General features: G+C 38.8%; 1 protein-coding gene across 1 annotated transcript; it reads right to left on the reverse strand.

Moving 5' to 3' along the window:
* Window positions 1-6,143: 6,143 nt before the first annotated feature.
* On the reverse strand, window positions 6,144-56,221 carry LOC141589764 (uncharacterized). Its single transcript, XM_074410389.1, has 8 exons — window positions 55,892-56,221; window positions 53,252-53,438; window positions 53,018-53,151; window positions 25,152-25,348; window positions 24,974-25,004; window positions 24,836-24,889; window positions 6,292-6,371; window positions 6,144-6,198 (listed from the first exon to the last, which is right to left on the reverse strand). The coding sequence occupies exons 1-8, from the start codon at window positions 56,219-56,221 to the stop codon at window positions 6,144-6,146; spliced, it is 1,068 nt and encodes a 355-aa protein (XP_074266490.1).
* Between the last annotated feature and the right edge of the window lie 15,868 nt (window positions 56,222-72,089).

The following is a 72,089-nucleotide window of genomic DNA, read 5'->3' on the forward strand; positions in this document are numbered from 1 at the left end:
TGATTTTCGTGATGATATTGCACTGTAACTTGTCATTTTTACTTGAGCCTTGCATTTTTATTGACGGTTATTAGCTTAGTTTTGTGCATATCTACGATTTTTTGTTCAAAATTTAGCTGATCGTGTAGACTTGACCTGATAAATTGGCAACCTACTTTACAATTTCTGAGTTTTAGAGCCATATAACTGGTGACAGTCATGACCAGTTTACATAGGAATTGAGAGTAGTACTCCTTGCATAGCATGTTTATCACTTTAGCCAAATATAGCCTGTTTGACCCATTAGCTACACCCAAAATTTAGCTTGCCCAGTCAAGCTAGTTTAGTGTGACTTTTGTGGTATGTTCATCCTTGTGCGAGTTTGGCTCGTTTTTGTTGTTTGGAGTTAGTGAAATGAAAAGGAACGAAAAAATAGAGGAGTGAAAAAGAAAAAAAATAAAAGAAACATGTGATTGAAAAAAAAAAGAAAAAAAAGGGGATTGAAAAAATGAGAATCACGTGAGCAGAAAAGAAGAAAAAGAAAGAAAAATTGTAAAAAAAAAAGGTTGAGTTGTATGAAACAAAGACCGTCTATGCTATTTTTATCTCGTGACGGTCTACTCCTTGGTTTTATTTACATATTTTTTGAGGAGATAGTGTATTTGGTTAGTGAGTTGTGTGCCATGAAAGGCACTTGTGCTTTATTTTATAGTCGGTTGAGATTAGGATGATGGTCGTATATGGTCCTGTTTAGGAGCTAGCTTGACGCTTTACCTTTACATTTCCATAATCTGTTTTGCCTTTTCTCACCTGAACCTCACTTTCCCATATCATTTGTGAGCCCTCGGTTGTGACGGACATCGTTGGTTGGAATGTATGCGTAGTACTTGAATCGTCTATCATTTTTGTTGCATGCATGTTATGTAGGTCGCAGTTTAGGTGAGTGACTGTATTCTCTTTCTCTCTTACACATATATTCACCCTTTGCTTCATGAGAGAAGAGTGACCCCGTGAGAGTCCGATTTTGTTGGTCTTACAAGGTCGATAATTCAGCTTTATTTATGGACATCTTATAACTCGTTTACATATTGACTGCGGTAGCTATGACTGATAATTTTTGATTGCATTAATTTGGTTCAAGTAGACAAATTATAGCTAGCTCTGAGTTTTTATTTCCGTTCCATTAGTTTTCATTTAGTTTACTCGAGGACGAGTAAAGGTTCGGTTTGGGGAGATTTGATACGTGTAATTTATACAGTCTTTTTAGCCTTTTATTGCACGCATTTATACGCCTTTATGTACCGTTATGTATTGCAATATGCCCCAAATTGGCTACTTTGGTTTGTTTTGTCTAATTTGTAGAAATGAACCTGAAAGTGGTGAAACCGCGCCTTATCCGTCCTATTTAGCATGCATTATAAGGAGACGGGAATATTGGAGCGAGAGTCATACCTTGGAGTGCGTGAAGGATGGTCATTCGAAGCTACCAAAGATGAGTTAGAGGCTGACTTGATGGACACCCACTCGATCGAGAAGAATTGAGGGTCGATCGAGTGGTTTGGCTGACACGAGGGTCGATCGAGTGATTCTATTTACTCGATCGAATTGCCGATTATGAGAGTTACTCGATCGAGATATTTATTTGCTCGATCGAGTACATTAATTGGAGAAGACCTCGATCGAGTGGTCTGAATTCACTCGATCGAGAGGATTGCTGTCTTATGCGGGCTTTAGTAACCCGTGTTGATTTCTTTTGTTAAGTATTTTCGCTCCCCTATATAAGGGAGTCGAGATTAGGTTAATAAACATCTTTGATCATACTTACTACTTCTTAAAAGTTTCTGAATCTCTTAATTACTCTTCCCTTTACTACTTAATCTCTGAACCTTTTGCTTAGCTTTATGGATTGTTCTTTACGCTGGAATTTCAAGATTGTAATCATTCTTCTACTCTTCTTAATCTTAATACTTTGTTTGCATTAATCTTTTGTCCTTTCTTTATTATTCTTGCCCTAGTTTTGTTTAAGCTTGATTGTTATCGTTTCATTATGTCTTTCATTAGCATGCTTATTATTATTATTGTTGACACCATTAATAACATGAGTAGCTAATCTTATCTATGTTGGGACTAGGAAATCCATGGTAGGATTGTGACGATGTAGCGAATAGGCTAGATGATTTATATGTGAGAATCTGTCCCCATAGCAATATAACTGTAACACCAATTTAGTTGAGTGCACGCTTCTAAATTACATTAATCTGGTTAACTTTACTCCTGGATCGGAAGATTGGAATAAATAGACCTGCTATGAAAAGCAGACTACCCTAATGAGGACGGAAGTTAAGTTAGTGGAAATCTAGGATAGAAAGTGGACCGGAAGGACCTTTCCCTTATCCTCCTCATAGTAGATTGTCTAGGCTATTTGCAGCTGAGTCGATAGACTACCATGGTGAATCGAAATCCTGGCATACCTTCTCTTGTTTGATCACTCTTATCGTATTTTCCCACTTTTACTGCTCTTTCCTTTATTTCTCTTCCCTTAAATTCTATGTAGCATAGGAAATCAAATTAAAAACCCTCGTATTGTGACTGTATGTCTGTATGGTGTTAACTATTTATTGTTTTTTGCCAATTTGTTTGAATGAGAATGAGTGATTGGGTGGGGAAGATGAGGAGAAGGAACGGAATCGAGACGGAGACACGAGATTGTCTTCGTCTGGTTTTGTTTGACATTATTTTGCATTTACAAGAGTAATATGCATATACTTTTTAAAGCATCTAATACACATGACATGTAGCATTGTAGCAGTACTTGCTTTACCAAATTTAGTTTTTGGATGTTATTACTACTACTATTTTAGGACATAATGGAACCAAGCCTTTCATGTATGGTTGAATTTTCACTTGGACGACTCAGTAGCATATACTTCTTGTGTCGAGACTTGTATGATTAAATGAGTTATGTCGAGACTTGTTCCAGAGGACGTCCGAGTTCAACAACGTGTGGTTGAATTTTCACTTGGACGACTCATTAGTTTGATGACTCTGAGACCGTGACTCCGTGAGACAGTAGTACATTTTGACCTCCTTAGCTCAATGTTAATTTTTTTTTTTTTTGTATCATCAGATACCTAGATAGGACTTGTAATTCCCTGAACCTTATAACCCAATATTTGAGATGAGCTTCAGGTAGTGTTAAACTTACGTGACAGAAAAACATGATGACATGCATTTCAATGCCATGTTTTAAATTACCTGGTTGGTCATGCACACATGCTTGTCACCTGGCAGATTTCATTGTGCATTCATAGTGTGAATTCTTATACAAGTTAGCTGCATTCATATAGTACCTTATATCTGAATGCTAGCATATTTCCATGCAATTTTTGTAGATATGATTGAATCAAGGAAACATCTGAGGATAAATGAGGAAGATGACGACTTTGAATTTCTGCTCCTAGTTGTGAATTTTATTATCGTTGTAGTTGCGAAATCGTATCAAAGGCATAAAGTGAGGGAATTAGCTTGGAATGAATGTAAACGTACACAAAAAAGGACCATGTGGTTAGATACATTAAGAAATAACACGAAGTGTCAAGAGCAATTACGTTTTGATAGACGTTGTTTTGAAAAGTTATGTAGAGTTCTTATATCAAAGGGTGGGCTAGTGACATCTAGAAATGTGACAGATGAAGAAGTCGTTGTATTTTTTCTTCATATTCTTGCTCATAATTTGAAAAATAGAACCATCCAAGCGCTCTTTGCTCGATCCGGTGAAACTGTGAGTCGCCAATTTCATGTCGTTCTTCGAGCAGTGTTAAGGATGGGGAAGCACTACATTAAAGAAACTGATTCTACTAGTTTTATTCATGACCTAAAATGGAAATGGTTCGAGGGTGTGGTTGGGGCACTAGATGGTACTCATATAGATATGACAGTCCCTCTCGAGGATCGATGTAGGTATCGCAATAGAAGAGGATTCATCAGTACAAATGTGTTAGCTACATGTGATCCACAACTTTGCTTTACCTATGTTCTACCCGGTTGGGAAGGTTCCGCTTCTGATACTCGCATTCTTAGAGATGCCCTTCAAAGACATCAATATCGTCTAGAAGTACCAAAGACAAATATTTCCTTGTTGATCTTGGGTATACCAATGGTGAGGGTTTTTTGGCTCCGTACAAAGGTACTAGGTACCACTTGAATTTATGGAGAGGGAACAAACCCACAAATTCTAAAGAGCTTTTCAACTTGGTACACTCATCAGCTCGCAACACAATTGAAAGAACTTTTGGGTGTTTGAAGAAACGTTGGGCTATCTTGAGGAGTAGTAATTTTTTTGATAAAAAAACTCAAGTTCGAATTATAAATGCTTTTTTTTATTCTTCACAACTTCTTACGCTTCGAAAAAATGGATGAGACGGTTCTTATGGTTGAGGTAGAACAAGATCTACAAAATGCGTCTGTAGAAGATGGGGAAGAAGATAATTATATTGTTAGTGCTCTACAAACAGAGGAGTGGACTAAATTTAGGTACGACCTTGCAAAAAAAAATGTGGAATGACTATCAAGATAGGAGAGCAAGGTATCATAAAAGACCAATTGCATATATAATTATTATTATTACTGTTCTATAATTGATAACTCTACTGTTTTCTTATGGGATTAGAATTGGTTAATATGTTAATATGTCAGTCAGCTTATACTTCTTCAACATTATTCTGATTTGATTTAGAATTTCAGCTTCACATCTTATTCTGATGTATACTTATGAACTCGTGCCTTTTTTTTCTCAGTTTCTGGCAGGAATGATTTTTTTATTGAAAATTTTGAGTTTGGAGTATAGTGTAATGTCACAAATGACTCTGTAAACTCACATAGCACATATGGCTGGTCAATTCCATTTTATTATGGGATAGTTCAAGTTGCTTTTATTGACTTTTTTTCTAATCCATATTTTTTATAGGAGATGAGTGAAAAACGAAAGCAAGTTCCAGCCTCTACGCAACCCAAGAAAAGAGGCTATATTATTTGGAATACCCAAATGGATGTTATTCTAATCTCAGTGTTGTATAATCAACTAGCTCAAGTTTTAAGAATAATACCATTGCATGCTCCTTATGATAATAACCAGTGGGGACAGTTTTTCTTTTTGAGATGTTTCTAGGTGCCTTAAGCCTGTTCCCAGATGACTTGTACGCATCTTTATCATCCGGCTTTTGAGAGTCTTGAATGAAAAAAAGTTGTTTCCCTGTGATGCTAATTATTGTACCTTTATGCAAAAAGTGCACCAGAATCATGTATATTCATGTGATTTGGTATCACTGATTTCAGTCGAGATCCCTTTAAAATTGACATTTATCGGTAGGTCTTGTTTAAGACCATCTTAAATTACGATTTCTCACAACCTTCCTTTTTTTGCCTTTTTTGTTGTGGTTAATTGTGGTGTTTTTATTGCAGGCTAACCCAAATGTTGCGGCTTATTCAAACAAGTCTATTGAGCATTGGGATGACATATGTGCGTTGGTTGGACCGGATCAGGCCGTTGGTGATGGAGTAGAGCATCATGAAGAGGGTGCTACTATGATGGACGAAGAGGCATGCGATGGTGCGAGTTCAAGCATGGATACTACTTCAACTAGCTCCAACAAGAAGAGAAAATGGGATAATTTAGCTAAAGCCGTGACTAGTGTTGCACACACACTCAAAAGTTACGTTGAAGCTAGACTCAAAGCCACTCCTCCGACTTTGGGAGGAAAAGAAGTCTATGATGAAGTTTCTAATGTGATTGGCATCCTCCGTCCTGAAGTGTTGAAAGCCGTGAGCATGTTTATAGAGTCTCCGGTAAAGTTTCAAGTGCTCAAGAATCTTCCCAATGATAAAAAAAACACAAAAACAAAGAAACGTAAACAAACTGTTAATACAGATTGGTGATGATAACTTATTTTTCATAAGATAAACTAAAATTCTAAGACAAACAATCGTGAAAGATAATATACATATATTGTATTAAACGTTAAAGTTTAATTGTCGCAATTGAAGCATAAAACCGTCTTATACCATATTTATGACCATAAAATCTACAAAATTCTACCCGTAATTGTCTAATTGATAACTACTGTAAAAGGTTATTGTTTTTGATAAATAAGTAAAAATAAAGACAACTAACCTTGTTTAGTGGTTATTGCCACAACAGTCTTTGAAATGTCTTCTAAGATGCTGTAAATTGAAAAAAAAAATTATTAATAGTTGGTAAACAAATGTAAAAAGAAAATGTTAGAAATTTAAAACATTTGATACTTAAATAAATACCTGGCCCTGCTAAACGGATCTAACAAGCCATTCGAAAAAATTATATTACTTGCGGACTTCTTAAGGGACGTTTTAAGATCCTATCAACAAAAAATTACGGTCATTAACTTGATATTTGAGTATTAAAAATTAAAAAGAAATACATTTTGTATTTGATTTACAAATTTAAAAAAGTATTCAGTAATACATGTCTGCCATAGTACGTTGAAATCCACTTATCATGGGGGTATACCCCATATTTTTTGAAACAGTCCTCCTTAAATGTAGACAAGTTAAATGGCTAGCTTCTTCTCGAACATAGTCAACTCGCTACAACCGTGATGGGGTACGAGTTCTGATGTGACCATAATTAGCGCATATTTAGCCCCCGAATTAGCCTTGTTCTCATGCTTTTTAGTGCATATTTAGGTCATTTATTATCTTTAGTTCTTTGTTTTGCATATTCTTTGAGATTTTGATCCCTTGGTAGGAAAGGAGTAAGAATCTTGCATTTTCATGGCAAAACGAGACTAAATTGATCGAATCCAATGACCAAGCATCAAGGAGAGACAAGATTAGAAGGCCTTTGTACATATTATAGTAGTTGGGCAAATGGCGAGAAAGGATCCTTGAGTCCCCGAGGAAATCCCCAAGGATTTTATGAAGAAAAGGGAAGAAAAGAAGAAGAAATATTGCTGAGGTACAATCCGAGCGGATTGTCCTGAATCCGCCCGTCCTCCACAAGCACAACCCGTGCGTTTTCCTCCAAAGACGCCCGGACTGCAGCCACACAATACGCCCGGATTCCCCTGAAGACGCCCGTCTTCCCCTGCCAGAATCTGCCCGTCCCGACTTCAAAACGCACGGATTCCAGTACAGCGAAATTTCGTCTTCTCCAAGCTACAAAGAAAGAAGCCCTTCCTTCGAAAAATACCGGCTTCTCCCTGCTCAATCTAAAAAGTGTAATTACTAGTTTAGCCCTTAGTTAACCCTAATGCATCCACCTAATTTCAACTATAAATACCCCATTAGTCTAATTAGAAGAGCATGTTCTTATCAATTCTTAGAGTAGTTAATATCAATCAAATCTCTCTTTAGTTTTGTAATCAACAATTAATCAAGTTTTAATACAAGTTTTATTTCCTTAATCTCTCTTTTGTTCATCCTTTATTTTGGGTAATTAAAGATTATTTGGGTTATTATTGGGAGATTGACAACCTCTCAATCAAGCATCAAGTACTTCTTTTATCTTTGCTTTATTATTGGAATCATTAGTAGGTATAATCCTCTTAATCCCTTTTTAATTATTGTTAATTACTTTCATTTATTCATTATGTTTCATTTTGTTGGTATGATTGACAACCTTGCTAGCATGATCAACATGATAATGAGTGAGTAGTCACCTAGCTAGGGTTAATGGGTAATTAGGGGAAACCAACATGGGGAATGATTCATGCTTAAATTAATATGCTTTCATGATTTATTTGCTTGCTTGTTTTGATCTCAACTCATGCACATGTTATGTTTGATGAAATGCGAGCCTATGAATCCTTGCATTTTTTACCCATCACCTATCTTTTCAATGAGACTTGTAAGACATAAACCAACTCGAGTCTCATTAGACCATGCATGTTGTTGAGTAGGGAAGATTAAGTCGACTTGTAGGTGTTGTACAATCTAATCGATTCGGCTCCGGGACCCAAACTTTCCTAGGATTGTAAGATATAACCCAACTCAATCCATCACAACAATAATTGCTTGCTTATAATTTGAGAACATGTTTGTATGATCAATTCCCATGATTCCCCTATGACCCCATGACACCCTAGTGCTTTTTATCAATTTTTTACAACCCTTTTAATTCATCTTGCTTGTTTATTTTCATTGCTATTTTAGTTTAGTGACCTTCTACATCAACCCAAATTGTGACATCCCTAAGACACCACTAGTTTCAATAGAAATCTCATCTCAATTCCCGTCCCTTGGGATCCGACCTTTACTTGCCTCTTTACTAATTGTAGAGTTGTTTGTGAAGCTATAAATTGTGTTTTGATTGGACGCGACCCAACGACATCATACCATACCATACCATCGCGCAACCACATCAAAAATGGCGCCGTTGCCGGGGACGGTGTTAGCTTGATTTAGATTTTCTTATATTGTTATTAGTTGTGTCTTTCTTTGCCTTGGGGAAGTAAAACTCCTCAAGGTTTGTTCTAACTATTTTCAAGTTGTTCGATATTTTGCAAGATGGACTTTATAGATTGTTTTGTAGAGGACCACTTAAGTATACCTTCTTCAAAGATCTCATGCAAGCATTGGAAGCCTTGGAAGCAAGTGAGGCTAAAAATATGTATTGGGAATTGGAGGTGGATCTTTTTGAGGCCGCTCTAGCTAACAAAGAACTTACCCATGCACAATCTGAATTAGTGCATAACATCCTTGTAGAAGCATGTCAACCCATAGAGGATGAGCAATCCATCCTAGAAGATATTTTACAAGCTCAAGAGCAAGAGGAACCCATCATGGAATTTGAATGTGATGAGGTTGATGAGAATGAAGAACAAGTTGAATATGCTATGAGAATGGAATGTCTAATGGAGATGGAGCAAATTCTCAATGAAACTCCAAAGGAGGAAAGTGAGGTACAAACTCCTACTTTAAAACCCCTTCCCCCAAATTTGAAATATGCTTACCTTGATGAATCAAAGACCAAACCCGTAATTGTTAATGATAGACTTGATGAGAACCAATTGGGAAAATTGCTTGATGTGTTGAAACAACATGAAAAGGCTATAGGTTATAGTCTAGATGACCTTAAGGGGATAAGTCCCAACTTTTGCATGCATATAATTCATCTAGAGGAAGACCATAGACCTACCATTCAACCCCAAAGAAGATTGAACCCCCACATGCAAGAAGTTGTCAAAGGAGAAGTTATGAAATTACTTGATGCGGGAATCATATATCCCATATCGGATTCTTTATGGGTTAGCCCCGTCCAAGTGGTACCTAAGAAAAGAGGTACCACGGTAGTGACAAATGAAAAGAATGAACTAATACCCACAAGAATGATCACCGGTTGGCGTATGTGCATTGACTATCGAAAATTAAACTCCGCAACAAGAAAGGGTCACTTCCCCCTACCATTCATTGACCAAATGCTTGAGAGGTTAGCCTCCAACAAATTCTTTTGTTACCTTGACGGGTATTCGGGATTCTTCCAAATCCCTATACACCCGGATGACCAACATAAGACCACCTTCACATGCCCTTATGGTACTTTTGCATATAGGAGGATGCCTTTTGGTTTATGTAATGCCCCCGCCACTTTCCAAAGATGCATGATGAGTGTCTTCTCCGATTACTTAGAGACCATAATGGAAGTTTTTATGGATGATTTTAGTGTTTATGGAAAGGACTTTGACTCATGTTTGCATAATCTTTCTCTTGTGTTGCAAAAATGTGAAGATGTTAGTCTTGTTTTAAATTGGGAAAAGTGTCACTTCATGGTCAATGAAGGAATTGTTTTGGGTCATTTAATTTCGAAAAAGGGCATCGAGGTCGATAAAGATAAAGTTGAGGTGATAGAGAAACTACCACCTCCCGTGAATGTTAGAGGGGTGAGAAGTTTTCTCGGACACGCGGGTTTCTATCGCCGGTTCATAAAAGATTTTTCAAAAATAGCGAAACCCCTCACTCAACTTTTGCTCAAAGATGCCCAATTCCTTTTCACTGATGAGTGTGTTGAAGCCTTTAATAGAATCAAGGAAGCACTAATCTCGGCACCGATCATCCAACCTCCAAATTGGGAACTACCATTCGAGATTATGTGTGATGCTAGCAACTACGCCGTTGGAGCGGTTCTTGGCCAACGGGTAGGAAGAGCTCTTCATGCCATCTATTATATAAGCAAGACTCTTGATCCCTCCCAAGTGAACTATGATACCACCGAGAAGGAGCTTCTTGCCATTGTCTATGCTTTGGACAAATTCCGTTCCTACTTACTTGGATCCAAGGTGATTGTATTTTCGGATCACCGTGCTCTCCGACATCTCTTGATAAAGAAAGAGGCAAAACCAAGATTGTTAAGATGGATTTTGCTTCTTCAAGAATTTGACTTAGAAATAAGAGACAAGAAAGGAGCCTAGAATGTAGTGGCGGATCACTTGTCAAGGATCCGGTTTCATGATGAAAATGGAGAAACCCCGATCAATGACTCATTTCCCGACGATATTTTGATGGCCATTCAAACACAACTTGAAAGGCACATCACCCCATGGTTTGCCGATTATCCTAACTATATTGTTGGAAAAGTACTCCCTCCAAATTTGAACCACAACCAAAGGAAAAGATTCCTATTCGAAGTGAAGAGGTACTTTTGGGACGATCCAAACCTCTACAAGGAGTGTAGTGATGGGCTCTACCGGAGATGCATCCCTCAATGGGAAGTCCAAGGAATCTTGGAAGGATGTCACTCATCACCCTACGGCGGGCACCATGGAGCAAGGAGAACCGTTGCAAAAATTCTTCAATCGGGTTTCTATTGGCCTACAATGTTTCAAGACACGAGAGAATTCATCATTCATTGCGATGCTTGTCAGAGAACGGGGAATATCTCTTGGAGGAATGAAATGCCACAAAGGGGCATTCTAGAGGTGGAGATCTTCGATGTTTGGGGAATCGACTACCAAGGGCCCTTTGTGACATCCAATGGGAATAAGTACATCCTTGTTGCCGTAGACTACGTCTCAAAGTGGGTGGAGGCAATTGCCACTCCGAATGATGATGCAAAAACGGTCACCAAGCTCTTCAAGAAGATAATCTTCCCAAGATTTGGAGTTCCTAGAGCAATTATAAGTGATGGAAGAACGCATTTCCATGAGAAGAAACTTGCATCTCTTTGACCAAATATGGTGTTCAACATAGAACCGGCTTGGGATATCATCCTCAAACAAGCGGTCAAGTTGAGATTTCAAATAGAGAGATCAAGCAAATCCTTGAGAAAGTTGTGAACAAAACCCGGAAAGATTGGAGCACAAAGCTTGATGATGCTCTTTGGGCTTATAGGACGGCCTATAAGACTCCCATAGGAGCCTCCCCTTACAAGCTTGTTTATGGAAAAGCATGTCATTTGCCAATCGAATTGGAGTACAAAGCTTTTTGTGCAATCCGAGCACTTAATCTTGATCTCAAATTGAGTGGGCAAAGGAGGATGATTCAAATTCAAGAGTTGGAGGAATTCCGACTACAATCCTATGAGAATGCAAAGATTTACAAAGAAAGAACGAAATTGCTTCATGATAAGAGAATTAGACAAAAGGCCTTGCACAAAGGAGACAAAGTCCTTCTATTCAATTCCCGCTACCGACTTTTTCCGGGAAAGTTGAACTCTAGATGGATGGGTCCCTATGTGATAACCGAAGTTGGAAAATATGGAAATTTTGAACTCAAGGCGGAAGATGGAAGCAAGTTCAAGGTAAATGGTCAAAGGTTGAAGCCATACTATGAGGGAGCGTTTATTGGAGAGGTCGAGGTCACCTACCTCGGGCCTCCTCACCCTTGAAAGGACCATCTAAGGGAGAGTTTGGTGGAGTCCTCCCTAAACCACCATTTGTAAATATTTCTAACTCCCTAACTTGCATTTCAATTCTTGTATTGCATTTTTGTCATCTTTGGATTTTTATACTTTGATCAAGATAATTGTCATGTTTGAGAGAACTGAGGGAGGGACTAATGATTTCAATTGATGTGTAGTGCTTTAGTTTAGTATGGGGATAGCAATTGCCTAGGCTATTCATGCCTTAGTAGTGCCCCCACAATGAAGAACACAAGATATGATGAAGAATGGAAGAATGACAAGGGATATGCATGTACACGGATGGAACTGAATCCGGGTACAAAGGGGTCGAATCCGAGCGGATTCAGGAGAATCCGCCCGTCTTTAGACAATCCGGGCATATTGGGTAGAAGACGCCCGTTTCTGAAAATCCGCCCGTCTTGAAAGAAAGACGCCCGGCTTTTTTGCTGAAGAAAGCAAGAAAAATCGTTGTGAAGGAATCCGCCCGTCTTCTATAGAAGACGCCCGTCCCGTGTTTGCAAATCCGAGCGTCTTCACTGAAAGACGCCCGTCTTTAGGCGAGTTTTTCCCAACCCATAACAGACCAAATCCGGACGTCCCGAGCAAAAACCGCCCGTCTTGCCCTTGCAGTTCAAATTTTTCGGGTTTTATAAACCCCCTCCCACATTCATTTCTTCATTCCTTCACTCATAACACTACTCAAAACCCTCATCCTCTCCATCACAAAAAACAAAATTCCTCAACAACATTCACCAAAATCAAATCAAAACATCCTTTTAACAACAAATCAATCACTCCTTTTTCAATAAAAATCAAAACCAAGCACAAAATCTTCAACCTTTGAGTCGATTTTTGAATTCATAAAGGCAAAGCCTTTCACCTTTAAATCGATTTGGGTACACTATAAATTGAAGATTTTTCACTCTTTTCTTGGTTAATTCATCAATGGCAAGGACTAAGGGAGCAACAAAAGCAACAAAGGCAAAGGCACCAAAGGCAAAGACACTATCATTAAGGCAAAAGAGTCTTCAAGCAAAGAAAGCATTGGCTATGGTGGTAGCAAACCCAAACTTGGAAGTGCAACAACAACAACAACCTTCTATGGGAGCAACAACATCCACTACTGCGGAAATTGATCAACTTTCGCACTATCCGGAGGTAACTTTCATTTCCAAAACCCATAGGGACACTTTTGCCAAGTTTGCTAGGAAATCATTTTTATCCACCAAGTTTATTTGTGAAGATACCTTAGATAAGTTGGGTGTCCTTGAGCAAACTAGAGCCTTCTTTAAAGCCATGGGGTTGGAGAAATTGTTTGAATTAAAAGAATTGACACTCCTCCCTTACCTTGGAATTTTTGAGTTCTTTGAAAGTTAACAAGGTTGAGACTATGGAGACCATCGAGTTCCGTCTAGCTAATGTTAGTAGGCGCATCTCCTTTAAGGAAATGGGTGAAGCTTTGGGTCTTAGTGATTCACCGAGTTATTTTAAGAATGTTGGCAAGTATGACCCCGACCCTCTTTGGGAGGCAATTTCCGGAAGGAAATTTGAGGACTTTCATGCGAGTCGTGCTCTTTTAGTCCACCATCCGGGCATAAGAGTATGGCATAAGGTCATAGGAAACACCATCATTGCAAGAAAAGATACCAACCATTTCACCAAACTCGATTTTGTTCTTCTTGAGTCGGCTTTGAACATTGGAAGAGTACACACCAAGCCTTTCAACTCTCTAAGGCTTTTGGTAGATAGATGGCTAAACATTGATTGTGGGAAGAAAGGCACTACCGTTATTGTGAATGGCGGCCTAGTCACTATCCTAGCTAAATACTTTGATCCTAACTTCAACAAAGATAACAAGTATGAGGCGAAAGAGGGTGGTCATCTCATTGATATGCATACTATGATACACAAGTACAAGTGGGTTGCACATAACCCTCTTGACACCAAGTATGGATGGCTCACTAGTGAGGCTAGATCTTTCACTTTGCCTTCGAAGATTTGTCGTTTAAGCGTCCACCGGACCAATTATCTACTTCCCCTTTCGAAAGAGGCCGAGTACATTATCCGACAACAAAAGGGTGAACTTGAAATGCCCTCCTCTTCCATTGTCACACCACCCTACCCTTTCGAGTACCAAGAGTTCAAGCCCGATGGCGTTGAAGCAAGAAATGATTATTTGACTCTTCTCATGCAAGCAATGCACAAGCAAGCCTTTGAGGATCGGAAAAATGCTTACTTGGCTCAATATCCACCCCTCCTACACTTAGCTAGGCAAGGACTACTTGATCCTTCATGTCCTTTGCCTAGTTGGGCGGATAGAGAAGTCCTCTTCCCGAGTGCATCTAGGGTTGTTCCGGGTGATAATGAGGTTGTCGGTAATGAAGAAGTTGATGATAACATTGATGAGGAAGCAAGTGAAGAAGGAGAAGAGGATGATGAGCAAAGTGAAGAAGAAGGTGAAGAAGCAAGTGAAGAGGAAAGTGGCAATGAGACCACTTCTAATGAGGAAGGTGATGATAGTGATGATATATATGATGGAAGATTAACAAGCTTTGGAGGCTCCTACCCTCTCAAGGTTTGTCTATTTCTCTCTTTGTTTTAATTATTTTTCTTGATCATTGTTGGAGTAGTCCTAGCACCATAGAGGACTCACATCTCGGTCCCATTAAGGTGTTCTCATTTTATTGTTCCCACTTTCAAAATCCAAAATGACAAATTAGTTTCATGCATTGCATAGTGTGTGCATGAACTACACCCTTCCTTAGGACATTAGAAATAGTGTCTAACTCGGTTTGGGGAAGTTAATGCATACACAACGGGAGGTAATCTAAATTATCCTCTCTGTCATAAACAAAAACCATGCATCATATAGTGTAGATTAGTGTAGATTGCATTTAGTGTAGAAATCATGCATCATATTTGCATAATTTCCCATCATTTTCGCCATTGAGGACAATGCCCATATTAGTGTGGGGATGGGGAATTCTAACTTAACTTTTATTTAAAAATCCAAAAAAATTGAAAAATTTCGAAAATCCATAAAAATTTGAAAATTGAAAAGCCAAAAACATGTTTATTTCCTTTGTAGTGTAGTCTTGTATATATTATTGTATATATTGTGTTTGTTCTATCCTTGTTCACATTGATCGACTACGCCACATCCGAGACATGAGAATCATGAAGACCACATGGTATGATCTTTCCAATCTCCTTTTTCCTCTTTATGTTAATGACTATGTGGCTTTATTTTGATTGATGCGGTATAACAATGTGAACTTAGGACTTGCATTTAGTTTATATGTCATATTAGTTGGTAGAATCATATGCGTTAGGATGTTTATAATAGTTGCATCATGGCATATAGTTGCATTTAGATGACAAGTTTTGAAAAGTGCCTAATTAGGAACTTTGACAAGAGCAACTAAGCCATTACAAATACTTTTTCAACTTAAGACTTTGCCTACTAGAATGGTTGTAAAACACCCTAGATAGTGTCATACTAGTGCCTTTTGACCCATGACCCAAAGCCTAGTCAAGGGTTTGCATGTGAGTCACCTATCCAACCCCGTGATGCGATGTAGACTTGGTTAACTTGTCTAGGTGACCTTGATTGACCTTGTGGTAAGGCAACCCAAAAATACTTTCTATCAATAAGTTTGAAGTGCTCATTTCGAAAATTTTGTCATGTGGAAGTAATTTAATGCTAAGGAAACCTCAAATGTTATGAAATGTTGAAATGTTGAGAAATTTAATTATTTTGATGGAGGCGTACCACTTCGATGTGCTTTGGAGAGGGATCCATTGAATTGGGCCCCCACACGGTTGTGAATTCGACCGCCCAGAGACAGAGTGACTATCACCCCGAAAAGCTATTGTCTAGAGGTTAACCGGTTGCCTAATAAGCGATTGGCGAAAGCAAAGGACACTAGCCCGGAAGGGACAAACCCCATCTTAAATTTTTGAAATGTGAAAGTTGAATGAGGTCAATTTTTGAATACTAGTCATATCCATCTTTGTTTATAACGATTTGAGCATTTCATCCCCAAAAAGCCTTTTTGTCAAGCCACTTTGTCGAGCTTGGGACGATCCATGACCTTTACTTTTGTAGAGAATTCGAGACTTGTCATGTCATATGCTACTAGCATCATAGGGATCATCATTCCACCACCATCCGATCGCCCTTGACGAAAGCATTTGGAAATTGAGGACGAAAGTAGTCTAGTTTAACACCATTTGGAGGTGATTTAGTGCCATCCTCTTAGCCTTAGTAATTTGTTGAACTAGTATTTGTGAAGGATTATATGCTCTTAAATTTGTTCCTCTTTAGTGCCTCCGCCACTTGATGAGGAAGTAGCTATTCCTTTTGTAGATGCATCCATTATTTGATTTTTGTGTGCCTAATGTTTGGATGTGTCGCCATTTTGGCAAGACCCACCTTGCCTTGCAAGAAGGCATCCTACCTCATGGTTGTCTTGTTCTGAGTTGAAGGGGCGGAGTGAGACCCGCTAATTGTCTCATATCGGCTATGTTATTAGGTTAGTTTAAATAATGGTCCTAGTCTTTGTCACCTCTTTACTCGGGACGAGCAAAAGTTCGGTTTGGGGATATTTGATGTGACCATAATTAGCGCATATTTAGCCCCCGAATTAGCCTTGTTCCCATGCTTTTTAGTGCATATTTGGGTCATTTATTATCTTTAGTTCTTTGTTTTGCATATTCTTTGAGATTTTGATCCCTTGGTAGGAAAGGAGTAAGAATCTTGCATTTTCATGGCAAAACGAGACTAAATTGATCGAATCCAATGACCAAGCATCAAGGAGAGACAAGATTAGAAGGCCTTTATACATATTATAGTAGTTGGGCAAATGGCGAGAAAGGATCCTTGAGTCCGCGAGGAAATCCCCAAGGATTTTATGAAGAAAAGAGAAGAAAAGAAAAAGAAATATTGCTGAGGTACAATCCGAGCGGATTGTCCTGAATCCGCCCGTCCTCCACAAGCACAACCCGTGCGTTTTCCTCCAAAGACGCCCGGACTGCAGCCACACAATACGCCCAGATTCCCCTGAAGACGCCCGTCTTCCCCTGCCAGAATCCGCCCGTCCCGACTTCAAAACGCACGGATTCCAGTATAGCGAATTTTCGTCTTCTCCAAGCTACAAAGAAAGAAGCCCTTCCTTCGAAAAATACCGGCTTCTCCCTGCTCAATCTAAAAAGTGTAATTACTAGTTTAGCCCTTAGTTAACCCTAATGCATCCACCTAATTTCAACTATAAATACCCCATTAGTCTAATTAGAAGAGCATGTTCTTCTTATCAATTCTTAGAGTAGTTAATATCAATCAAATCTCTCTTTAGTTTTGTAATCAACAATTAATCAAGTTTTAATACAAGTTTTATTTCCTTAATCTCTCTTTTGTTCATCCTTTATTTTGGGTAATTAAAGATTATTTGGGTTATTATTGGGAGATTGACAACCTCTCAATCAAGCATCAAGTACTTCTTTTATCTTTGCTTTATTATTGGAATCATTAGTAGGTATAATCCTCTTAATCCCTTTTTAATTATTGTTAATTACTTTCATTTATTCATCATGTTTCATTTTGTTGGTATGATTGATAACCTTGCTAGCATGATCAACATGATAATGAGTGAGTAGTCACCTAGCTAGGTGTTAGGCCCAGATTAGCCTGGCCTGACCGTAACCTGGCCTGACCTTACAAGGCTGATTGAAGAATGCGAAGACCGGACAAATCTAACTGTTATTTAGCTGTTGAAGAATATTATGGTAGGCAGGCTACTAAATCCTGGAAGAGAAGCTTGATGGTCAGTATAGAACAGCTTGGCAAACTATTAAAGCAGCCTGGATTGAGCAGATAAACAAGAAATACAAAGTTGTACAAGTCAAATAACCGTGTCCTATATTCAAGGAAGACCAAGTCCAACCAAAAGACTCTATCAATTATGAATTTGGACGGAAAGAAGAGAAAGAGCCCAAGGTTCGTTAAAATAAGAATAAGTCAAGCGGATTAATAGGGGACATGCCCTATTAATCCGGTAACAACTCCTACCTTTGGGGAGGACGTTATTCATTTATAACGTTATTCATTGTAACGTTGGGGAGGGGGTAGAGAATTATAAATAGCAGAATCTAAGCAATTATAAGGGGATTCATATTGATTTTTAATGATTTTACACCTTATCTCTTTCTACTCTTGAATATTCAGATTTACTTACAATATTGTACTCGGCTTATCAAGATAATAAAAACATCGTTCCTTATACTTAATTCCTCCCTTATTGTTTTACTCACATTATTCCAAACATATAGAACTAGATACCCTGATTACTATATTATCAGGCCGGATTCCTTCCAGGAAAATCCTGCAAAAACAATTGGCGCCCACCGTGGGGCATCTAGTTCTTCAACCAATAAAATTCTCCTTATCATCTTTTCATTTAATATTCACACACAAAAATGGTAGAACTCACCGCAGAACAACAATTAGCGGCTGCCCTAGCCAAGATCAAAGAATTGGAAACAATCCAAGAGAAGGCAGCTCAGTGAAGCGAGTAAATCAATAGGCTGAAGGAATCTGAGTCTAGCCTGAAAAAGAAATTGGAAAATCAGGCTTCGGGCTCCAAGACCAGATTCGAACCAGGAACCCCATTCTCATCCATTATCAAAAACATAGACTTCTCTAATTTTGGAACCCCGGAGAAGGATACATTATCCGGCACTCCAACCATTCCCAATGATGAGACAAACAAAACTGAAGCAGCAATAATGATGGCTATGCTTCAGGAAATCCAAAAACTCCACAACAAAATAGAAAATATACCCGGAGTGCCAGACCCTGTGGCTGAAGTAGAAGTCGACAGCTTTGCAGATTCACCCTTTGCAGATGAAATTGCAAAGATTGATCTCCCTAAGAAATTTACTGTTCCGTCCATGAGAACTTATGACGGAACTTCTGATTCACAAAATCATGTTGCCATATTCAAACAAAAAATGTTGGCTGCCTCAATACCCAGTGAACTCAGGCAAGTCTGCATGTGCAAAGGCTTTGGCACAACCCGACCGGGCAAAGCATTACAATGGTTCATCAATCTCCCAAATGGAGGTATCAAGAATTTTGCAGAATTGATCAATGCCTTCAATCAACAATTCGCAAGTAGCAGAGATATGGCCAAGAGACCAAGCAACCTGTTCAGGATAAAGCAACTTCCTGAAGAATCTCTCAAGGAATTCTGGCCGATTTGTCAAAGAAAAGGTGGCCATTCCCGGATGTGATGAAGAAACAAAGTAGAAGCATTCAGGCAAGGAGTCTTGCTTGACAGTGACATCTATGCAGATCTGACCAAGAAAGCATGCCCAACCTTTGCCACTGTTCAATCCATCGCCTTAGAGCATGTCAGATTAGAAGAAGACCTCAACTTCAGAACGAACTCATCCGGAGGAAAGCAAGGCTATGGACATACTAACAGGAAAAGCTCCTACCAGAAAGGAGGCAATCCCAGATCAGCACCCTATTCCAGGCCTGAACGATCTGAAGTCAATATGGCACAAGAACATAAAGGTAACCTTTCTAGCCTTCCAACTATTCTTGAATATAACTTCTCTATCAATCTGCAGGATTGATCAAACGCTGGAAAACCTGGGAGATACGGTCGGATGGCCAAAGAAACCGACAACCCCGGGAAAGACCCAACAAGATGGTGTGACTTCCATCGGGACATCGGACACACCACGGAAGAATGCATCCGGCTCAGAAACAGGTGGCATACCTTCTAAAGAAAGGCTATTTGAAAGAAATAATCCAGCAGCCAAAGAACAAAGATGAAGGACAAAACAAAAGAGACCCAGGAAGCAGCAGAGACCCTCCTCCTCCTCCTCCCATCTATGAAGTCAAATTCATAAATGGAGGATCAGAAATCTGTGGACTGACCAGCTCAGCCGCTAAAAGAATATCCAGGGAGTCCAGACTCCAACCTCCTCCTAGGCCCAAGTCATTGCCTGCTATTACCTTTGATGACTCGGATCTGCAAGGAATATCAGATCTACACCATGACAGCCTGGTAATCACCATGCAAATCGGCACAACAAAGGTGTCAAGAATCCTGATAGATGGAGGAAGCTCAATCAACCTGGTGATGCTTGACGTCCTTAAAGCTATGAAGATAGACGAAGGGAAGATCATCAAGAAATCCAGCGTCCTGGTTGGATTCAGTGGAGAAACAAAGAACACCTTGGGAGAAATCAGCCTGCCAACCTATGTGGAAGGCGTGGCTTCATATGAGAAATTTGGAGTAATGGATTGCCTATCCTCGTATAATGTAATCCTGGGCAGACCATGGATCCACAATGTCAAAGCAATCCCATCAACATACCATCAATGCGTGAAAATTCCAACAGAATGGGGATAACCACCATCAGAGGAGAACAAAGGACGGCTCAGGAATGTTACACTCAGGCTTTGAAACCCTCAAAGTCAGGTAAGTCCCTTGCATAGCAATTAAAGTCCCCTGTCAGGGAAGAATATATAGCACAAACACAGATGGAAACAGGAGAGGTCACATTAGACCCAGAATTCCCTGACAGGAAAGTACTTGTAGGGTCAGATGCACCCGACTCAATCGACCGAACTGGTCGACTTTCTCAAAACTAAAATGTCTTGTTTTGCTTGGTCACATTTTGATATGACTGGTATAGATGCTGATGTTATTACTCATAAGTTGAACATTGACAAATCCTTTAAGCCTGTACAGCAAAAGAGAAGAAAATTTGCTGCAGAAAGGCACGAAATTATCAACCAAGAAGTTGACAAGCTACTGGACATGGGAATGATCAGGGAAGTAATGTACCCTGACTGGCTTGCAAACGTGGTAGTCGTCCAAAAGAAAAATGGCAAATGGAGAGTCTGCGTAGATTATACTGACTTAAACAAAGCCTGCCCAAAAGATCCATTTCCCCTACCACACATCGATGCAATGGTAGATGCCACTGCAGGCCACGAAATGTTGACATTCATGGATGCCTCCAGCGGATTCAATTAGATAAAAATGCACCCAGCAGACCAGGAAAGCACGGACTTTCATCTGAAAGAGGTATATATTGTTATCTTTGCTATGCCCTTTGGATTAAAAATGCGGGTGCAACCTACCAAAGGCTAGTCAACATGATATTCAAAGATCAGATAGGAGACACCATGGAAGTCTACATAGATGACATGGTAGTCAAATCAAAAAAAGCAGAAGACCACGTCAAAGACCTGGAAGTAGCCTTTCAAATCTGGAAAAATTCAATATGAAGCTCAACCCACAAAAATGCCACTTGAGTCTCAAAGAGGCAAATTCTGGGCTACATGGTGACAAAAAGAGGAATAGAAGCCAGCCCTGAACAGATCAAAGCCATCCTGGAGCTAGAACCACCAAAGACAGTCAAAGACATACAAAAGCTGACTGGAAGAATAGCAGCCCTGAACAGATTCATTTCAAGATCATCAGAAAGATGCAAATCGTTCTATAACCTGCTAAGAAAGAACAAGGACTTTCAATGGACACCGATCATCGATTGCCTTTGAAGACACGAAAATATATCTATCCTCTCCCCCTTCTTGGCAAAACCAGTCAAAGATGAACCCACGACAGTATACATCGATCCACAGCTTCTTTGTCGGTGCGAGTCCTGGTCAAAGAAGCAGACGGACAACAACACCCTGTCTATTATGTAAGTAAAAGTCTCTTTGGATGCGAGAGATCGGTATGGCCTACTAGAAAAATATGTTTTAGCTTTAATTATGAGTTGCACAAAATTAAGACCATATTTTGAAAGTCACCCTATAATAGTCAGAACCAATCTTCCTATCAAATCTGTACTTAGGAAACCAGAATTGTCCGGACGAATGTGCAAATGGTCAGTCCAGCTAAGCACATACAATATAACATTTGAACCAAGGACAGCAATTAAGTCACAAGCACTAGCAGACTTTGTGGCTGATTTTAGTCCGACCTTAGAACCTGACCTAATAAAAGAAGTGAATAAACTGACCAGCGACCAAAAAGACCTAGAATGGACCCTATTTGTCGATGGAGCAGCCAATACGAGGGGCACAGGCCTAGGAGTAGTACTAAAATCGCCACAGGGGAATAAGATAGTACAAGCTATAAGTTTGTGCATTTGAGGCCACCAACAATGAGGCGAGAATATGAAGTCACGATAGCGGATTAAAGGTATGTATTGACACAGGTGTGCAAAACCTAAAGGTACGTCGATTCCCTCCTCATCTCCAACCAAGTAAATGGGATATATACTGCAAAAGACCCCAAAATGATGCTTTATCTAGATGTTGTTCAAATGCTAAAATCAAAATTTAAAAATTTTGATATTGACCAAATTCCCAGGGATTTAAATACCCAGGCCGATGCTTTAGCCGGCCTAGGATCCAACTTTAGTCCCCTTGACTTCGACAAAATACCCATCGTGCATTTATTAGAACCTGCAATAAATAAACAAGATGAGAGTTTCCCAATCTACATTGCTAATTCTTGGACAAAACCCTACTATGACTGGCTACAACAGGGAATCCTTCCCTTAAATAAGCAAGATGCCAGAGCACTAAAAATAAAAGCTGCTTCATATACTATTATTGACAACGTGCTTTTTAAGAAATCGCAGGCTGGGCCCTACCTCAGATGCCTGGAACCACAGGAAGCTGAGCAGATATTATCAGAAATCCATGAAGGATACTGTGGAAATCACAAAGGTGGAAGAAGCCTGGCAAGCAAAGTACTCAGAACCGGTTATTATTGGCCTACCTTGAGAGCCGATTGCCTGGATTTTAGCTCTAAATGCAAAGCTTGTCAGATTCACGGACCATATATCCACCAGCCATCTGAGGAACTACATTCCATATCCGCACCATGGCCATTCATGAAGTGGGGCATGGATATAGTAGGAAAACTACCTCAAGCACCCGGACAAAAGGTTTTCATGTTATCAATGACTGATTACTTCTCCAAATGGATAGAAGCTGAATCATACAGGCAAGTTAAGGAAAAGGACGTCATAGCATTCATTAAACACAACATCATATGTAGATATGGCATCCCCTCTGAAATAGTATGTGATAATGGCACACAATTTGTGGGAAAAAGAACAGCAGCCTTCTGTGCTCAATGGAACATCAATCTGGTAACATCCACACCAGGATATCCAAAAGCCAACGGTCAAGCAGAATCCAGTAATAAGGTGGTAATCAGCTGCATAAAGAAAAAGCTGGAAAAAAGGAAAGGCAGATGGGCTGAAGAACTCCCCCTGGTCCTTTGGGCTGATAGAACCACGCCAAAAACATCCACAGGCCAAACCCCCTACTCCTTGGTCTATGGATGTGAAGCAGTAATCCCAGCTGAAGTGGACATTCCATCAGCCAGATGCAGCCTGAACACAACAACAAACAATATACCTCTAATGGAGGATAGCCTGGACTTAACAGAAGAGCTAAGAGATGTAGCAAGCATCAGATTAAAGATACCGACAAAGAGTTGAGAAGCTACAACAAACTGTCAAAGCCAGGGTATTCGGGGTAGGAGATCTTGTTCTCAGGAAAGTATTCCAAAACACAAAAGAAAAGAATGCTGGCAAATTGGCCCCAACCTGGGAAGGCCCCTATCTGATTGATTCAATAGTAGGCCAGGGAGCTTATAGATTGCAGACCCTGGACGGCGAAATGATCCCAAGAGCCTGGAATATTACACATTTAAAATTATTTCACATATAGAATATATCGCACAACCCAGGTATAACTTTTTACTTTAAACACTTCTTGCCTGAAAACTACATGTATGATACTTGCAGTTATATGAATAAATGCCATATATGATTTCTTCAAATTACGTGCCCAAGTACTTATCTATGTTCTCATATTTACTTAGTGAAATCTTCAACACTTGTTTTACATATTGCATCTTATTTAAAACAAATCTTAAAGATTGGGGGCCACCCCCACCAAATATTCAACTGATATCCAAAATTCAGTTGCAAAACAGGCCTTTAAATATTGAGCTCAACATAACATACAAACCTGGAAAATCTATTCCTAGACTGTATGACATAAATGGGTCATAAGCCCTCCAGACAGGCAAGGGACATAAGCCCTCCAGACAGGCAACAACCCCACCCATAACACATTGAACTGGCCAGATCCAGCACAAAAACTGGCCTGATCCAGTCGAAAAACTGGCCCGATCCAGTCGAATAACCGGCCAGATCCAGTACACGTCCAACATCACAAAAGTACCTTGTCAAAACACAAAAAGAAACAAAACAAAGACCAAATATTTATTCACCCAAAATAATTGGTCCTACCTAATAACAATCCATTCCAGGGACATCCCCCCTGGATGAGCCAAAAAATTTGAGAAATATACTCTAAATATTCATTCCAAGGACATTCCCCCTGGATAGACCAAAACCCAAAAAAAAAAAAAAAAAAAAAAACTAAGTTACTTTTGAGCCAGTAACCGACTCACAACCATCCACCATTTCCTGATCACCAGACTTTGCCTTGGAAGGAGGAGAATCCACTTCTTCTTCTTGACCCATACTGGCCAAATCAGGATATTGAGCGTCCAAAGCCATCTCATCCCGGTCCGGATTCCAGTTAGCCCGGTCAGATTCTGGATCTCTCATAGCATCAACCCGACCTTTCCCAAAGAAGTATCAAGACATCAGCCAACCGCGCCTCCACCAACTCCTTTTCATTTGACAAGCTCCTCGTTTTTTTCTTTAATCGATCTGCATTGCCTGCTTCTCCTTCCAACTCTTGCCCGACAGCCTTCTCGGCATTCTTTGCAGCCACCTCACAAACCACAGCAGCTCGACCGCCTCCTTATTTGTCCCCAACTGAGATTGAAGTACCACTTCATTACCCCTGGATGTGTGCAGGTCACGGTTTAGCCTATCCAGCTTTTCCTCCAAATTAGTAACCTTGGCCTGGGCGTCCCTAAGCTGACAAGCAGTAGCCAGCCCAGCATCCAACCCCTGCATACATACAAAATCAATTAGCCAAATACGAGGTAAAACAAAAAGCACATAAACAATTAAAAATATCCCTCTACAACTAACCTCCCTAGCCTGGGAAGCGAGTTCAGCAGCCCTTGTTACAAGAGAAGTCAGAATAGAAACCACCCTGGTAGACGAATCAAGGGTACTAGCAGACAATAGCTGGTCGCTCATCTTTGCAGAAAACTCATCTATCCGAGCCCGGGCATCATCCATGTCATCAATCCTAGCAGGCACTTGCCTTATACTCCTGAGTGGCTGAGCCGGGATAGGCTGTTTCTCTCCTTCCTCCTCTGCCAAGATATCATCTTCCCTCTTTCTTTTCTGAGCCTGGACAATCTCCGGTGAAGTTACCCTGGGAAGATCTTGAAGAGGCTGAATCTCAGAAACCAGGATATCAAGCGTTTTGTCACTCCCACTAGCCTCCCGACTCTCGGACTGTTCAGCAATCCTAGCCACCCCAGCCTTCAAATCCTTTGCAGAAAAGCTAGCCAGCCTAGCAGAAGACCTAAACACTGAATATATAAAAATATACGTGAATATCAAGCAAAGAACGACAAGAAGATAACAGCCAACATAAAAGCATACAGAAGACGTACAGGAAAGAGCAGTAGAACTAGGCTTGCCTTTGGGTACTTTAACCCCAGTCAACTTGGTCTTCATATACCGGGGCAACAATTCCCTGCCCAAGCAAGCTGGCCAGGTCCTCTCTTCCTCAGGAATGGCAAGGAAAGCATCTATCCTTGCAATAGCCTCTTCATCTAGAGGATCATGATTCCAATCAGGAGCTACAAACATTTGAGAAACAAAATATACGGGTAAGACTTATGTACCTCACTCTCATTCAATATAGCTACAAAATAAAAGTACAGGAAACCTACCACTCTCCAAAGGAGGATATCTCAAGTAATCAAAGCCCGATCCCGAGTCTCGGTCGGATAAACGGAAAGTCTTTGCCCAACTCTTGTCGTCTCGAATCCAGGTTAGTAATTAATGGAGTCATCTTTGACTTAATTCTCAAATTAAAACGACCAATGAAGGATTTTTAAAATGATATCTTGCCTTAATATCATTGAGAGTAATCACAAGATTGTGTTTAGCACATAAATTTTCTATGGAATGAACAAGTTTCCAAACCATCGGCATAATCTGAAAAGGTGACACTTCCATAGCACGGATGGTGTCAATCATTAAGGGAGTAAAAGGTAACTTACGACTGCTTTGAATGCCCATTCGAAAATACTGAGAACCAACCAGGTGATACCCAGTTAGCCCTAACTGGACAAGACTCAGGAATCCATACCTCAGTCGATTCAGGAATTATTTTCTTCTCCCTTAGTATCTTGTCATAATTTGTTTTCAACAAGTTCTCTTCAGGAAAGTAAGGATCCAAAGATTGAAGGGCAGTGAAAACAGAATCCTGGTACTTAAAAGCCACAAAGACGAGCGGGGAGGATCAATCTCCATCACTTCTTCTTCCGGACGTTTATAGGTTCGGGCTCGGCAGCAGCAGACTTTTCGGGATGCGGGCGTTTCTTTGCTCCCATGTTCTTAAGTGTTTGATTTATTATAGAAATTGTTGAGAAAATACAAACTAATAGAACAGGATTCGAGAAGTATGGAAGAATTTCAGAAGAATTTTAGAAGAATATTTAGCAAAGAAAGTGGAGGAAATTTGGTGAAAGATAATCTTGCCCTAAATACCGTATTTATAGAAAATCTATAACGGTGTGAAAACCCTAGGGATTGCAAAACTCTCAGCATGACATCACCTAGCCGTTATAGTGTTCAACGGTAACTAGGAGTCTAAGAGTCATTGATTAAGTGTAAGTCTCTTTATTATTCAGCCCGGTAAAAATTGACATTTCACCCCTGGCCTGATCCAGCACGGGTAAAATGTCAAGGGGCAATTGTTAGGCCAGATTAGCCTGGCTGACCGTAACCCGCCCGACCTTACAAGGTGATTGAAGAATGCGAAGACCGGACAAATCTAATCTGTTATTTAGCTGTTGAAGAATATTATGGTAGGCAAAGGCTACTAAATCCTGGAAGAGAAGCTTGATGGTCAAGTATAGAAACGACTTGGCAAACTATTAAAGCAGCCTGGATTGAGCAGATAAACAAGAAATACAAAGTTGTACAAGTCAAATAACCGTGTCCTATATTCAAGGAAGACCAAGTCCAACCAAAAGACTCTATCAATTATGAATTTGGACGGAAAGAAGAGAAAGAGCCCAAGGTTCGTTAAAATAAGAATAAGTCAAGCGGATTAATAGGGGACATGCCCTATTAATCCGGTAACAACTCCTACCTTTGGGGAGGACGTTATTCATTTATAACGTTATTCATTGTAACGTTGGGGAGGGGGTAGAGAATTATAAATAGCAGAATCTAAGCAATTATAAGGGGATTCATATTGATTTTTAATGATTTTACACCTTATCTCTTTCTACTCTTGAATATTCAGATTTACTTACAATATTGTACTCGGCTTATCAAGATAATAAAAACATCGTTCCTTATACTTAATTCCTCCCTTATTGTTTTACTCACATTATTCCAAACATATAGAACTAGATACCCTGATTACTATATTATCAGGCCGGATTCCTTCCAGGAAAATCCTGCAAAAACACTAGGGTTAATGGGTAATTAGGGGAAACCAACATGGGGAATGATTCATGCTTAAATTAATATGCTTTCATGATTTATTTTCTTGCTTGTTTTGATCTCAACTCATGCACATGTTATGTTTGATGAAATGCGAGCCTATGAATCCTTGCATTTTTTACCCATCACCTATCTTTTCAATGAGACTTGTAAGACATAAACCAACTCGAGTCTCATTAGACCATGCATGTTGTTGAGTAGGGAAGATTAAGTCGACTTGTAGGTGTTGTACAATCTAATCGATTCGGCTCCGGGACCCAAACTTTCCTAGGATTGTAAGATATAACCCAACTCAATCCATCACAATAATAATTGCTTGCTTATAATTTGAGAACATGTTTGTATGATCAATTCCCATGATTCCCCTATGACCCCATGACACCCTAGTGCTTTTTATCAATTGTTTACAACCCTTTTAATTCATCTTGCTTGTTTATTTTCATTGCTATTTTAGTTTAGTGACCTTCTACATCAACCCAAATTGTGACATTCCTAAGACACCACTAGTTTCAATAGAAATCTCATCTCAATTCCCGTCCCTTGGGATCCGACCTTTACTTGCCTCTTTACTAATTGTAGAGTTGTTTGTGAAGCTATAAATTATGTTTTGATTGGACGCGACCCAACGACATCATACCATACCATACCATCGCGCAACCACATCAAGTTCACTACAAACCTGAACGACGGATTACAAAATCAAAGAATTTCTCGTTACAATATATAAACTACATTAGGTAAAACGTTAAACAGTTTTATTTCATGTTTTTCTAAAATTTCATATGCTATTGGGAAAATACACACATTTAGAACATAACAATAATATTGAAAATTCCTAAATGGGCTCAACGAAGATTTGGGCTCAAGAAATTGTAAGAACTTATAAATGTTGTGAGTGGGCCTAAATTTCAAGATGATAAGAAATTATGTGTGTCCATAGCCACTGGACTAAGAGTTGGGCCAACACCAAAATTGGAGGGCCTTGTACAATCTCACGGGTCGGATATGTGACACCCCCATACAATCTCAGGTATAAAGCTGTCACCATCTCGGTTTCCTGAGGCAATGATAATCAAAAGACAATAAAGAAACAACATTAAAATAGTATAAAGTTTAAGTGAATACAATCCAAAACCAAACTGCCAAAATACGAATTACATGTTCTCAAAACAACTGTCTAACAACTATCAAAACTACAGCGGAAGACTCTATCATCTGAAGGTGACACATCCCAGCTAGCCCATATGTCTCGACTCATACCCGCTCAATAACTGCTCACCATCCCCGAATGGATCACCACAGTTTTTAAAACAATAAAACGGGGTCAGTACTAACCAAACAATCATATATCCAATTACTATAAGACAGAAACCAATACATCTCAATCGTCACATAACCCAAACTCCACAATCAACTCCTCATCACCGACTACACACTAAAGTGTGTAGTCCTGCCAGAGTACCCGTCACAACAGGTTACTCCACTCCGCCAGTGGGGGACCGCAGCCGTTCCCACTTAAGCCCCGCTCATACCATAGAGCGAACAACCCAAATCCATTAATGTGCATATCCCATCTGTGGCGGGTTCCACAGAAGGCGAATAATGGGCGTGAAGCCACTCCTGCAAGTGACCCCACTCAGCTAGGGACGCACCCCGAAGATCACAGACAGATACAAACAATCACAACTACCAGCAGTAATCAATTCCAACAACCGTCACAATACTCGTATGATAATATTCAATAATCACAAATCACAACCAACACATCATGTGACCAATACTGAGTAGGGAAACCCTACCTGGAATGCGATACAATCAGACGGTCTCAACAGCTGTAATCAAAAGACCTCCTCTACGGATTCTCCTCCTAACATATGATCACATAATTACTAACAATCATAAAAACTAACAAAACCCCCAAACCCCCAAATTAGGGTTTAAACAAACTTAATAAAATACTATAAAATCGGTACGTAGATCTTACCCTCGACGCAAGGATCACAAGAATGTAAAGAACGATGAATTACAACCTCCCAAGCTCCGGGATTTGTCAATAATGCGAAAGATGCGAAGTACGTAGTTGAAATCTCTTTTGAAGTAATTAGGTTTGATAAAAGTGTATTAAGAAAGTGACGGAAAGGTTTATATACTAATTCGCATTATTAACGAAACCCGACAAAACATTACCCGTAAACCGAGCTACTCGATCGAGTAGCTGACGTACTCGATCGAGTGCCACTTACTCGATCGAGTACCCAGGATGCTCGATCGAGTATCCTACAGGCAGAATACATTTCTAAAAACCAAAACACCCTTACTCGACAGAGTAAGGCCCACTCGGTAGAGTACCCAGAGACTCATAAAACCGTAGTATTACAGTCTTCCCTCCTTAAAAAGAACTTCGTCCCCGAAGTTCAAACCACAACAAAACAAAATATACCACCATACTCCCGACACAACAACCAAAACAAAACTCAACATAAAGACATGCTACCAACCAAACTCAACCCGACTCAAACCACTACAAAACATACCGACACAACACAAAAAGGGTGTAAAAACTCTTTGCGATCATCTCCTACCCCCCTAAAAGAAACAAGGTTACGTCCCCGTAACCATAAATACCTGATCAAAAAGGAAAGGGTAACGCTCTCTCATGGCCTCCTCTGCCTCCCATGTAGCTTCCTCTACCTCATGATTAGACCAAAGGATCTTAAGCAAAACTGTCTCACCACTCCTAGTCTTTCTAACCTTCCGGTCAAGAATCTGCTTAGGCACCTCAAGATAAGACAAGGACTTATCTAGCTCTATGCTCTCTGCCTCTAACACATGTGACGGATCACTCACATACTTCCGTAGCTGAGATACATGAAACACATTATGTACCCTATCCAAAGAAGACGGTAAAGCCAAACGATAAGCAACCTATCCAACCCGGTCTAGGATCTCATATGGCCCTATGAACTTCTGACTCAGCTTGCCTTTCTTCCCAAATCTCATAACTCCACGCATATGAGACACTTTCAGAAGAACCTTGTCCCCAACCTGAAACTCGATATCCCGGCGATGTAGATCTGCATAATTCTTTTGCCTATCCTGAGCTGCTCTCATCCTCTCCCTGATCATCTTAATCTGCTCAACCATCTCATGTACCATCTCTGGTCCTAAAACCACTGCCTCAGCATTGTCGTCCCAACAAATCGGACTCCTACATCTCCTCTCATATAAAGCCTCAAACGGTGCCATGCCAATACTAGTGTGATAGCTGTTGTTGTAAGAAAACTCTATCAAATCCAACCTCTGTTCCCAGCTACCACCAAAGTCCATCACACAAGCTCGTAACATATCCTCAAGAGTCTTGATTGTTCTCTCAGTCTGACCATCTGTTGCAAGATGAAATATTGTACTCATCTTCAATGTCGTTCCCAAAGATTCCTGCAACTCTTTCCAAAACCTTGAGATAAACCTCGCATCTCTGTCAGATACTATGTCTTTAGGCACCCCATGTAACTTTAGCACATTCTTCCGATAAGCCATAGCTAATTGTGCTTTGGTCCATGTATCTTTCATTGGCACAAAATGAGCTGACTTGGTCAGTCGATCCACTATAACCCATATCATGTTGTTACCCTATTGACTCTTTGGCAAACCCACGATAAAATCCATAAAAATGGATTCCCACTTCCACTCAGGTACCTCAAGAGACTGAATCTTACCTTGTGGTCGTCGTTGTTCCCCTTTAACTCTCTGGCATGTCAAACAACGGGCCACAAACTCAGCTGTTTCTTTCTTCATCCCAGGTCACCAGAACGTCTTCTTTAAATCTTTGTACAGCTTGTCACCACCTGGGTGTACCGAATACGGTGTACAATGTGCCTCTGTCATGATCATTTTTTTCAGCTCCGTATCATTAGGGATACACCACCTCCCATCATAACTCAAACTACCATCTGAATGAATAGAGAATCTAGACACTGTCCCTTTCTCTACTCCAGCTCTCCACTCTACCATCTTAGGATCTAAATCCTGTTTACCTCGTATATCATCAAAAAGATCAGGCAGCACTGACAAATCTCCCATGGCATCCCCTCTCTGCATCATATGTATCCCAAACCTCCCAACCTCATCTCTCAACCTCATCAAAGATATAGCTGTGCACATAGAATGTACACTCTTCCTGCTCAAAGCATCTGCAACAACATTGGCTTTCCCTTCATGGTAGATAATATCCATGTCATAATCGTCAATTAACTCCATCCACCTCCTCTGTCTCATGTTCAACTCCCTTTGAGTGAAGATGTACTTGAGACTTTTGTGATCTGAAAATACCTTAAAGGTCGCTCCATATAGGTAATGTCTCCAAATCTTGAGAGCAAACACCACTGCACCCAACTCTAGATCGTGTGTAGGATAATTCTCCTCATAAGGCTTCAATTGCCTAGAAGCATAGGCAATGACTTTACCGTTCTGCATCAACACACATCCCAACCCATTCTTTGAGGCATCTGTATAAACCTCAAAGTTCTCACTCCCTTCAGGCAATGCTAAGATTGGAGTTGTGGTCAAACGCTCCTTTAATGTTTGGAACGCCGTCTCACAACTCTCATCCCAACGAAACCTGTTCTCTTTCCTCATCAAAGCTGTCATAGGTCTAGGAATCTTAGAGAAATCCTTCACGAACCGTCTGTAATATCCAGCTAAACCCAAGAAACTCATGATCTCAGCAACATTCTTTGGTGCTTCCCACTTGGTCACTGCCTCAATCTTTGCCGGATCCACAGCTACCACATCCTTAGAGATCACATGCCCCAGAAAAGCAACTCTCTCTAACCAGAACTCACACTTGGACAGCTTATCATATAACTCGTGTTCCCTCAAGTTCTGCAACACAATCCTCAGATGCTCCTCATGTTCCTCCTTAGTCTTGGAATAGACTAAGATGTCATCGATAAAAACCACCACAAACTTGTCCAAAAAATGACTGAAAACTCTGTTCATCAAATCCATAAACACAGCCGGTGCATTAGATAACCCAAAAGGCATTACCACATACTCATAATGGTCATACCTCGACGTGAAAGCTGTCTTTGGTATGTCCACCTCTCTAATCTTCACCTGATGGTACCTCGACCTCAAATCAATCTTGGAAAAGACAGATGAACCACTTAACTGATCAAACAGGTCATCTATCCTTGGCAAAGGATACTTGTTCTTCACCGTCACTCGGTTCAGCTCCCTGTAATCTATACACAACCTCAAACTCCCATCTTTCTTTTTCACGAAAAGAACTGGTGCTCCCCACAGTGATACACTAGGTCTAATATATCCCTTCTCTATCAGATCATTCAACTGCTTCCTGAGCTCCTCTAACTCATTAGGACCAATCCGGTACGGTGCCTTAGAGATTGGCCCCGTCCCCGGTTTCAACTCAACCGTGAAATTTATCTCCCGCTTCGGTGGCAACCCCGGAATCTCCTCTGGAATCTCCTCTGGAAAGACATCTGAAAACTCCCCCACAACTAGTATCTGATCAACTGTCGGACTCTCTATCCGGTCATCTCTCACATGGCACAAGATCAATGGGCATCCCTTCCTCAGATAGGACTTCAAGGTCACAGCTGCAATCAACTTAACTTTGGGTTTGACAACAAACCCACGATAAGACACACTAATGCCCTTAGGACCTCTCAAAGACACTTTCTTTTGATGACAGTCTATCTTAGCTTTATACTTCCCTAACCAATCCATCCCGACTATCATCTCAAAACCGTTTAAAGGAAACTCTAGCAAGTCTACAGGTAGATCAACTTGCCCAACTATCATAGATACATCCCTAAACAACCTCCCACATGTTACAGACTCTCCCGAAGGTATAAAAACTTTCTCACTTACAAACTCATATGCTCTCAACCCCAACTGTTTAATATGACTCGAAGATACAAACGATTGAGACGCCCATGAATCAAACAAAACAAAGGTGTAAACACCATTAACAAGAAAGGTACCAGTGATAACGTGTGCGTCGTCCTCAGCTGCTTGTTTCTCCATCATAAACAGCTTTCCACTGGTTTTCTGCCCACCTCCCTGGACAGTACTGGCTGAGGTAGTCGGCTTAGCACCCGACCCCTGGTTGTTGTTGGTGTTGGTAACTGGTTTCTGATAAGAATTACCGCCATTGCGGTTACCTCCACCGTTGTTGCTCTGACCTCCCGGTTGTTCCATGACCCAGCCGGTCTGTTACTCACAAAACTCTGTGCCGGCCCCTGAGAAACGCTCCCCTGTCCCGACCTCTGGTAACCCCTGTTCGCCGCACTGGTGCACTCATGCCTCTTGTGGCCTACACCGCCACACTTAAAGCAGGTCATACCCCAACTACCACCACTACTACCACGGCCACGCCCGTATGAAGCCCCAGCACTAAACCTCGAACCAGAAGAATATGCTCTAGCCTGAGTGTGGTTGCCCTTCTTGTAGTTAGATTGGCCACCACCCTCGCTCTCAGTCTTTCTTTTCTCAGCACCTCTCTCCCGGGCCATCTCTACCAACCTCTCAGCTCTCCCAGCCCTCTCATAAGCTTCCTTAACATCGGTAAGGACTCCCACGGGTAACTTGTCCATGATCTTGGGGGTCAACCCCTTCTCGAACCTGAAAGCTAGGTTCTCCTCACTCAAACCCATATCCTCAGCATACCTAGACTTCTCATTAAACTGCTTGTAGTACTCAGCTACAGACATCTCAGAGGTCATCTTGAACCCATCAAACTCCTCCCTCAACTTACTCCTCACATGCTTTGGCACGAACTCCCTCTTCATAACTTTCCTAAACTCTTTCCAAGGAATAGCAGGCAGTCCCTGCTTCTCATACATCTCCCTAGCACTCATCTTCACCTTATCCCACCACTCTCCTGCTGCCTTCCTCAAGTAGAACGCGGCTTGTTCTACCCTCATATCATCCGGAAAATGTACCAAGTCCAAAATGTTCTCCATCTCACGATGCCAATTGTCAAGAAGAATTGGCTCCCCGGTTCCCTTATACTCTTTTGGGTTAAACCTCGCTATGTAAAGACTGATCTTAGAGTGATCAACCTCCTTATATTTCCCCACTCTCTTTAGGGCCTCCGTAAGAGCATCTTGATGCTCCAACATCTTAACTATATCGTCAACGTTCATGCTCTCAGCTCTCGCATACAAAGCGGTTTTCTTTGGCGGCATCTTGAAACTATATATAATAAAAGGGTAGATATAAACATACATACTATATCCCAAAACACAAAAACAACCTGCCCAGAACCCACTCGATCGAGTGCCCAAACCTACTCGGTCGAGTGGAAGCTACTCGATCGAGTGCCCAACATACTCGATCGAGTGCCTCGACTCCAGAACCCAAACAGACCTTATGATCTCTAACATACTCGATCGAGCTGACAAGCCACTCGATCGAGTGCCCCCTACTCGATCGAGTGCCCCTATGTACTCGATCGAGTACCCAAAAACACGCTTCTGATCATAAAAACATCAAACTGACCACTCGATCGAGTCAGACCCCCTCGATCGAGCACCTCACCTACTCGATCGAGTGCCCCCCCCCCCCCCAACTCGATCGAGTCATGCAGACTCGTGAATTCTACCCGCAGGTTATCTCACTTCCCAACGAACTATGCATTCATTATTAACTTCAACATTATAATTACAACTACGCATGCAAATCTATGCAATTCCTCATACGATCAACAAAATAATCTACTTCATGTTATCAAGTGCCACATTATAAACAACTAACATGCCTTTCTATCAATTCCACATATAAAACACACCTCTTCAATTTTTAACCACACATCCAATCCTCCACTCCCAACATCCAATGATTCTCAACATATATCGTTACGTACACATACAAACCAAAAGACAACACATACGACTCTGACATATACCCCCCATGTGACCGGTTCAAAATTGCAGGGCGAGTTCGCGACTTTAGGACGTCTCCCAAGCCTTTGCATTAGCTCCTACAACTTTTACCCCGGGTTCATTTTATTTGACTCCCTATGTTCATTAGATTCATTAGTTACAAGTGTAACACCCCCTCATACTAAGGTACCTTACCAGGACTACCCAAGCATGAAAGGCTGTTACCATCTCGGTTGCCCGAGGTTAGTATATATCAAAAGCGTCCGTCCTAAACACATTTATTAGAAGTACTGTAAAGTAATAATGTTTACAACAATCCAAATCTAAACAAAACCAATAAAGTGAATTCAACTGAGGACAACTACAAAATCATAGCTAAGACTCGTGACTGTGATACTACAACTGGTGATGACGACTTCCCCATGACCGCCCAAGCTCACCAAATGCAATACCTGTCAAGTCTGCTCACCATCCCCGAATGGATCACCGCAGGTTTTACAAAACAACAACAACGGGGTCAGTACCATTCAACTAATGTAAGACAAACAAACAATGTAACCGGCTGATCATCCTCCATAGTAACCGACTACACACCGAAGTGTGCAGCCCTGCCAGATTACCCATCTCAACAGGTAATCCTCGCCGCCAGAGGGTGACCGCAGCCCATCCCCACCTAGTCCAGCTCATCAACGAGCGACTAACAATCCCTGTCCCTTAATGTGCACATCCCCTCCCGTGACGGGTTCCACGGAGGGCGAACTAGGGTGTGAAGCCACTCCCGCAAGTGACTCCACCACAAACAACACACACATCACAGTACCACACCATCACAGCTGTCACAACACCACCACCGTCACAACACAACCACATCACCACCGTCACCACAACACCCATACTCCGATGATCAGCAGATAACAACAATTACAATACAATCACAATCTTAAATCAATTAACAGTAAACTGAGTAGGGAAATCCTACCTTTTTCGCAATCCGCTTACGCTGCAATCAACCATACAAATGCATAACAATTACCACATCGTCACCTACAACAACAATCATATAGTTCTAATCACTAACTGCAAACCCCATTTCCCCAAATTCAAAGAATAAAGACAAACCCTAGAATTAATCATCAACAACATAGGGATAAAGACTTACCGGCGAAAGAATGAAAGATTGAACGCAAGGACTACGACGATTGCCCACACAGTGGAGGATTAGGAAGTGATTAGAGAAATCGTAAAATGTTTAGAGTTGTAAATGACGTTTAGAAACCAACTTTCAATATTAAATAACCCTAAACACTCCCGCATCAACCGCTGAAATATTACTCGTCAGACCGGATACTCGGTCGAGTAAAGTGTATACTCGGCCGAGTATCCTCTACTCGGTCGAGTATTCACTATACTCGGCCGAGTATTCCTCGGCAGAACCCAAACAAACTACACTCTTGACACAACTCGGCCGAGTAGGCTCTACTCGGTCGAGTACTTAGCTTATAAAAATCTGTAGTATTACAATCTTCCCCCCTTAAAAAGAACTTCGTCCCCGAAGTTCCAACCCAACCTATACAACATGGACACCTAACACTAATTCCACCAACCACTCTTCCTTTCACAACATGGCACACGATATCATCTCAACTATAGCATAGCCTCCCAATACTAACTCCCTAATACAATCGGATACCCACAACCTAAATGTTGCCAACTCTATCTTAGTTCATAACGCTCACTAACATCCTCAAATACCAAGACAATCCACCAAACAAGCTCAACCATCGAAACAGAATGTTACATTTTACCACCCTTAAAAGGAACTTCGTCCTCGAAGTTTACTCACACTCATAACATCATCATCCAACTGTCAACACTATGAAGTATTCTCCCATTCCTAAACATCAAACTACTACAAGCACGGTCATGACCTTTAATAAAATCAATCAAAACAAATATCCGTCCTTTATGCTACACCAACACTCTACTTCCAATTATACTACCATATGCACAACCATCAAAATCTCTTTTATCGCATCCTACTCCTCGTAAGATAAATGTAATACTCCGTATTTATAAGTCTTGGGGTACTCTATCGAGTAGGCCTTACTCTGTCGAGTAAGGGTAAGTTGCGTTTTAGAAAAGTTTCTGACCTGTAGGGTACTCTATCAAGTAGCCTTAGGTACTCGATAGAGTAAGGGGGTACTCTATCAAGTAGCCTTAGGTACTCGATAGAGTAAGGGGGTACTCTATCAAGTAGCCTTAGGCACTCGATCGAGTAAGGGGGTACTCGATCGAGTACCTTGGGTACTCGATCGAGTGTCCGGTTTTTACGGGGAGTTTTTTCGGGTTTTGTTAATTATGCGATTAAGGTATTTAAGCTTCGTCGTCATTATTCTAAACCACTTTTACAAAACCTAAATTCCTGTTTAAGAGAGAAAGCAAACAAGTCCATCTTCTTAATCGCATTCTTAGCAATTCCCGGAGTTCAGACGGTCAGTTCTTGTCGTTGTTCGTACCGTTGAGTTCCTTGCGTCGAGGGTAAGATCTATGTACCCTTTTTATTGTATTTCCTTTGATTTGGTTAAACCCTAATTTAGGGATTTGGGGGTTTTTGTGTAGATTGTGATTCGGTAGTGTTTGTATGTTTGTATGATAGGAGGAGGTTTTGTAGAAGAGCCTTTTGATAAGGTTTGAGAGACCGTCTCGATAATTATGCTTTCGGGTAGGATTCCCTACTCGTATTAGTCCCATAATGGGATGATTGTTGATGTGTGAGATTGATTGTTTGATATAGTGATTGTATTGTGACGGCTGTGATTGTGATTGTACATTGTTGATAGATTCAAACGGTTGTTGATGTTGTGATTGTGATTGGTTGTCTATGGTTCTCGAGATGCGTTCTCGGCTGAGTGGAGTCACTTGCGGGAGTGACTTCACGCCCTAGTTTCGCCCTTCGTGGAACCCGCCACGGAAGGGGATGTGCACATTAATGGGACGGGGTTATCGCTCGGTATGATGAGCGGGGCTTAGGTGGGAAGGCTGCGGTCCCCCTTTTGGCAGGGTGGTCCGGTGGACGATCGGTGATTGAGATTGATGGGATTGGAGTAGTTGTGTGTATGTGTGACGGTTAAGTTGTCTGTGTATCTTCTATTGTTGATATATATATATATATATATATATATAAGTTGTGTGATTAATCTTGACCCGTTTAAATGTTTTAAAACTGTGGTGATCCATTCGGGGTGGTGAGCGGTTGATTGCTTAGCGGTATATCTTGGATACGCGTGGGATCTAGTGGGGATGGAGTCATCACATATCGAGTCTTTAGTCTTCATTTGTGTTTATTAGAACAGTTCCTTTCGGTTGGTTTATAGTTTGAGAACAGTTGTATTTTGCTTACTGATTGGTTTTGTAATGTAATCACTTAAACTTATTTAATAAAGTATGTTTCTTCATTGTCTTATGATTATCATGCCTCGGGTAACCGAGATGGTAGCATCCTTATACCCGAGTGGTCCTGGTAAGGCACTTGGAGTATGGGGTGTTACAAATGGTATCAGAGCGACGATCCTGAAACCTGTAACCAATGAATCTAATGAATCTAGGGAGTCAATTAAAATGAACCCGGAGTAAAGGTTGTAGGAGCTAATGCAAAGACTTGGGAGACGTCCTAAAGTCGCGAACTCGCCCTACAATTTTGAACCGGTCACCATGGGATATGTGTCGGGATCGTTATGTGCTTATTGTGTCTTTGTGTGTATTTATGTAGTAGTATGTTGTATGAATTGATGGATGAAAGATGATAATGACGTGAATTGTATGTTGGTTGATTGTAAAGCATGAAAGTATAATTATTGATACATGTAATTTGACATGTTATAATTACGTAAGGAAAAGTGTTTTGTCTATATATATATATAAAGCGATGTGTAAGTATACATGTTGTTGTTGTCGTGTTGAGTAAAAGTACAGAAGGTTAGGAGTATGAATTGAACATGTGCTGGGTGAATATGTTGAACGTATATGGTGGGTAAATATGTGGTATGATGGATGAATTAGTGGAAAAAGATGAATCATCGTGGTATGATAACATGGTTCTGGATTAAGCAGGTTATATAATGGAAGTTATTTTATAGTGTTGTTATGTTAGTAACATGGAATAGGGTTTGTAATGTATGAGTATGATTTGTCTTACGAAAGGCTATAGAATAAAAGCATGTGGGTAGTGCATGATGAATGTTGTTGCTTTGTTTTCGAAAATAATAATATGTGATTGGGGCTACTGGTTTCATGAGTATTGGGTTGTTTTCGTTTAACTTGGTTGTTGTTTGGAAGTAAAAATCAAATAATTATGTCGTCTGATTACAGCAAAGTTGTCTTTAAACTGTTATAACTTGAGATGCGTAAATGATTTTAATGTGATTCCAATTGGAGGTGATAGCTTGTTCTTTTACGATTCTAACGATAGGTCACACACCCAAAACGACCAAGAAATGAGTGAGTTATGGCTGTTTTACGAAAACTGGACAGTGCTGAGAATTGGGGTACTCGATCGAGTATCCTTGGTACTCGATCGAGTAAGGGGGCACTCGATCGAGTACCTTAGCTACTCGATCGAGTAGCCCTGGTGATTTGTTTTACGTGCTTCGGATCTTCACCTACTCGATCGAGTAAGTCCCTTACTCGATCGAGTGGCTCGTATTTCGATCTAGTGACCCCTATTTTGGGTCATATGTTTATCTTTTGACTTCGTTGCATATTATGTTTAATTCAAAGGCGTTATTTTGCTTCTTTATGCATTGGTTTACATGTATGTTGGTCTTGACGCGTAAGTTACCCAATTTTGTGGTGTAAAGAGTGGCACCTATGATGAGTATGAGTTCGGTGGGGAGGACATGATTTATATGTGTTGGGATTAGTAAGACTTAATTGAGGCATAGAGCATGTTGTGTGAGACGAGATGAGTGACATTATTGTATGTTGAGTAATGAAAATGTAAGTGAATGTGGGCAAGGCATGATGTAAGTTTAAGGAACGTGAGAATGAAAAGATTGAAAGAAAGGATGTGGATAGTAGCAACCTGAGATGTATAATAAATTATGGAGGGAGATGGTTAGAAATAGTGTTGAGTAAGAACATATGTAATGAAAGGTCGTTTGGAAATAGTGGTATATAGCGAACTTAATGGGACACGTCGCGACGTGGATTTGCAGATAGTGACTGAGTTTGGAAATTTGTGTTATCGAGAGACGAAACTACTGTGTGATTTCCTTGGGTAATTAACGGTATTAAATGAATTATGATTTCTAGAGATGTAAAAAGGGAGATGCAATTGTTTGAACATTAAACGTTGATTCTATGGATAGATTAGTGGCAAGTGTGAGTGATAGCATAATAAGAGAAGATCCATGGTAAGAAAGAGTGGGATGATGTCGGTAGAAAGTAATGGAATTTGAGTTTTGGAGCGATGAGAAGGTAATTGGAGCACTAAAGGGGTTAGGTGGAAGTAATAGGAGTTAAGATATTAAATGGAATTGTTGAGTATGAAGAGAAAAGAAGGATAAAAGGAAGCTGAGAAAAATATTCAACGGAGTTATGTGATATAAAGGTAAGGAATCATCGAAATGTGTGATATTATCATGAGGATGTTAGTTAATGGTTATATGGGAGCTTCAGGACAACATGTTTAATAATGAGTTTCGAGAAATTAAGGAAAGTAAGAAGTTAGTAGAATATCTACATGATATGAGATTTTGGTGGAGAAATGGATGATGATTCAATTAAGGAAAATATTGGGAAGAATGTTGAGGTAATTTTGTTCATGGATTCGATGTTCGTTGTTTGGGATGTTAACCAAAGATAGAAAAGAAATCATGATGTTTAGAGATGAGTGAAGAGGTTTGATGTCCGGACAGTGGTAGTGTTATGGTATTTGACTAGTGGTTAAGGGTAAGGGTATATTAGAAAAGTGGCAATTCTAAAGAGACTGATTTTGTAAAGACTGAATTGATAAAAGTATGGTTGTCAGGAAGTATAAGACATAGTATTAGGAGGTGGTTTCTCATAATGAGTGTTAGCTGTATGGTTATGTATGGCAGAAGGTCTTTGGTGATGCGAATGGAAGAGTGTGATGAGGGGCATGCGAGTTAAGCTCGGACAACAGGTAACCTTTGTTGAGTGGTAACTTACGTGGTCAGGATTGACTAGTTGGTTGTGATTACGGGTCTATGATATGTGTAAATGTTTGTGTGGGGTTCTGACCTCACAAGAAGTGGTATGGTGTGATAATTATAAAGTCGTTTTATGAATGTTTCGTAATATATATGTTGGACACGGTAGTTTAATTGAATGATATCCAAAAAGGTAATAATTTGATTAATTTGACATGGCTAGTTATAATTTTATGTGTATTAATAACACATGTGTATTCCGTGAAATGGTAGAGATGATGTTCATGAGATGCTTATCTGTTTATTCATATAATATGTTGCGTTGTGATTGAGTAAAGTGGATTTGAGTAAGTTTTCTTGTCCGAAAGGTTATTTCCGAGTCAGTATTTATGGAATTGTATGTAGTTGTGATGTCTATCGATGTGGTTGTGGTGCCTCGGGTGGTGATCCGGGCTCGATATTTAGTGTTGTGATGCGGGTATTTTCGCACTACGTGTGTGTTGTTGGTGGCGGTGTTGTGATGCCGTCACCGGTTGTGGTGGAGTAGGCGGGATGATTATGATACGAGTTTTCGAAAGTGCATACCAGTTATACATAGATTGTTGTTTGGTTTGCTGTTGTTCTTTGTGAGTTTTGGTTGAACATGTAGACAGTTGTCTTGCTTATTGATGTTTTCTTTACCAGGTTAAGTTAAGAATGAGGTAGAGTATGATATGAAATAGAGTTGAATATGTTCTCGTTGTTGTCATGGTATAGTGATGTTCTATTGATGGGACACGGTTGTGAGAGGTTGTTACAGTAATTTTGATCTTGTTCTAGATAAGGCTTTAGTAGACAGGGTAATGGAAAATGATTCGTGGAACATGTGTAGTAATGATCTGATATATGCAGGTGGTTCATAATCCTTTGTTGAGACAGTGAGTGTAGGGCGTTGAGTAATTAGTGTCGTGTTAAGTTATGTATGAGGCTCGCGGTAATAAAAGAAAGGAACTTGAGGATCTAGTGTGAGTGTACGTAACAAGTGTGGATCGTGAGTTATGCTTTTGGTGGTAAGAGTTTTATGTAGTTTATATAGAGAGGTGTGTCATGTTGCGGTAATAGGGAACAAGTGAAGTTTTGGGTTAAATTAAGGAGTTTGTGGTATAGGTTAGGTGGTGTGACGAGAGAAGTGAAGTATGAGAGTTGTTTAAGTAAGTGAGCCTTGGGTAGGTGCATGGCGAGTGTTTAGATTATAGGTGGTTATCTTTGACATGCGACGGTGATGAGGATTATGAAAAGATATATCTAGGATTTAGTATTAGTGAGTTACGAGGACGTAACATTTATCTTAAGAGGAGTAGGAGGCGATAAAAGAGAGTTTCATGGTGGTGCATGTTGTAATATAATTGGAAGTAGAGTGTTAGCGTAGTGTAAAAGAGGGATTTGTTTTGTGGATAATACTTATAAAAGGCCATGGCCGTGCTTGTAGTAGTGTGATGCTTCAGAGTGTGGGAATATTTTATATAATGTTGACAGTTGGAGGATGATGTTATGAGTCTGAGTAAACTTCGAGGACGAAGTTCCTTTTAAGGGTGGTAGAATGTAACATTCCGTTTGATGTCTAGGAGTGTCTTGATTTTGGATTTGATAGTGGATGATATTATGGAGCTAGCAGTGTTAGTGGATGGTGGTTGGTTATGTATGAAGTTGGTGTCGTGAGAGATATATATGTGGTGGATGCGATATCGTGAGTCATGTTAAGGAAGTAAACATAGTTGGTGGAGTGGGTGTTAAGAGTTCATGTTTTATGTTTGGTCAAGTTTTTGAGTTCTTAGTTATGTTGTTGTGTCTTGGTCGAGTTAGTATGGTTGTTTTTAGAGTATGGGTTGAACTTCGGGGACGAAGTTCTTTTTAAGGAGGGAAGACTGTAATACTCCGTATTTATAAGTCTTGGGGTACTCTATCGAGTAGGCCTTACTCTGTCGAGTAAGGGTAAGTTGCGTTTTAGAAAAGTTTCTGACCTGTAGGGTACTCTATCAAGTAGCCTTAGGTACTCGATAGAGTAAGGGGGTACTCTATCAAGTAGCCTTAGGTACTCGATAGAGTAAGGGGGTACTCTATCAAGTAGCCTTAGGCACTCGATCGAGTAAGGGGGTACTCGATCGAGTACCTTGGGTACTCGATCGAGTGTCCGGTTTTACGGGGAGTTTTTTCGGGTTTTGTTAATTATGCGATTAAGGTATTTAAGCTTCGTCGTCATTATTCTAAACCACTTTTACAAAACCTAAATTCCTGTTTAAGAGAGAAAGCAAACAAGTCCATCTTCTTAATCGCATTCTTAGCAATTCCCGGAGTTCAGACGGTCAGTTCTTGTCGTTGTTCGTACCGTTGAGTTCCTTGCGTCGAGGGTAAGATCTATGTACCCTTTTTATTGTATTTCCTTTGATTTGGTTAAACCCTAATTTAGGGATTTGGGGGTTTTTGTGTAGATTGTGATTCGGTAGTGTTTGTATGTTTGTATGATAGGAGGAGGTTTTGTAGAAGAGCCTTTTGATACAATTTGTAGAGACCGTCGATAATTATGCTTTCGGGTAGGATTCCTACTCGTATTAGTCCCATAATGGGATGATTGTTGATGTGTGAGATTGATTGTTTGATATAGTGATTGTATTGTGGACCTGTGATTGTGATTGTACATTGTTGATAGATTCAAACGGTTGTTGATGTTGTGATTGTGATTGGTTGTCTATGGTTCTCGAGATGCGTTCTCGGCTGAGTGGAGTCACTTGCGGGAGTGACTTCACGCCCTAGTTTCGCCCTTCGTGGAACCCGCCACGGAAGGGGATGTGCACATTAATGGGACAGGGTTATCGCTCGGTATGATGAGCGGGGCTTAGGTGGGAACGGCTGCGGTCCCCCACTGGCAGGGCTGGTCCAGTGGACAGTCGGTGATTGAGATTGATGGGATTGGAGTAGTTGTGTGTATGTGTGACGGTTAAGCTGTCTGTGTATCTTACTGTTGATATATATATATATATATATAAGTTGTGTGATTAATCTTGACCCCGTTTAAATGTTTTAAAACTGTGGTGATCCATTCGGGGTGGTGAGCGGTTGCTTGGCAGGTATATCTTGGATACGCGTGGGATCTAGCTGGGGATGGAGTCATCACATATCAGAGTCTTTAGTCTTCCGTTGTGTTTATTAGAACAGTTCCTTTCAGTTGGTTTATAGTTTGAGAACAGTTGTATTTTGCTTACAGTTGGTTTTGTAATGTAATCACTTAAACTTATTTAATAAAGTATGTTTCTTCATTGTCTTATGATTATCATGCCTCGGGTAACCGAGATGGTAGCATCCTTATACCTGAGTGGTCCTGGTAAGGCACTTGGAGTATGGGGGTATTACAATAAATGTTACGTCCTCGTAACTCACTAATACTAAATCCTAGCTATATCGTCTCATTATCCTCATCACCTCCGCATGTCAAAGATAACCACCTATAATCTAAACACTCGTCATGCATATATCCAAGGCTCTCTTACTTAAACATTTCTCATACCTCAACTCATTCGGCACACAACCTAACCTATACCACAAAACTCGTAGCAAAATCACCATACTAACTCTCCATTATTACTGCAAAACCACATACCTCTCTATGTAAAGCACCTATCTCCCCAAAAGCATAACTCACGATCCACACTCGTTACGTACACTCACACTAGATCCTCAAGTTCTTTCCTTCATTACCGCAAAACTCATACATAACTTAACATGACACTAATTCCCCAATACCCTACACTCAGTGTCTCAACAAAGGATTATGAACCACCTGCATCTTTCAGGTCATTACCACACATGTTTTACGAATCACTTGCCATTACCATGACTACTAAAGCCTTATCTAGAACAAGATCAAAATTACTGTAACAACCTCTCACAACCGTGTCCCATCAACAGAATATCACTATACCGTGACAACAACAAAAACATATACAACTCTATTTCATATCATACTCTACCCTCATTCCCAAACTTAACCTGGTAAAGGAAACATCAATAAACAAGGCAGCTGTCTATCTGCACAGACTGAAACTCGCAGGGAGCAACATCAAACAAAACAACAATCTATGTATAACTGGTATGTACTGTCGAAACTCGAATCATAACCATCCCGCCTACTCCACCACAACCGGTGACGGCATTGCAACACCGCCACCAACAGCCGCACCGCAGTGCGAAAATGCCCGCATCACAACATGAAGTACCATGCCCGGATCACAACTCGAGGCACAACAACTACATCCATAAACATCACAATCACATATAATTCCCATAAACACTGACTCAGTATGGCATTTCGAACAAGAAAACTCATTCAAAACCGTTTACTAGATTATAACACAACATATTATACGGAATAAACTGACAAGAATCACATAAACATCATCCTTACCATTTCACGGAATAAACATGTATCATCAATACACATACAATTTTAACTATCCATGCCAGATCAATCAAATTATTACCTTTTGAACCTCATTCCATTAGTATATCGTACCCAACATAAATTACAAAACATTCATATAACAACTTTATAATTATCACACCATACCACTTCTTGTGAGGTCAGAACCTCACACAAACATTTACACATATCATAGAGCCGTAATCACATCCAACTAGTCAATCCTGATCACGTAAGTTACCCCCCGATAAAGGTTACCTCTCGCTTGAGTTTAACTCGTATGCCCCTCATAACACATTCTCCCATTCGCATAACCATCACCCCCTGCCAAATGTAACCATACCATTAATACTCAACTACTAACAACCCCCTCATATAACCACATCTTATGCTCTCTCACAACCATACGTATCAACCTGGTCTCTACAAAATCAACCTCTTTAGAATTGCTACCTTTCTAATATACCATCACCCATAACCACTAGTCACAAACGATAACACTACCATTGTCCGGACATCAACCTCTTACACTCATCTCTAAACATCACGATTTCTTTCCTAACTTTGGTTAACATCCCTAATAACGAACATCAAATTCATCAACAAAATTACCTCAACGTTCTTCCCAACACTATTCTTAATTGTATTATTACCCGACTCATCACCAAGATTTCATATCGTGCAAATTCTCTACCCACTTTTACTTTAATTAATTCCTCGAAACTCCTGACTAATCATGTTGTTCTGAAACTCCTATATAATCATTAACTCAAATCCTCATGATAATATCATACATCTCGACGATTCTTACTTTATATCACATAACTCCGGTGAACCTTGTCTTAGTTTTACTCCCCTCATTCTTTTCTTTTTACACTCGACAAAAGCAATTAATCACTCAACTCCTCATTACCTCTTACCTAACTCTTTAATGCTCCGGTTACCTTCTCATTGCTCCAAAACTCACATCTCATTATTTCATATCGATATCATCTAACTCTTTCTTACCATAAGTATTCTCTTATTATGCTATCACTCACCCTTGTCACCAATCCATCCATAGAATCAACGTTTATTTGTTCAAACAATTGCATCTCCCTTTTTACATCTCTAGAAATCAAAATTCATTTTATACCATTAATTGCCCAAGGAAATCACACGTTAGTTTCACCTCTTGATAACACCAATTCCCAAACTCGACCACTATCTACCCATCGCGGCATAACTCGATCTCACTATACACCATTTGTTTTCATCCCTCTATAACGGCCTTTTATCACATATATCCTTAACCAACACAATCCTAACCGTCTCCCTCCATAAATCCTTACACATACCACTATATCACTATTCATATCCCTCATCTCGATCTTTTCTTTCTCACGTTTCTTTACACCCGCATCACCCTTGCTCTTATATACTTACTTTTATATTACTCAACACACGACTATAACACTCACCATATTTCACAAAACATGCTCTTTCCCTTAATTAGCTCACATTCTACTTTTTTTTTTTTTTCACTATCTCTCACATACCTTCCTTATCCAACACATGTCCCTCATAAGCTGTCACTCTCCATGTCATAACTTCCGATGACTTACGTATCAAGACCGTCTCACATATAAAAGAATGCGTTAAGACTCAAAACATACATGTGTATATACCCTACGACTCAAAACAATGTAAAAACATAGCCACCGGCTCAAAACAAAAGTAAGAACATAGCCACCGACTCAAAACAAAAGTAAGAACATAGCCACCGACTCAAAGTGGCCGCCCAATGAGGTACTCGGTCGAGTACATAACATACTAGGTCGAGTACAAGGTACTTGGTCGAGTAACTATATTACTCGGTCGATTTTTCGACTCCAGAAGCAAACTCAATTGTCGCAGAAAGATTACTCGGTCGAGTATTTGGAATACTCGGCCGAGTAGACCTTACTCGGTCGAGTATGAGACTACTCGGCCGAGTTCACGACTCCAGACGCTAAACAGTATTATCGTAGAGAGATTATTCGGCCGAATATGGAATACTCGGTCGAGTATAAAAGATACTCGGCCGAGTAGGGACTACTCGGTCGAGTATCGGCGCAGTTCTCAGCACCGTCCAGTTTTCGTAAAACAGTCATATCTCACTCGTTACTTGGTCATTTTGGGCGTGTGACCTATCGTTAGAATCGTAAGAGGACAAGTTATCACCTCAACTTGGAATCACAGAAATATCACTTCTAGAACTCGACTTATGACAGTTTTAAGACAACCCTTCCGTAATCGGTCTTTATACAAATCAAGTTTTCTAAGCCAAAACAACTTGAACATAAATAAAGCAACCATTAGCAACTCAACACTTCTAAAACCAGTACATGGGTGAACTTTTATCATACCCACATGAAAACTAGACACGACATTCATGTATATAGACACATGCCCGTAACCATATGCTACTACCAACAATCAAGCATTATCATCATCATGTTCATACGCACATGTACCACTACCATACTTCATGCTCAAGATTGTATTAAACAGGTAACATGATCACATTCTTCATGCTCAATATTAATCAGATACGAATTCACAATTCACCTTTCATATTTTACCATGCTCCAACACTTAACATGCCAACATATTCATGTTCAAAGTTTAACATCAACAATCCTCGATACATCTTTCAACAACTATCACATTCCACTTCTTTCATCATTTCATCCAACCATGCACATGATTCAAACTATAGATATCAAACACACATGAATCAAACATACAACAGTTTTCCCCCATGTGACCGGCTTGAGATTGTAAGGGCCTTAATGCGACTTCGGGACGTCTCCCAAGTCTTTGCGGTAGCTCCAAACAACTCTCCCCGGGTTCATTTTATTTAGACTCCCTAAGTTCATTGGGTTCATTAGTTTTAGGTGCCAGAATCTTCGGCTCTGATACCACTTTGTAACACCCCCTCATACTAAGGTACCTTACCAGGACTACCCAAGCATGAAAGGTCATTACCATCTCGGTTGCCGAGGTTAGTATATATCAAAAGCGTCCGTCCTAAACACATTTATTAGAAGTACTGTAAAGTAATAATGTTTACAACAATCCAAATCTAAACAAAACCAATAAAGTGAATTCAACTGAGGACAACTACAAAATCATAGCTAAGACTCGTGACTGTGATACTACAACTGGTGATGACGACTTCCCCATGACCGCCCAAGCTCACCAAATGCAATACCTGTCAAGTCTGCTCACCATCCCCGAATGGATCACCGCAGGTTTTACAAAACAACAACAACGGGGTCAGTACCATTCAACCAATGTAAGACAAACAAACAATGTAACCGGCTGATCATCCTCCATAGTAACCGACTACACACCGAAGTGTGCAGCCCTGCCAGATTACCCATCTCAACAGGTAATCCTCGCCGCCAGAGGGTGACCGCAGCCCATCCCCACCTAGTCCAGCTCATCAACGAGCGACTAACAATCCCTGTCCCTTAATGTGCACATCCCCTCCCGTGACGGGTTCCACGGAGGGCGAACTAGGGTGTGAAGCCACTCCCGCAAGTGACTCCACCACAAACAACACACACATCACAGTACCACAGCATCACAGCTGTCACAACACCACCACCGTCACAACACAACCACATCACCACCGTCACCACAACACCCATACTCGAAGATGATCGTGAGATAACAACAATTACAATACAATCACAATCTTAAATCAATTAACGATGAACCGAGTAGGAAATCCTACCTTTTTCGCAATCCGCTTACGTTGCAATCAACCATACAAATGCATAACAATTACCACATCGTCACCTACAACAACAATCATATAGTTCTAATCACTAAGCGCAAACCCCATTTCCCCAAATTCAAAGAATAAAGACAAACCCTAGAATTAATCATCAACAACATAGGGATAAAGACTTACCGGCGAAAGAATGAAAGATTGAACGCAAGGACTACGACGATTGCCCACACAGTGGAGGATTAGGAAGTGATTAGAGAAATCGTAAAATGTTTAGAGTTGTAAATGACGTTTAGAAACCAACTTTCAATATTAAATAACCCTAAACACTCCCGCATCAACCGCTGAAATATTACTCGTCAGACCGGATACTCGGTCGAGTAAAGTGTATACTCGGCCGAGTATCCTCTACTCGGTCGAGTATTCACTATACTCGGCCGAGTATTCCTCGGCAGAACCCAAACAAACTACACTCTTGACACAACTCGGCCGAGTAGGCTCTACTCGGTCGAGTACTTAGCTTATAAAAATCTGTAGAATTACAACAAGTTTCAGGATCGTCTCTCTGATACCACTTTGTGACACCCCCATACTCCAAGTGCCTTACCAGGACCACTCAGGTATAAAGCTGTCACCATCTCGGTTTTCCGAGGCAATGATAATCAAAAGACAATAAAGAAACAACATTAAAATAGTATAAAGTTTAAGTGAATACAATCCAAAACCAAACTGCCAAAATACGAATTACATGTTCTCAAAACAACTGTCTATCAACTATCAAAACTACAGCGAAATACTCTATCATCTGAAGGTGACACATCCCAGCTAGCCCATATGTCTCGACTCATACCTGCTCAATAACTGCTCACCATCCCCGAATGGATCACCACAGTTTTTAAAACAATAAAATGGGGTCAGTACTAACCACACAATCATATATCCAATTACTATAAGACAGAAACCAATACATCTCAATCGTTACATAACCCAAACTCCACAATCAACTCCTCATCACCGACTACACACTAAAGTGTTTAGTCCTGCCAGAGTACCCGTCGTAACAGGTTACTCCACTCCGCCAGTGGGGGACCGCAGCCGTTCCCACCTAAGCCCTGTTCATACCATAGAGCGAACAACCCAAATCCATTAATGTGCACATCCCTCCTGTGGCGGGTTCCACAGAAGGCGAATAATTGGCGTGAAGCCACTCCCGCAAGTGACCCCACTCAGCCAGGGACGCACCCCGAAGATCACAGACAGATACAAACAATCCCAACTACCAGCAGTAATCAATTCCAACAACCGTCACAATACTCGTATGATAATATTCAATAATCACAAATCACAACCAACACATCATGTGACCAATACTAAGTAGGGAAACCCTACCTGGAATGCGATACAATCAGACGGTCTCAACAGCTGTAATCAAAAGACCTTCTCTACGGATTCTCCTTCTAACATATGATCACATAATTACTAACAATCATAAAAACTAACAAAACCCCCAAACCCCCAAATTAGGGTTTAAACAAACTTAATAAAATACTATAAAATCGGTACGTAGATCTTACCCTCGACGCAAGGATCACAAGAATGTAAAGAACGATGAATTCCAACCTCCCAAGCTCCGGGATTTGTCAATAATGTGAAAGATGCGAAGTACGTAGTTGAAATTCTTTTGAAGTAATTAGGTTTGATAAAAGTGTATTAAGAAAGTGACGGAAAGGTTTATATACTAATTCGCATTATTAACGAAACCCGACAAAACATTACCCGTAAACCGAGCTACTCGATCGAGTAGCTGACGTACTCGATCGAGTGCCACTTACACGATCGAGTACCCAGGATGCTCGATCGAGTATCCTACAGGCAGAATACATTTCTAAAACCCAAAACACCCTTACTCGACAGAGTAAGGCCCACTCGGTAGAGTACCCAGAGACTCATAAAACCGTAGTATTACAGGACAGACCACGAGACGGACCCGTGCCATTTTTAATACTAAAAATAAATAAATTTACCTGCCAATCCCAAGCCGTCATGGAAGCCGTATCCAATATCGAGAACGGGTTTCCGGGACCCATAAGAGTGATATTAAGGCACGACTGTCCTTGTGTATATTGTAGGATGGCATCCCCAATTCCTTTGAGGATGTTATCCTGGGACGCCTTTGCTATGTTACTACATAACTGCCGAATCTGCCCATATCTACCGTTGTATTGTGCAAAGTAATTGTAAATTTGAACTAAATTGTTCTTCAGCTCATAGGTTGCAAATAATGACCTGTCAAACAATCAAAATTATTTTGTTATTTGAAGTAATTAAATAATTAACAAAATTAAAAAAAAAAATCATAATAACAAAAGACTATGACACAGTCCGAGATATGAGAATTTTGTGAGTGATAAGACGTCGAAAAGTCGTATTAATTAGTAGGCCATTCCATTTTTGGCCCAAGTACTACCTAAGCCCAATCTATGAAAATAATAAATTAGAACCAAAACATTATAAGGCTGGTGTGTCAATTTCCGGCCCATTTACCCTCCACATGTGAAACATACGCTTAATTTTCATTCCAAAACTAATTATCTTCAATGTAAGAATGGTAATTTTGAAACACAAATTATTGTGTGAGACCATTTTATCTATAAGATTAGCCCAATAACTAAAAGTCCAAATAAATTAGTTAATAAACTTGTAGAAAATTATTTTATTTTGAGAATCTAAAACTTTATATTGATAAATTGTATATTTAGATAAGTTAGTTTTCACCATAAAATGTCGGGTCGTTAAAATAAACTTAAAATAGAAATAAATTTAATTATTTTGTTTGAGCTTCTCTACTCTTGGAACAGACCTATGCTATAGGATGGTCTTATAGAAGAGTTGCTAATTTTGAAATAACGATATAAACTGGAGTTTACGTTGTAAATACTTACCCACACGAACTGAAAGTATGCGAAAACTTGTCTATGCCGTCGGGCTTAGCTACGACCTCATCAATTAACTTTCACGATTGGGCTATGTAATCATAACACTTCTCGTTTATATCCTACGTAAAGAAAGAAAAATGTGTTAGTACGAAAATCATTCAAATTAAAATGATAAATGTAATAAAATTTTAAGTCAAAAATCATGACTTGCCTTGAAATCTCTGCTGACAATGGAGCAGTACTCGTTCTCGGGAGCCAAGTCCTCTGAATCAAATACCGGCGCCGAGGAAGCTAATGCCCCGTCGATAATGTTAGGATACTTGATCCTAAACCAAGCCGCCAACACTACAAGGAAAAATGAAGTAAAAACCAGTCAGTAGCAATTTTGCTATGCAAATTTATTTATACCAAAAAAATGGAAGCGACGATATTGCGGTATACTTACATCCGCCGTAGGAGCCTCCAAATGCAATCACCCGCGAGCTTTGAAGTGACCAGTCGGATTTTAAGCCTCGAATGGCATTAGCAGCGTCTGCTAATGCCTGATGAGACGTAAGGCAACCCCTTACATATAAATCCATCATCGCTGTGTCGATGGATCCAAGGGGCACCGACTGGCCGTAGAAACGGTGCTACAACACACAAAAATTGATTAACCATAAACCCGATTTGAATGAACCATTAGATTGATAACAAATATAAGTTTTTAATCACAATCTAAAATGTTCTAATTTTAAGATTATAATGTTTATTGTATATTGATTGATAAAAAGAGGAGCTACATGTCGATGTATATATTTTATAAGATTGTTTAGCAAGCTAAGTATACAAAATATAGGAGTAAAAAGAGGAAGAAATATCAACTAGAATATACACAGACTAAATATAAACAATATATGCTTATGATTCTCTTTGATTTGAGGAGTCGGTTGACTGATGATATTTGATATCTTTAACACTAATCTACATAGTATAAAAGCCAAGTTTTTTCTTAGCTTTTGATTGGCTGGTGAATTTATACATGTGAGCCCTGCCATGTCTCCTATACCATTTAATTACTTTCTCCCCTCAAACCAATTCCTCTTATTTCTATCTTTTATGTCATTGTGACATAAATGTTGTAATTTACAATTTTACATACATTCAACGGGTGTAACATGTCAGATAGCTTTAATATAATTCTAACAAAATACGATAGTATATTATCTGAAATTCAAATCTCCAAATATAGACTATTTATATTGTCACGGTATTGAACGCTTAATCACGCTCAATTATATGTTCATGTATCTAATGATAGCGCCTGCTATTACGACCCGTGCATTTTTTGCACGGGAATAAAACTAGTTAACGTAATTGATTAGTATGACCTCTGATCCTGAAGAAATAACGGGGTCTTTTTCCTAACCAACTATTCTAACAAAATTATTTTACCAAATTAGCCATTTTCTAAAACTATATTTCCTATAGTAAGTTACTAAACATGTTGTCAAGTAAATGTATTTCCCTTTTTCCTACCCCTACAAGTTCCACACTTAGCAACCCCTCTTATGATACTCTCATGAGTCATAAGACTCATAACAAAATCGCAGCCCACTGGTATAGAGTACAAGATACTAGCCAGTAACCGTCTTATCGATCGATAACTTGCAGTCGACAACCAATATAGTTAGAAGACGCTATGATCGACAACTTTTGTTGTTAGAAAATTTATCGACTTCAGTTAAGGGGAGAGGTTAAAACTTCTGCAATCAATAATCCCGAAAGAGGGATGCTGGTTCGACAATTATAATTATAATCAGGGGCGGACCCGGGGATGCGCACAGCAACCCACGTGCCCAACCTCAAGTTTGAATTTTTTTTATGAAAAATGCAGTTAAAATAGTATGTATATAAATTCTGTGCCATAAGGACATTGCAATTGGATGTTGTCTAGTGGATAAAACCAAGATCTTTTTTGCAAGGTGACATGAGTTCGAACCTCATAAGATCCCTTTTTAGTCATTCTTTTTTTTTTCCTTTTCACCCCTTTTTTCCATTTTAGCCCATTCCCAATTTTTGTATATCGTTAATTTCAAGTTTTCTCCAATTAATTCCATCATCAATATTTTTTTTTCTTATGGATGCTAACTATTCTGTACTTGTTAGTTTAACTAATGTCTGCAACTATAAACTATAATTTTGAAATAATTATAGAACACTAATTTCATACTATATTAACCAATTACAAATAATTTATTTGTGTATGTTTCATTTAAAATTGATTAAAACGGCAAAAGGTTTGGTCCCTTTTTAAATCCGCAAAATTTATACTTCTTCAGTATATGATGACATGAAATATTACTTTTTTCCCTTTAAAAATAATTCAAAATTTTAACTTATTTCAGAGATTAACTGAATTCGAGTCAATCTATATTCTATATGCATGGTCTTGGAATATTACATTTTACGGGTATAAATCAAATTTTCATTATGTATATTCTAGCGCGGTCAAATAAACGTCGTTGAAAAGCGCACCCCAGTAAATCGCTCCTAGGTCCGCCACTGATTCTAAATTTCTAGTGGATCTGTTAACAAAGTTGACACATAACGTAATATCATAAAATTGCCTAATATGTTCCTTCATTGACGATATTTACGTTCTAATATTAATCGAAAAAATCTCAAAAATTAGAAATGTACTACTTACTCTGTAGTTTTTTTTTTAAGAGAAACACACCAAAAGGCATTAGTAAAAATTTCTTTGTGTTCCACAAAAAAAAAAAAAAAAAAAAAAAAAATTGTTATTATGTGGGTCGTTCTTGAGGCAGATCTTCCTTTACTTGGGCTCATAATACAACATTTCCGACCCACAAGTTTTAGAAATTAAATTGGATTCTTTCATTCACAATTCATAAGCCCAGTATAAAAAAAAAAAAAAAAAAAAAAAAAAAGGACATTTACGTGGTCAAGTCTATTTGCATGGATGGATCCCTATTGAACATTTTCTAGTGCATGTTTTTTTCCTCTTTCACAAGTAGTACAAGAACATTAAATTTGAATTTGTTTTCTATAAACAAATTCCAAATCTTAAGAAAATACATACCTCGATGTAAACAACTAGGGCTCGAAATTTGGAGGCCGCCATAGTCATTATACCACCACCTTCTGCTACACAATGCTTGACATTGGCCTCGCCCCCTAAGTAAACTAGAATGGGCATCCCGTCTTCATCAGGATGCCCGTCTCTATAGGTATGGTCAATGTAAATCCGTTGGATGAAAGTGGCGTTGTTTGATTCGACCCCGAAAACGAAATGGTCGATGTGATGTTGGAAAGGATATACCTTGACATTATTCGACTCATCGGAAACTCCATAAGATACAAACATTACCAAGGTTGTTAATAGTATACTAAGCTGGCGTGGAATTTCCATGAAATTAAGATAAGGGGATGAAATGTTTAGAGATTATTGAAATATCTAATATTGTGAGGAAGTCAGGAAGGTAAGAGTGTGGTGGGCGAGTTTCAATTGAATTATAGTTGGTTTTTACGAAGGGAAGATTATTGACTGAATTATAGTTGGTTTTACGAAAAGGTATTTTTTTTGTTTTTATTGTGAGGAAGGTAAAAGTGAATGTGTATCAGTGTATGAGATGATGGTAACGTTTGCGTCAGTTTTTTTTTATTATTGAATTAAGGAGAAAAGGGGGAAAAAAAGGCCTGAGTATTTGTGTCAATTGATAAGGCCGTCTCATTTGATATCGGCGTCACATTTCATCGGCCCATGCTCATCTCGTTAACATTTGCAAATTAGAAGCTGAACATTGAATTTTGAAAGGGACTAAGGTGATGATAATGAGCTGATTGTAGCCAAATTTGGGCCTGTGACAATTATTTTTCCTTTTTCTAAAAGAGTAAAAAGTACATGTACAAGATTCTTATAATAAAGCATACTAATTTGGTCAAAGCTTTTGCCCATATTGAAGCGTCCCAAGCCATCAAGTAACCGTTTTATTTGCTATATATTTCTACTAGTTTTAGTTCGTGCACAAAAATGCAAGGATTTATTTTTAGATAATCACATATAAAATACATTCGCTAATACGATAGTTAAACGTAATATTCTGAAATAATAATTGAATGAAGCGATGTATAACTATACGATTTTAACCCGTGTGCAGATATAATTTTTAAAGGATGCTGATTTTCGCAGTGCAAATTTTACTTATCGTAGTACACGGTTGACAATTATACCTCTTTCGTTTCCCCCACCATTATAAACGTACTACGTACTAGTGTACTACCTTGAAAGAAGAATTAACCCATTACTACTTACTACATTAAAAGAAAAAAGAAAAAAAATCTAGTTAAACGAACTACTCCGTACTACACTACTCATAGTGCTCAACTTGCTCTTCCTCCCGCAAATGCCTGAGTAAAAATTGATTTGAGTGGACCGTCGTGGACGTAATAGTTTGAGTTCTAAATTGAATGTAAATGTTACGTTGTCCCTCAGAAAGTAGGTTTTCAAGCAAATAACGGTAGTACCATGCGAATTGAATAGGGACGGTGATTCCCCCAATTAATTTGAACATAAATCCTAATTAAAAATTATACAAAACTATAATAAAGAGTCAATTTAATTATTAATAATGGATTACTAAATTAAATACTTGATCTATACTCGAATAATCATTCATAATTGAAAAATTTATGTTCAAATTTACGGATAAACAATAGAGAGAAGGTAGAAAGCATTAGGTTTGATTTTTTGGTAAGGGTAAATAAATGGAAAGCTTAGTGTAAAAGTACTATAACGAGTAAAATATATACTACGAAAATAAATTGCGTTTTTAAATATCTAATGAGCTGACTGAATTCATTAGTATTGAAAAGTAAATTCCACTTAAATATATTTAAGTCATTAATACAAATATGAGTAAAATATATACTACAAAAATAAATTACGTACAAATATACATATTAGGTAACTTCAAACTTTAAATTTTGCAAGCAATGTACGATTTTAAAGTGTGTAGGTTCATATAGGCTATACGTTTATACACATCCATATTTCATATTAGATAATTGTAAATTTTATGAACACTGATTTAGATTGATGACTGATGATTATTGTTTTTTTATTTTTCACGAAAATTATCACTATCTTAGATTTGTTCATTAATTTTGCCAATAAACAGATGTAATTTTTTTTATGGACGACGAAATTAGTAGCAAATGTTTAATTGTCAACAAATTAGGATTTTATAATTTATTATTATAGAAATATTTATTTATACAAACATATGTGTAAATTATGTACGGTTTTTAATGTGTGGTTTTTAATGTATGGTTATAAAAATGCAAAACAAATGTATATTGTATGATTTTGTATAGTTTCTATTAAACTTGGAATCACTTAAATTATGAGTGATAGTTAAAGCCTCGTTTGGTTCATACGGGAATAAAACTCCCTTGTTAATTTGCAATTCACTGAAATCCAACTCCAATATTTAATTCCCATGAAATGATAAAAACATGTTTGGTTGCCTTTGGGGAGTTTTTATTCCCGTGAATTAATCTCTCGTGTAGTGTTTGGTTGAATCGTATCAATTCACGTGATTTTAATTTCTAATTACCAATATACCCTTCTGAAATATTACTAACACCTAATTTGTAGGGGCAAATAGGTAATTTTGAAAGAAATAAGATGGTGGGGGTGGGGGGTTGTTCAATTACCTAGGGAGGGGTTGGTAATTAAACTCCTACATGATCAACTCCCTTAGAATTGTAAACTCCCCCATTTTGCAATATGAGGGGTAACCAAACAAGTTATCAACTCAATTCGTGAGAGTTTAGAATTCCCATGAATTGAGAGGGTAACCAAACAAGAACTAAATACTTGAAAAACATGGGTGGGGTCTCTATAAAGAGAAAAAAAGAAATTAATTTTTTACTTCTTTAAATCAAGAGCCAATCAAAACACTCTAAATGTTATGGATTTTACAGAAAAGGGATTGTAAGTCCACTAATGGTGTGTTTGGGAACAAAGATTGTATTCTCAAATTCGGATTTGGACCAATTTGTATGTTTAGCAAACCTATTGGATTTGAATTTCCAAATCCCTGCCAAATTCAATAACGGCCTGTTTGGGAATTGACATTCCATTCTTAAATATGGATTTGGCCCAAATACCTTGTTTGGGAGTCTCTAAAATTTTAGAATTCTGATTTGGGCCAAATCCCTCATGATTTGTTTAGAATCCAATTGGGCATAAATCAAATACAATCAAAGTAGATGTCATTTACAAATCAATCTGTGACTTCATATCCTTCGACTCTCTATCTCCTCTCACGACTCTATATCACATCCGCTTCTTTTCACCATCGGAGCTTCCATGGACATCAAATCGAGCTTCCATTGATATTGTTTTTGCATAGTTCATCAACGATTTCGATCTTTACTGCGTTCTAGTAAGTTGAATTTTCTTTTAAACTATTAATTGTTTCAATTTTATTTCTAGGGTTTATTTAATCAATAGTATGATCGATTAATTATTGTTGTCCTTGAATATGCATTCTAGTTTGATCGATTTTGTTGTTTTACTTGATTAATTTGTTGTTGTTCAAAGTCGAAATCATAGACTTACTCAATCTGCTCAATTTTTGACGGTTTTCTGCTAATAATCTTCAAGAATTAAGAGAGTGTGTCTGTATGGTGTTAAATATTTGTTGTTTTTTGCCAATTTGATTGCCAGAGAATGAGTGATTGGGTGGGGAAGATGAGGAGAAGGAACGGAATCGAGACAGAGACACGAGATTGTCTTCGCCTGGTTTTGTTTGACATTATTTTGCATTTACAAGAGTGATATGCATATACTTTTTAAAGCATCTAATACACATGACATGTAGCATTGTAGCAGTACTTGCTTTACCAAATTCAGTTTTTGGATGTTATTACTACTACCATTTTAGGACATAATGCAACCAAGCCTTTCATGTATGGTTGAATTTTCACTTGGACGACTCAGTAGCATATACTTCTTGTGTGATTAAATGACTTGTGTCGAGACTTGTATGGTTAAATGAGTTGTGTCGAGACTTGTTTCTCGGGACTTCCGAGTTCAACAATGTGTGGTTGAATTTTCACTTGGACGACTCAGTAGTTTGATGACTCTGAGACCGTGACTCCGTGAGACAGTAGTACATTTTGACCTCCTTAGCTCAATGTTAATTTTTTTTGTATCATCAGATACCTAGATAGGACTTGTAATTCCCCGAACCATCTAACCCAATATTTGAGATGAGCATGAGGTAGTATTAAACTTACGTGACAGAAAAACATGATGACATGCATTTCAGTGCCATGTTTTAAATTACCAGGTTGGTCATGCACACATGCTTGTCACCTGGCAGATTTCATTGTGCATTCATAGTGTGAGTTCTTATACAAGTTAGCTGCATTCATATAGTACCTTATATCTGAATGCTAGTATATTTTCATGCAATTTTTGTAGATATGATTGAATCAAGGAAACATCTGAGGATAAAAGAGGAAGATGACGACTTTGAATTTCTACTCCTAGTTGTGAATTTTACTATCGTTGTAGTTGCGAAATCGTATCAAAGGCATAAAGTAAGGGAATTAGCTTGGAATGAATATAAACATACACAAAAAAGGACTGTGTGGTTAGATACATTAAGAAATAACACGAAGTGTCAAAATCAATTACGTTTTGATAGACGTTGTTTTGAAAAGTTATGTAGAGTTCTTAGATCAAAGGGTGGGCTAGTGACGTCTAGAAATGTGACAGATGAAGAAGTCGTTGTATTTTTTCTTCATATTCTTGCTCATAATTTGAAAAATAGAACCATCCAAGCGCTCTTTGCTCGATCCAGTGAAACTGTGAGTCGCCAATTTCATGTCGTTCTTCGAGCAGTGTTAAGGATGGGGAAGCACTACATTAAAGAAACTGATTCTACTAGTGTTATTCATGACCTAAAATGGAAATGGTTTGAGGGTGTGGTTGGGGCAATAGATGGTACTCATATACATATGACAGTCCCTCTCGAAGATCGATTTAGGTATCGCAATAGAAGAGGATTCATCAGTACAAATGTGTTAGCTACATGTGATCCACAACTTTGCTTTACCTATGTTCTACCCGGTTGGGAAGGTTCCGGTTCTTATCCTCGCATTCTTAGAGATGCCCTTCAAAGACATCAATATCGTCTAGAAGTACCAAAGAATAAATATTTCCTTGTTGATCTTGGGTATAACAATGGTGAGGTTTTTTGGCTCCTTACAAAGGTACTAGGTACCACTTGAATTTATGGAGAGGGAACAAACCCACAAATTCTAAAGAGCTTTTTAACTTGGCACACTCATCAGCTCGCAACACAATTGAAAGAACTTTTGGTTGTTTGAAGAAATGTTGGGCTATCTTGAGGACTAGTAGTTTTTTTTATAAAAAAACTCAAGTTCGAATCATAAATGCTTGTTTTATTCTTCACAACTTCTTACGCTTCGACAAAATGGATGAGACGGTTCTTATGACTCAGGTAGAACAAGATCTGTAAAATGCGTCTGTAGAAGATGGGGAAGAAGATAATTATATTGTTAGTGCTCTACAAACAGAGGAGTGGACTGAATTTAGGGACGACCTTGCAAAAGAAATGTGGAATGACTATCAAGTTAGGAGAGTAAGGTATCATAAGAGACCAACTGCATCTATAATTATTATTATTACTGTTCTATAACTGATAACTCTATTGTTTTCTTATGGGATTAGAATTGGTTAATATGTTAATATGTCAGTCAGCTTATACTTCTTCAACATTATTCTGATTTGATTTAGAATTTCAGCTTCACATCTCATTCTGATGTATACTTATGAACTGGTGCCTTTTTTTTTCTCAGTTTCTGGCAGGAATGATTTTCTTTTTTTTGAAAATTTTGAGTTTGGAGTATAGTGTAATGTCACAAATGACTCAGTAAACTCACATAACACATATGGCTGATCAATTCCATTTTCTTATGGGATAGTTCAAGTTGCTTTTATTGACTTTTTTTCTAATCCATTTTTTTATAGGAGATGAGTGAAAAACGAAAGCAAGTTCCAGCCTCTACACAACCCAAGAAAAGAGGCTATATTATTTGGAATACCCAAATGGATACTATTCTAATCTCAATGTTGTATAATCAACTAGCTCAAGTTTTAAGAATAATACCATAGCATGCTCCTTATGATAATAACCAGTGGGGACAGTTTTTCTTTTTGAGATGTTTCTTGGTGCCTTAAGCCTGTTCCCAGATGACTTGTACGCATCTGTATCATCCGTCTTTTGAGAGTCTTGAATGAAAAAAAAGTTGTTTCCCTGTGATGCTAATTATTGTACCTTTATGCAAAAAGTGCACCAGAATCATGTATATTCATGTGACTGGTATCACAGATTTCAGTCAGGTCCCTTTAAAATTGACATTTATCGGTAGGTCTTGTTTAAGACCATCTTAAATTAAGATTTCTCACAGCCTTCCTCTTTTTTGCCTTTTTTGATGTGGTTAATTGTGGTGTTTTTATTGCAGGCTAACCCAAATGTTGCGGCTTATTCAAACAAGTCTATTGAGCATTGGGATGACATATGTGCGTTGGTTGGACCGGATCGGGCCGTTGGTGATGGAGTAGAGTATCATGAATAGGGTGCTACTATGATGGACGAAGAGGCATGCGATGGTGCGAGTTCAAGCATGGATACTACTTCAACTAGCTTCAACAAGAAGAGAAAATGGGATAATTTAGCTGAAGCCGTGACTAGTGTTGCACACACACTAAAAAGTTACGTTGAAGCTAGACTCAAAGCCACAACTCCGACTTTGGGAGGAAAAGAAGTCTATGATAAAGTTTCTAATGTGATTGGCATCCTCCGTCCTGTAGTGTCGAAAGCCGTGAGCATGTTTATAGAGTCTCCGGTAAAGTTTCAAGTGCTCAAGGATCTTCCCGACGATCAAAAAAACACAAAAACAAATAAAGGTAAACAAACTGTTAATACAGATTGGTGATGATAACTTATTTTTCATAAGATAAACTAAAATTCTAAGACAAACAATTGTGAAAGATAATATACATATATTGTATTCGTACGTTAAAGTTTAATTGTCGCAATTGAAGTATAAAACTGTCTTATACCATATTTATGGCCATAAAATCTACAAAATTCTACCCGTAATTGTCTAATTGATAACTACTGTAAAAGGTAATTGTTTTTGATAAATAAGTAAAAATAAAGACAACTAAACTTGTTTAGTGGTTATTGCCACAACAGTCTTTGAAATGTCTTCTAAGATGCTGTAAATTGAAAAAAAAAAATTATTAATAGTTGGTAAACAAATGTAAAAACAAAATGTTAGAAATTTAAAACATTTGATACTTAAATAAATACCTGGCCCCGCTAAACGGATCTAACAAGCCATTAATTATATTACTTGCGGACTTCTTAAGGGACGTTTTAAGATCCTATCAACAAAAAATTATGGTCATTAACTTGATATTTGAGTATTAAAAATTAAAAAGAAATATATTTTGTAATTGATTTACAAATTTAAAAAAGTATTCAGTAATACATGTCCACCATAGTACGTTGAAATCCACTTATGATGAGGGTATACCCCATATTTTTCGAAACAGTCCTCCTTAAACGTAGACAAGTTAAATGGCTTCTTCTCGAACATAGTCAACTCGCTACAACCATGATGGGGTACGAGTTCACTACAAACCTGAATGACGGATTACAAAATCAAAGAGTTTCTCGTTACAATATACAAACTACATTCGGTAAAACGTTAAACGGTTTTATTTCATGTTTTTCTAAAATTTCAAATGCTATTGAGAAAATACACACATTTAGAACATAAAAATAATATTGAACATTTCTAAATGGACTCAACGAAGATTTGGGCTCAAGAAATTGTAAGAACTTATAAATGTTGTGAGTGGACCTAAATTTCAAGATGGTAAGAAATTATGTGTGTCCATAGCCACTGGACTAAGAGTTGGGCCAACACCAAAATTGGAGGGCCTTGTACAATCTCACGGGTCTGACAGTCCACGAGACGGACCCGTGCCATTTTTAATACTAAAAATAAATAAATTTTACCTGCCAATCCCAAGCCATCAAGGAAGCCGTATCCAATATCGAGAACGGGTTCCGGGACCCATAAGAGTGATATTAAGGCACGACTGTCCTTGTGTATATTGTAGGATGGCATCCCCAATTCCTTTGAGGATGTTATCCTGGGACGCCTTTGCTATGTTACTACAGAACTGCCGAATCTGCCCATATCTACCGTTGTATTGTGCAAATTAATTGTAAACTTGAACTAAATAGTTCTTCAGCTCATAGGTTGCAAATAATGGCTTGTCAAACAATCAAAATGATTTTGTTATTTGAAGTAATTAAATAATTCACAAAATTAAAAAAATAAAAATAAAAATCATAATAACAAAAGACTATGACACTGTAATACTCCGTATTTTATTTTACTATTTAAGTCGGGTAATTGTTTAGACGATAATTACGTTAAGTTATTTTACTTGACTCGCGTTGTATCGTAAGATCGAGTTGTTTCGTAAGTTAATTGAGACGGGTTTACATGGAATTCGAGATGTGAGCTAACCCATTTACCCTCGACCCATTGGAGTTTACCCAATAACATGTTTAACCCAACACCCAACATCATGTTTTTACCTAATTCTTAACCTAATTTTTACCCTAACACTACACAACCCTCATCTCACCCGCCTCCCTCTTTTCGACGCACACCAACACACACACACACGATCCTTGCATTTGATTGAAGATTGCTCATCGATTCCAACCTAATTCGATTCCCTGTTTGTAAGTCGATTTCATTCCATTGTTTATACTATTTTTAAAGTCGTTTTTTTCGAAAAGTTTGAAAAGAGAGTCCTGTTTATTTGATGTCTAGTTTATGCATATAAAATATCATAGTCAAATTCTTTGTGGTTTGTCCTAGGTGATTTATTTATGAACATGTCGCTGAAAAGTCCGCGAATCTGATTTGGTTGTGGAAAATGATTTGAAACCTTAATTTTTATGTCGATTCAGTTATGAGGCTTCTTCATACATAATCTTTGTATAGTCTAGATGATAATAGGATTTGGAATTTCTGAAAAATAATGTTTTAAACTCGTTTTATGAATCAATACTTTTTATGCGACGGTTTCTGTCAGTTTTTGGAAATCAGTCTGGAAACCCTTGATAAGTATGGAATTTGGGAAAAACACGTTAGATATAATTTGTAGCTAAGACTCATGGGGTTCCAATTCAATTGGCCTTGTATCAATTTGATTTTTCTGGAATTAGTTATGTATTTTATTCCGAGTCTGTCATGTGCTGGAAAATCAGGAAAAATCGTGTTTGTTCTTTAAGTTGATATTCCTATTAAGTTATGATGAGTCTAGGTTATGTGCATGATTATTTGATTGAGTAGGTGGTAATTATATATAATTATGTTATGTAGGTGATGGATATATGAAGGTTCATAATTGATTGCTTGTGTGAGCTTGGATTGCGAAAAGGTAGGGAAATACACTTGACTTATCAGCGTTGTTGTTAAGTTGTGTTGACTTGTTGTGTTTCATATGACCAAACTGTGAACGTTGACTTGTTTCGTGGTTGTTGATTTATGTTATGATTTATATCTTTGGAATGTGGTTGACTGATCTGATCGTGTTGAGTATGTTATCACAACATTTTTGGTAGCTGGCATGATTTCATTCATTGATATACATATTGTGTTGCATTGTTTACTGTTGCGCATTCATATGCATTGGAGATGGAGGATGTTGTGGTGATGTGGTGTAGTGATGATGATGTTGTGATAAGGCCCAGGCGGGTTCTGCAGCACTTGCCCTGGTGTCCTCAACTGAAGTGGCGGATCGGCTACGGTCGATATATAGTCTACGGGGATCGGTATGGTGGGCGTTCGGGTTATGAGATATGAGTTGAGATGGAGGTGGAGGTGACGGAGGAGCATGCATATCATATTTTGTTGTTTCATTGTATTCCCTACTCAACCTCGTGGTTGACCCTGTGTATTCGTGAACACCTGTGACGATCCAAATATTGGGGAGCAGACTTGACAGGTTTATGAGATAGGATGGGAGCTTGATGGGCGTGAGACACTGGATCAGAAGACTTAGTAGCTAGATCATCATTTAGAAGACTTTCACTTTTATTTATGTTAGTTCTTGTAATTTGATGTAAATGAGGTTTTGTAAAAAGTTAAGTTAAAGAAATTATGTAATTTGCCTTGGAGTTTAATTTGTTATTCACTACCTCGGGAAACCGAGATGGTAATGATCCGGTTTATTAGGAATGTCTTGCTAGAGGCTCCTTTATAAATCGGGGTGTTACAAAGTGGTATCAGAGCGAACGATCCTCAGGCCTAAATCAATGAACCCAATGAACGTAGGATGTGTCTAAATAAAATGAACCCCTGGGAATAAACTGTTAGGAGCTCACAGTGCGGTTAAGAAGGCGCCCTTAATACGTGCTCTTTTGCCCTCTCAGTTTTGAACCAGGTAACCCGAGAGAAATTGAGTGAATGGGGTAGTTAGAAGGAAAACCTTGGATATAATCGAGTGGATGTACACCTTGAGACCCATATATTCTAACCATGCTGCAGGACAACGTTACGGTAAGTATTTTGTATGAATGATGGCGTGATCATGTGATGTTGTGGAGATGAGAATTAAAATTTTCGTGTTCAGGTTGATAATTGTTGGATTGTGGTAATCGTGAGCGTGAAAATAATTGCGAATTGATGATATTTATCTGGATGGATGTCGAATGACATGTTGATAGTGCTATTATGTCTCGTGATATGCGGTTATGTGATCCCGAAGCCATGCTAGCATAGTATTGTGATAGTAATGAGAAACACTATTGAATTGCATGTTTCTAGTCATAGCAATCGTGATTTAGATGTAAGGAGTATATCGAGATGCTTAGGGATGCTATGGGATAGATGTTTACGTAAGTACAAAGTGTGAGATTTAAGTTAAGATGGGTTAGTATCGATAGTGTGGTTGTAAGAGCTTGGAACATAGTAAATGAATGACCTAGTGCTGAAACACGTTTTGTTTGATTTTACTCTCTAATTGATCTTACTGCCATTCGTTTTCTGTTTGTCGCCTATAGATGAAAATTTTCTGAGAGATAGCCTCGTGATTATTGTTCATTTGGCATTGGTTTCATGCTTATAGGATATACGGATTAGGAGTAATAAATATTTTAGTGGGCTATGGTCAGGAAGTTCCTGTGCAGTGATGTTTTGACCAGCGATTTTGTAAAAATCCTCATTTAAATTGTATTAATAATTTTTGCATAATTCCAACTCCATCGATCAGAAGATTCGCATATGTTTTCAAATTGATAAGCCACGAAAATTCTTGATGTATCTATATTAAATGGTAAGTTTTGCAAACTGACCCAAGTTTCGGACCAATTGCTGTCACATACTTGTTTGGACCAACTGAGTTGTAAAATCCTTTAAAAATTGAATTCTTGAGCTTTGGACCTCATTCTTTTTCTCACGAATTATTAACTCTCTGTATGTTATAAAAATGTAATATAACTCAAGTTTTCGTTGAACGGTTATTTATTCGTGATTTTTGGAAGTTACCACGTGAATCATAACTTTTAAAATGTGAATTCTATGTTGAGTTTTCATACAGTTGTTCGATTATTTCATGAGCCTTATTAATGTGAAATTATAGTGTCCTTATATGATGATAGTAGCACACATATTCATTGGTTATGTATTTTAACAAGTGATAAAAAAAATTAAAGTTTAGTTTATAACATTGTTGGCATGATAGTATGAGTGAAATTGAATAGCTTAATCTGATCCTTAATCGAGGGTGAAATATTTTATACGAGTCCAGTTGTTGCATATTTTATATATGTTTGGCATGTTGTAATATCTCTGGTGTGTTCATCATACTTGTATAGTGGTCGGATATATATAAATATAAAACTATACTGTCATATCTTGGTAAAGTTGGTGGCGTTAAATGTTAACTTGACTGTTCTAATATACTCGCGTGAATATTTATAATAATTATGTTTAAATGTTTACACATGGATGGTAGTAATGAGTATGTCTAAATGTTCACATGTACGATGTCATCTGGGTTCTAATGTCTTTTATGTGAGTCTGTGTGCCTATAGTTATACTTATTACTTTCATTGCATTAATTTATTCAGTTGAACCTAAACTTATGATATGATAATAAAATAGTGTCGTTGTTCCTTATTGGATATGTTCATAGTTGTATTGTCACGAAATGCTAAGGTGATTATTTTGACGGAAATTTTCTTATGTCAGCTATGTTGGCCAATTATGATGGGATAACCCTTTTATGATTCACCTGATATGCGTTGGTTTAAATGATAGTCGTTATAGATACAATTAGTTGAGCCTACGAGTTGCCTAATTATTCAAATTGTGCAAATCAGAGAAGTTGTTCAAGTTGCTAATCTTTTATCATAGATAATGTCCTACAAAGTATATGAAGGCAAATGTGTATGTTTAAGCTAATTATGCGATATCTTTTGTTTTGCTGAAAATGAGTTATACTACGTTGCTTGACACAATTGAACGATAAGGTTGCTAAAATGTTAAACACATGTGTGATATGGAAGTAATGTTGTTGTTGTCATGGATCATATGTTGTTACTTTTATTGGGAAATATGTTTTCAGAATTTACATCATGCAAAACCGACTAATTCGTGTTGCATAGTGATGAGTCAAATGGTTTTGATTACATGTTATGTTTTCTGTGGTTTCAAAGTGTTTAAGTAGTGCGTATGTGCAACATGTTTTAATACTCCTGGTGATTGTTAGTGGTAGGGCGGAATGAATGCGCATATGGATCAATTGTTCGAAATTAGTAATAGTTTTGACTTGAGAGAGGAATTTGGTGGGGTCAATGTTAAAATTGTATGCTGGTATATATATATCCTTATGGTTGATCTTTCTAAGGTTGTTGTTCTCTAGTGGATAATGCGAATCGTGATAATCTTGAGTTGACCAAAACCCCGGTACTACAACAACTACTCGAAAACTTGTTATATAACTTTCGCACACTTAAACCACGTGAATGAATCCTGTATCTTAACACCTTCTACGGTATCACCCTTGTGTCCTAATTTGTTTAGCTTTCAACTCTGTAGGATGGATCCCTACAATGTACACCCGCGAGACTGTTACATGTCACTTGATACTGACTTCAATGAGCATTGTGAGAAACTTTGTGCTGCCATGGACAAGTATGGCCATAATGGGCACCCTGAGTACTTAACTAATACTCAGTTAAGAGCGTATACCCTTATTGATACTATCCCTGACTCTGGCATACTAAGGGACAGCAAACACTTCTATATGAGAGAGTTGTCCACCCATTGCATGAGGTTATGCCGTGACCCCAATTACTGCGGCGGGGCCAATTACCCGCCCGAGCATACCTTTGACTTTATATCAGGCGACCTGAGATACGAATTTTATGCTAATGTACCTGATGCCGAAAGTACGACTGAACCATCCAAACCAGACTTTGGGGAAGAGGTGAACCAGGAAGGGAATGACATAGAAGTCACCAGAATCAGAGTAAGCACGACCTAGGACTGTTAGGTTAGAGCTAGTAACACCATGATCGATCTGTTATGAAACCGTGTAAACCTTTAGCTCCTTTCTTGTTGTTCTTTTAGTTTGATGTTGTGTTTTTAAGTTAAGCATGAGCTAAGTAATAAGTGTTACTTGTTGACAATCAGTTAATTCCATAATAAAACCTTGTTTTCGACTTTAATGTTAAGGCGCGGTCTCTTATCATGTGTTCTTTTTCGTTACATGTTGTTGACAAAGTGATTTTGTTGCATACGTATATGAAAGTTGAAAAGAGGTTACGAGGACGTAACCATGTTTTTAGTTGGGTAGGATTGTAAAATCTTAATGTTATGTTGCACTTGTTTATAGATTGTGGTTTGATTAAGTTGATGTTTCGTTGGGTGTACCCATGCAAATGAGTTCTCTATGTTGTGTTCTTACTTCTGTTAGTTGGTTGATGTGTAAGAGAAGCGTGTAGTTAAACTACTAGTATGGTGCTCTAATAGGTCGAGGTGAACAACGGTAGTAGGATGATGGAATGATTCGTGGTGATATGTTTGCATGAAGTAAGTTCCGGGACGTAACTTTCTTTTTAGGAGGGTAGAATGTAACATTTTGTTTTACGGGCCTAAGTTAGTTCTTGAGTTCTTATACTAGAAAATCTGTTTTGGTACCCACGGTGATGCTTGGAGGTTTGATAGATGAGCGAACTTCGGGACGAAGTTCATTTTAAGGGTGGAAGACTGTAATACTCCGTATTTTATTTTACTATTTAAGTCGGGTAATTGTTTAGACGATAATTACGTTAAGTTATTTTACTTGACTCGCGTTGTATCGTAAGATCGAGTTGTTTCGTAAGTTAATTGAGACGGGTTTACATGGAATTCGAGATGTGAGCTAACCCATTTACCCTCGACCCATTGGAGTTTACCCAATAACATGTTTAACCCAACACCCAACATCATGTTTTTACCTAATTCTTAACCTAATTTTTACCCTAACACTACACAACCCTCATCTCACCCGCCTCCCTCTTTTCGACGCACACCAACACACACACACACGATCCTTGCATTTGATTGAAGATTGCTCATCGATTCCAACCTAATTCGATTCCCTGTTTGTAAGTCGATTTCATTCCATTGTTTATACTATTTTTAAAGTCGTTTTTTTCGAAAAGTTTGAAAAGAGAGTCCTGTTTATTTGATGTCTAGTTTATGCATATAAAATATCATAGTCAAATTCTTTGTGGTTTGTCCTAGGTGATTTATTTATGAACATGTCGCTGAAAAGTCCGCGAATCTGATTTGGTTGTGGAAAATGATTTGAAACCTTAATTTTTATGTCGATTCAGTTATGAGGCTTCTTCATACATAATCTTTGTATAGTCTAGATGATAATAGGATTTGGAATTTCTGAAAAATAATGTTTTAAACTCGTTTTATGAATCAATACTTTTTATGCGACGGTTTCTGTCAGTTTTTGGAAATCAGTCTGGAAACCCTTGATAAGTATGGAATTTGGGAAAAACACGTTAGATATAATTTGTAGCTAAGACTCATGGGGTTCCAATTCAATTGGCCTTGTATCAATTTGATTTTTCTGGAATTAGTTATGTATTTTATTCCGAGTCTGTCATGTGCTGGAAAATCAGGAAAAATCGTGTTTGTTCTTTAAGTTGATATTCCTATTAAGTTATGATGAGTCTAGGTTATGTGCATGATTATTTGATTGAGTAGGTGGTAATTATATATAATTATGTTATGTAGGTGATGGATATATGAAGGTTCATAATTGATTGCTTGTGTGAGCTTGGATTGCGAAAAGGTAGGGAAATACACTTGACTTATCAGCGTTGTTGTTAAGTTGTGTTGACTTGTTGTGTTTCATATGACCAAACTGTGAACGTTGACTTGTTTCGTGGTTGTTGATTTATGTTATGATTTATATACTGGAATGTGGTTGACTGATCTGATCGTGTTGAGTATGTTATCACAACATTTTTGGTAGCTGGCATGATTTCATTCATTGATATACATATTGTGTTGCATTGTTTACTGTTGCGCATTCATATGCATTGGAGATGGAGGATGTTGTGGTGATGTGGTGTAGTGATGATGATGTTGTGATAAGGCCCAGGCGGGTTCTGCAGAACTTGCCCTGGTGTCCTCAGTGCAAGGTGCAGCGGATCGGCTACGGTCGATATATAGTCTAAGGGGATCGGTATGGTGGGCGTTCGGGTTATGAGATATGAGTTGAGATGGAGGTGGAGGTGACGGAGGAGCATGCATATCATATTTTGTTGTTTCATTGTATTCCCTACTCAACCTCGTGGTTGACCCTGTGTATTCGTGAACACCTGTAACGATCCAAATATTGGGGAGCAGACTTGACAGTTTTATGAGATAGGATGGGAGCTTGATGGGCGTGAGACACTGGATCAGAAGACTTAGTAGCTAGATCATCATTTAGAAGACTTTCACTTTTATTTATGTTAGTTCTTGTAATTTGATGTAAATGAGGTTTTGTAAAAAGTTAAGTTAAAGAAATTATGTAATTTGCCTTGGAGTTTAATTTGTTATTCACTACCTCGGGAAACCGAGATGGTAAC

The sequence above is a fragment of the Silene latifolia genome, chromosome 7 (assembly GCF_048544455.1).
Source record: "Silene latifolia isolate original U9 population chromosome 7, ASM4854445v1, whole genome shotgun sequence".
Classification (NCBI taxonomy): Eukaryota; Viridiplantae; Streptophyta; class Magnoliopsida; order Caryophyllales; family Caryophyllaceae; genus Silene; species Silene latifolia.

Coding starts and splice junctions, on each gene's coding strand:
- LOC141589764 (XM_074410389.1), bottom strand. CDS start 56,221: ATGGAAATTCCACGCCAGCTTAGTATACTATTAACAACCTTGGTAATG. Junction 53,439..55,891: donor CCCTAGTTGTTTACATCGAG/GTATGTATTTTC, acceptor TGTGTGTTGTAG/CACCGTTTCTACGGCCAGTC. Junction 25,349..53,017: donor TTGTCAGCAGAGATTTCAAG/GCAAGTCATGAT, acceptor ATTGCTGAACAG/TCCGAGAGTCGGGAGGCTAG.